This window comes from Oryza sativa, chromosome 10 (assembly GCF_034140825.1).
Source record: "Oryza sativa Japonica Group chromosome 10, ASM3414082v1".
Lineage (NCBI taxonomy): Eukaryota > Viridiplantae > Streptophyta > Magnoliopsida > Poales > Poaceae > Oryza > Oryza sativa.
Genome location: NC_089044.1, coordinates 653,160 through 725,248, shown reverse-complemented (window position 1 = coordinate 725,248; position 72,089 = coordinate 653,160). Strand labels below are relative to the sequence as shown.

General features: G+C 38.8%; 4 protein-coding genes across 6 annotated transcripts; all 4 read left to right on the top strand.

The window, feature by feature from the left end:
* The first annotated feature begins 23,833 nt into the window (after positions 1–23,833).
* Positions 23,834–30,648, top strand: LOC4347964 (protein NRT1/ PTR FAMILY 8.5). Of its 2 annotated transcripts, XM_015758277.3 has the most exons (6): positions 23,834–23,942; positions 24,019–24,151; positions 28,181–28,280; positions 28,382–28,599; positions 28,703–29,238; positions 29,551–30,648. In XM_015758277.3, exons 2-6 carry the CDS (start codon positions 24,083–24,085, stop codon positions 30,350–30,352), a joined length of 1,725 nt encoding a protein of 574 aa, XP_015613763.1. In that variant the 5' UTR covers positions 23,834–23,942; positions 24,019–24,082; the 3' UTR covers positions 30,353–30,648. The 2 variants fall into 2 exon arrangements, with proteins under 2 accessions (XP_015613763.1, XP_066161137.1); XM_066305040.1 differs by lacking the exons at positions 23,834–23,942; positions 24,019–24,151 and adding an exon at positions 27,879–28,032.
* Positions 30,649–38,081: 7,433 nt separating this feature from the next.
* LOC107277983 (protein NRT1/ PTR FAMILY 8.3) lies at positions 38,082–39,899 on the top strand. Its single transcript, XM_015758009.3, has one exon. It carries the CDS (start codon positions 38,435–38,437, stop codon positions 39,725–39,727), a length of 1,293 nt encoding a protein of 430 aa, XP_015613495.2. The 5' UTR covers positions 38,082–38,434; the 3' UTR covers positions 39,728–39,899.
* Positions 39,900–40,921: 1,022 nt separating this feature from the next.
* LOC4347963 (peroxidase N) lies at positions 40,922–42,610 on the top strand. The gene is made up of 4 exons (XM_015759526.3): positions 40,922–41,206; positions 41,319–41,501; positions 41,608–41,773; positions 42,068–42,610. Exons 1-4 carry the CDS (start codon positions 40,985–40,987, stop codon positions 42,475–42,477), a joined length of 981 nt encoding a protein of 326 aa, XP_015615012.1. The 5' UTR covers positions 40,922–40,984; the 3' UTR covers positions 42,478–42,610.
* An 18,260-nt stretch (positions 42,611–60,870) lies between these two features.
* LOC4347962 (peroxidase A2) lies at positions 60,871–64,204 on the top strand. 2 transcript variants are annotated; one of them, XM_015757350.3, is made up of 3 exons: positions 60,871–61,444; positions 63,152–63,314; positions 63,405–64,204. In XM_015757350.3, the coding sequence occupies exons 1-3, from the start codon at positions 61,019–61,021 to the stop codon at positions 63,824–63,826; spliced, it is 1,011 nt and encodes a 336-aa protein (XP_015612836.1). In that variant the 5' UTR covers positions 60,871–61,018; the 3' UTR covers positions 63,827–64,204. The 2 variants fall into 2 exon arrangements, with proteins under 2 accessions (XP_015612836.1, XP_015612835.1); XM_015757349.2 differs by having other exon boundaries at positions 60,924–61,444; positions 63,152–64,204.
* Positions 64,205–72,089: the final 7,885 nt, after the last annotated feature.

Sequence of the window (72,089 nt, the reverse complement as noted above, 5' to 3'; positions counted from 1 at the left end):
ACATATATAGATTTGTCTTAAAACTATGATAAAAGTAAACATATATTTATTTATCGTATATATTATAATAGAAAAATAAGATCAAAGATATATTTTGTAGACCGTATTATTGTTCAAAACTTCAATTAGAATGAAACCGGAGGGAGTAAGATAACTTCAATTAGAATAAACCGTCGTACTCATACTATTATTTTCAAATAATTCACTATTTTAAAATAAAGTATACACAATTATATTGTGTACCTATCAAATAAACAATTTAAAATCTATATTAACTAATTTATACATGCACTTAAACCGATGAACCCATTATTTAAATCATCGGATCTATTTTTTATTACAGTGGACTATCATTCTCAAATAATGCACTGTTTCAAAAAAAAGTCTACAACATTATATTGTGTACCCATTAAATTAACAATTTAAAATATATATCAACTAATTTACACTTAAACTAAAACCGGTGGACCCATTATTTAAATCATCGAATCTATTATTTGATAATAAATAAAGCGTCCAAAGTTCCCTCTTTGGCCCGCTGCACAATGCACGTCAGCACATTTTCCTTTTGCACGTGTGACAAAGCATCGTGTATGAGGCATAAGGTGATCACGACCGCCGCAGCGCTACCACTTTGCTACATGCCAAATCATATATGGAGATAATAAATTTTGTTAATAGCATGAAAAGAAATTTAAAGGTGTGATGCAGCGAGAGAAGAATTAAGCATCGTGGGTTATGTTTTTGGAACACTTAGCTCCGTTTAAGCTGAACCAAGAGTTGATTACAAAATAATTATAGTGTATTGTGTTATGTCGTATTTGGATTTTGTACTATTTGTTCGTACAGGTGAAAGAAATTATTATGTTATAAATGTGAGCACAATATTAACGAATAGCAATAGAACTCTTCTAAGACAAGGGAGTTTAAGACCCTCTTTATTTCCTGATTCCATAGTTTGGATTTTCGTTTGCACGCGTTCCAAGTTTCTAAATGGTGTTTTTTACCAACAACATTTTAACTTTTAGAAGTCAATTCATTCATTTATACCCTCAAATAGCTATCACATAAATTAGATAATTCATCATTTTCAGTTGTCCTAAACCCTAAGTAGTACATATTTTTTTTCATACGAGTCATGGTGAACAGTAAATTGGGGATCAACGGATACTCAAAGTCATAAGATGAATATGTAAGAGCTACTACGAACAACTGTAAATAGATGTCAAAATTAATTGCTACTAATTAGACATCTAATAGCTTGCTAGCCATATAATTAATTTCTCTCTATATGTATATAAACATCGATGAAGCTGGAACAAATATTACCATATGCCCCATAAATATATATTACGCGGTTAATATTCTACCTTTAAAATTTCTTAAAATGCTCTCGAGCTGTCACGTGGTACTCTAATAAATTAGAGCAAATATTAGAAATTCTATGAAAAACAAAGCAAAGTATATATTGCTTGATTTTCACTTAAATCGGTACGTCCAATATTATAAACCGTTAGATTAATTTGATCTTAGAACAAACTAAATACTATGAGATCCCACCTCTCCTCCCACGGCATATGTGCGCACCTACGTACGTGGGTACATACACTTCCCCTTCCTTTTTGATTTTCCCCCTTCTTCTTTTTTTTCCAAGCATACACTTCCCTCCCTTTCTTACTATATCATGCGCCTTTATAAGACGATTTAATTCACAAGAATTCTAAATATCTTGCTCTCGCATTTTTCATTTGTGGACATATATATGGATGGATTGCATGATAATTAACTAGCAATAGTTTCTTATTTACTCGAGAAAAAAACATGATTCAAAAGTGGTAAAGTACTTAATCCATCTCCTAATCAAAAGTTTATGAATGGTTTTTTGAGATACCTTAAGAAAAATAGAACCCTAAATTATTATAAAATACCATTATCACAACTTTAGTTTGCCCTTAATCTATTTGACAACATTTTTAAACAAACAATAATCTTAATCTTGCCTTTCAATAATATAAATCCAGGTTATACTAGGAGGCACGGCTTTGATCTTAAAATTGTGGTAGACTATGGATACAGCTACTACACGTCTAACATTGGTTGTTTGCTTTGGTATTGGTCAACGATCTATTACATACTTAAAAGCCCATTAAACTTCCTCAAAACGCTCTCACGTCGCCACTTGGCGTTCTAATAAATTAGAGAAAGTCCTAGAAATTCCGAGAAAAAAGCAAAAGATCTAGCCATTAATTTTCATTTAAACTGGTGGACCCATAATTTTACACCGTTAAATTAGATTAATTTACAGGTCCCTCTCCTGCCAAAGGCCCAAAGCTCTCTCCACGCACACGTACCTGCCACCTCCTGTAGGCCCCTATTTCTTTTTTTTCCTTTTTATTGGTGGTTAAGATATTTAATGGCCTATTTTATATAGAAACTTAATTAAATTCTCACTTCTCTTTTTCTAACGTGAAGGCTGAGAGCGGACTATACACCGGTTGCACCCATGCACTTCGCATGCATTTGTGGTTTATACTTTCGAGTTGGACCTTTTAAAAATAAATAAACAGTATTTTAAGTGATTATGGCTTTTAAATTGTATATAACCAATTTGTGATCGATTTGAACCATTCTAATGTATTTCTTTACTCAAACGATTTCAGGCGCATTGAACTATATTTCAGAGTAAAAGACAAATATTACACGTTGGCCCCAAGACCACTAAATTAAAGACGATCATTAAAAATTCTCAAACTTTTATGGAACTGATATTTATCTTTTGAAAGAAAATCATGGGGAAAAACATGCAAATTTTCCACCATTAGATATGCTTTAAGATGCATGCGTGGAAGAGAGAAAAAATCAAATGGCGCATGGATACCAAGGATCGAACCGGCGATCGACGTGCAAAACGCTAGAGCATGTGTTCACTACCAAGCTTTGTAAATTTTTCTATTTTACAATAATAATTACATCTTTCTTGTACTGGAGTTACATACGAATTACGAATGTAATTACACTGCTATTATACGATAATTACATTTGCCAGAATTTTAGGCTGATTTTCTATCAAATGTTAGATAGGCAGTCTCTATTTCTAAATCTAAATGACAATGATATGCCGTTAGAAATATATGCAATGCCTTTCTATCATTAGAAATATACACAATGCCTTTCTGCCAACTGTCCCACCACCCCTCTCCTCACCTCGTCTTATCTCCCCTTTACTCCTTATTTTTAAGTAGTTGAGATAATATTTTTAATTTATCATAATAAATCTCAAAAAAGCAACTTTTAGGTACCCAAACAATTATTATTCGCTCACACCGTTATATTTCTTACAATTAAATGCCGTAGCCTCTCCGGACCTTCCATTATATTTGAGAGATGAAGTGAATAATTCAAGTCATCAAACAAACATAATGAAATATCTGACGCCTCGAGAGAAGAATATTGGAGACATTGCTGGGCCTTTAGCCTGCCAGTCAACTTCGATTAAATTTATGGTGCGAGAAAAAAATCTATTTCATAGGTATTCTTGAAAAGGAAATATTTTGTGTTGGTTCATGTTCTAAAATTTTACCGGTCGCTCAAATAATCATAAATATGTAAAGTAAAAATAGGAAAGAAATTAGTCCTGCTACTATGAAATCATGCTATGTTAAAATAATTTTACTATATGATTTAACTAAGTATATTTATATTTATGAAGTAATATATTTTGTCTTTATTTCGTAAAAAGTCATACTATGAATCCACACACACATACCTACCATTATGACTATCTCCGAAAAACTGGGCCGGCATATTTTGAGATTAAAGAAATCACCACGGATGCCTCACTATTGATGGGTACGTCACCTACAACTGAAAGAACAATTAATCGTAAATGCAAGCACCCATATCAAGTATAGGACTTGAACCCAGGTGGCAAGTTCCAGAACAAGTAACCTAACCAGTTGAGCTACGCTTGCTTTATAATAATGTTGGATACTAAAACAACTATAATTTTTATGCTACATTTTTGGAATACACCTATGCCTTTTAAACCGGTAGAACCATTATTTCTAATTGTTAGATCTATCTTATTAAAAAAACAAGTGTGTATTCATGGTACATCACATTTCAAAAATATTACTGCGCAATTATATTTCATCTTTATCGTATTCATGTTAAGCTGCGTGGAGGTTCTGACCCACTCTACATGAAATGTTCATAAATGGATCACCTCTCAAACTACATCAATTATTAGTGTCTATATAAACCCATACATTTAGTGGAGCTTCGTGTCTAACACAATTCATCCTCTAATAATCCATGATAATATATGCAACTAAGAAAAGAAAAACACCTTACTTTTACTTTCGTTGACATGTTTTCTTAAGAAAATAAGTCTACCTTCTTTTCAATTGCTTATAGATATTACTTAATTATGATATAATATAAGTTAGAAAATTATAAAAGCAATTAATGCCGACGTAAACAATTTTTGGAGAAATCGTGGCAGATGTTATCCGTTTAATATTTCACTCTTATAAGTGTTTCGAACTAAGCGTACGACACATGCCCGCGCGAATGCGCGGCTACCTTCCTAGTTATTTAAAATAGCCACTTGAGAAATCATGTTGACCAGTAATTTGACACACCAAACATCTGGCCATAAAGATAGGAGAGGCATGTTCTAAAAGCCGGTGCTTGATTACTCCAGATCAGGTCGGTCTAACCGCAACCACACCGGTCTGACCAATGCTTCTTGAATGATCTAATCGTAGCTTCTCGACCGGTCTGACCGAATATAGAACTGGTCAGACCATAACTTTAATGCCGCCCTGACCGGGGATGGCAACCCACAGTATGTAGCTGGGGGCATGAGCTTAAATTTGATTATATAGCCGAATTGATCCTATAAAATTCGGTTGATGTGCTATGAAATTCAATTTTACCAATTGGAGGATTCCACTAGTTTAATACTTCCATGATCTAAGCAAGATGGTTGATCGGATAAGATCTATTGGAGAGTTCGGCAATAAGCATTTAAATATATTTTGTTTAATAAAGAATTGCATTGCCAAACCATGGAGTTAGTATTTTCAAGATACATGTTTAGATACCGGTCAACCTGAAATCTTATGGATGAAATGCTATAAGGCATCGTGGAACTTATCAATTGGCTTGGGGGATGTATTATTCAGCTGGTTGATTCTCCTATGTTCAGTGAGTTGATTTATCAGCCAATAGTTATAAGACACTAACAGTGACAAAGGGACCGATGAAGGCTTGAAGACTTTGGAATGGACTAAAAAGATGAAAGGAGAAGTATAGCCAAGTTTTATAATTGGAGTAAGATCGTTTCAAGATTAGGGACTTGGCATCAAAAAACGATTTTACCGTTAGGGTCCAAGTGCGAGGTGCTCAATGGGTAATCATTTAGTTGGGAATATCTATGCTGAGTTATGTGAATCACTCTAAGAAAATTGCTAATATGTTAGGACACTATAAAGAGAATAGGAATTTTATCGTACAGCACACCCCCGAGGAACCGCGCGGTACCAACGAGGTACAAAATCTGCGCCGTTGATTCGCACAGATCTAATGGTTAGGAATTCACGGTACCACGCGGTACCACCTGGAACGTTTGGTGCAAAGGCACTGATGTCTTTTCACAATATCTGGATCGATGAGTGCTGGAGTGAAGGGGTAACCCTAGCGATTTGTCCCAATTGAGCCGCCGCATCGCAAGGGCTTCTTCGCCGGTGATGTACACCGCTCAAGGGGAATGGCGGCTGCTCCAGCGACTCAGACGATGGCAACTGCTACGCCGTAGTTGCTTCTGGCAATGTGATTTGGGGCTGCAGTTGCTTCCGGCGGCGATGTGATTTGTGGCGGCAGATGCTTCCGGCGGCGATGTGATTTGGGGCGGCAAATGTTTCCGGCGGCGATGTGATTTCGGGCGGCGACGTCGGCGAGATTTGTGGCGTGATTCAGAAGGCGGACATTTGTTCGGCGGCTAGGGTTTACGATGTCTGGTAGGCGGGTCTCGTGTCTGATTTGGGGGAGAAGTCGCGCAAAATCAAAGGATGGAGCGGTGCCTCGCTTCTTTGCCTGTTCCAATCCTACCCTTGCAAAATCAACGGCTGGATGGGTTTTGGTTCCACATGGTACATGTACCATGCGGTACAAAATGCAGGACGGGAGCAGTGCTCTAAAGAGAAAGATCTACTAGGCACTTGGAAGCCCTTATGGCCAATATAGATTGTCACCCTAAGACCATGTGTTGTATGCTTTTCGGCTCGCAAGTTCGCCAAAAAGGTAGGGGGCATGTGTTAACACCCAAATTTGGCACCTAGAACAAAAATAGGAAAATATGGACGAATTTGGAAATGATCCGGTATCCTTCACGGGGCCGGTCTAACCGCCGTCATAAGGCCGGGGTGTTGGGCCGGTCAGACTGGCTCAGTCTGACGCCGAGTCCAATTTTGTCGGGTCTCAGGTTTCCTTGCTTCGGAAGGTATTTCTTGAGTTCTAATTGGTCTCTACCCCAAGTAAGACATGGAAAGGGTCCTGTAGATGGCAAGAGCGACCCCTTTATAAGGGCTATGGCTGGTTCGATTCTAACCATAGACCACAATCCCTATAATCTATTGAATCGTTCTTTTATCTTTGCTTTTTAGCCATGCTTTCTACTTTATCTTCTACCTAGTAATAGTTCATCCATATTTGTTGATTTGCGCCATAAATTGTCCGCCTTCGCTGTGAGAGTGTGATGCCCTTTGTAGGTTTGTTCTTTAAACTTTCCAATTCACCCACGAGATGGGTTTAGTTTTAATAGTTCGTCCATCTCAATCTAAATCGACCTAGAGGCTGATTTTGATCTCTAAACCGGCTCCGCTAGCCGGTTTAGTTTTAAAAAAACCCTTCTTGGTCTAGATCGAGGTGGTTGTGACTCCATATCACCACAACATGTTTAGGTGTCCCGATCATAATTGTCTTCTTGCCAAAAAAGGTGCCAACACTTTCAATGATAGATGAAGTATATCCATGGACAACGCGAGGCGACTATATATAACGTCTTTTGGGATGTGTAGTCTCGAAACCTAAAGTTATGGTTCCGATTAGATATATGGTGGAGCGGATCTAATGTGACAAGTTGGACTACTTGTGTGAGCTGGGCTACATGCTCTAACAAGAACCAGAGTGGCATTGATGAGCTGCTTTAATAATGCATGTTACTCCTCCATCCTAAAATATATCACTTTTAGGACCAATGTAATACATGTTAGGACTTCCAATCTAGATACTCACTTTGTTTCACAATGTAAGTGAGGATGACTTACATTGTGAAACGGAGGAAAGTAGATTCCATTGCATCTAGTATAAGATTACTATATTTTGAGATGGAGGTAGTAATATTATTTTTTAGATTTTGTTATATGTTAATATTTTCTTACCCTTTCTTGGAAGTATTCTGCGTTAATTTTTCAGTAGCAAGAAAGTTTTCATACTCAACATATGCAATGCCTGATGATCATTTGTTTTAGATAATGATGCGAATGGCTGTTGATCGTACCGGTTGCAAACAATTAAATTCAAGTTCAACACCAGATGTTGATGGCTAAGGGTTTAGCTTAAAATATGAAACATAGCACTGACTTATTTGACTTTTTTTTTTGTCTGTAGTTGAGTAGTTCTACCATCTTAACTGAGAATCTGCTTGTTGGCTCTTGAGCCGCAAACAAAATTTACAATTAGGTGTTTCAAAATTAATCCTTGTAACCGACAGTCTGAAAGCTTCAGAAAATGGTGACTGGTGAGAACGCCAATAGATCGATGTATGGGGTAATAATCCAAGAGTTGAAGCATCGACTAGGTTTGTTTCATGATTTTAGGGTCATTTGGATCCATCGGTCAGCCAATTTGGCAGCTCATTTTTTAGCGAAGGAATGTTGTGCTAACGAAGTTACTTCGACCTGGTTCTCTGTTTCGTCAGAGTGTTTAAGGTCCCAGTTAGTTGAATAAAGTGCTAGCAGGTTCCTCTAAATAAAGTTTTTACAATTTGAATTGATTTATGGGTTTGTCTCATTATAGTTAACTAGGAAGCTAGCCCGCGCATACGCGCGTGCATGTTTGTTTAATGTTGTTTGAATTTTTATTACGAATGTTTATTTTTGACTCTATTTTAAACATGGGTCCATTAATAACTGGATTGGGCATATTAGTTGAAACCGTATATCCTCAAATTTATTAGAAAAAAAAAATATGTCACAAATGATGGAGGTGGTTCATATCTATCTGTACGATATATGAGCGATTATTTTTAAAAAAATTTGTGGAGTTTCCAAACTTTATATAACATTTTTTATTTTGTATGCTATAGATGACTTTAAGTAACATTTTAATTTTATTATATATTAATGAAAGATATTTTCTATTAAAAATATAGCTAATGATACTACTTCATCTAATAAAGATAGACTTATATTACTTATACTCCCTCCGTCACATAAATCTAAGGAGTTAAATTTTATCCCAAAATAATAGAAACATTTATATGTAACCGAGACAAAGTGTATGTTAGTTCAATGTTTGGTTTGCTTTCAACACCTATCTAATCACATTCACCTTTAGTAATTTGGAGAATATATATGTACATTTAAATTAGTGTTGTATATTCGTCAAGTGTTTTTTTAATTAAAATATGATGCGAAATTATTATCATAACATTAATTATTACATATCAGCTCCATATATTGTGTTGTATTTAGGGTTATAGACATTAATAGTTTATTTATTTAAAGGAATACAATGGGATAAAAAAAATGGATATATATAGTTTTAAAATAATTAGATAGAATGCTTAAAAAGCATTCAAAGGATATTTTATATTTATATTTGCGTAAATTTGAATATTATTATATTTTATTAGAAAGTTCTATTTTAAGGACTATCGATTTTGTTGGCTTTATCATAAGTACGTTTTCTATTCTTCCGGCAAACGATACGTAAGCATTATTATTTTTTTCAATCATATGTACCTATGGAGTACTTTTCTGGTTGACAATTATATATTTCTCATGTGTCCGTATATAGGAGAAATGTTTTATTTTTAAATAATAAATCTAATATAATGGTGTAAAATAAAACAACTAAATTGCTTTGTTTCCATTTTTACATATTTAGATTTAAATTAGTGTTGTATATTCGTAAGTGATATTTGACACCCTAAAATATGATGCGAAATAAAAAATAATCATAGCATTAGTTATTATATATATTAGCCTCGTAAGTTAAAATAGAACATTTAAAGATAATTGATTGGATATCTCGTATTTATAATATAAATCTAGTTTAACAAAGTATATTTACGTAAAGTTGTAGAGTAATATGTTTATCTTTAAATAGTATAAAATACTATTTCAAAATACCGTCGATCATTTTCTAATGATATGTACTTTTTTGGTTGTATTGTTTTTATAGTAAGTCCGTGCTCATATTTTTTTTCTTCCGCTGGACAGTAGATAAGCTTCATTTCTTTCTATTGGTCGTACCTTCTTATGGACTAATTATGTATCTTTTTTGTATTTTTTAGCCAACAGTTATTTAATCACCTGTATACGTACATAGATTAATAAGGTATTAGTTTTTTTAAAATAAAATATATCTAATCTAATGGTGTAAAATAATGTGCCGTGTCTACCCGTCGACTGATTCTTTTCAATGGCGGATGCAGAAAATAGCATAAGTGGGGGATAAGGATCTACCGCTTAGGTAGACTAAGGAAGTGTTGATGCGAAAAACACGAGCCCTGGAAGATCTGCTTAGCTTCAGTGCAGGTCCAAAAATCTTACTTTTAGGTTCGTGAGCATGCCAGTTGATTTGATCCTGCTATCAACAAGAAATAAAGACAAGAAGATAGCAGTTAAATCCATAAACGATAGCCGATCGGTAGGTCGCCGATGACGTATCATTTATCTTTGAGCCGATGTCATATTTCAATCGATCGACAGTCATGAATAATCAAGAAAGAACTAAATCTATTCGATCGGTTGTAGATATTAACAATATATAATCCTTACATCGATATATACTTAAATCAAGTGATTGGGATAGATCGGTCGCCATGCCGAGATAGTATAAATCACTTAGATCGAAATATATATTAACAATGAGATTATAGACATTTATAGCATAGCCGATCAGATAGATCTAGCATGTATCGGCTAATTACTCCAATACCACTCTATATTAAGATATTAAAGCAAGTAGGATATATCAAACAAAAAGGTTAATATACCTAAACACAACAAGATCTTAACATAAAGGGCGGATTTAACATGCCAATCAAGCATATAAGATATAAATTAGTTAAATCAGATAAGATCGGCTAAAACCCCGATACTGCCCTAATCAGCAATCAAAAGCAGACTAGAGATTAAGATTCTAATCACGACTTATAAGGTCAAACTCAACTGATGCAGCTATAAGTGTGAAGAGGATAACAATATCTAGACAATCAAGCCGTTGGTTGTTTCATAGGATGGTAGATACCCTATATAATCTAAGTCAACATCGATATTTAACCTAATCGGCTACCTTCTAACAATAGATGTTAGTCGATTTAAGGTTAGACAACGATATTGTCAAAGATTATATATAATATATGATAACTTGACGAATTACATAAACAATATTAGAGTATCATAAAGATGGAAGCACTAATCCCGAGAACGCAAGCCGCCATAACAAGTTTTATCTCTAGTTGAAGATCAAAACCGATGCAGCTCAATCCGAAAGTAAGAACTCGTCGAAACAAAACGAAAGTAAAAGGGTGGCGACGCGCCGAGATTGTATTGAACGTGTGTTATTTGATTACATGGCTTCGGGTCATATTTATACCCGAGATACAAGATATGTCCTTGCCGGACACGATACTTATCTCTAACAAACTCTAAGATACCATAAGTCTTTGCGGCAGACTTTTGCCCAAACATATCTCTAAGGAAATTACATAAGAGAGCTTTATCTCCACCATGGCAATCCCTGTGAAGTACTTTGATCGATTCTAGAAACAGCCTTGAAACCGTCTTCATCATCATCGGCTGCATTACCTCTATCGGCTGTATCGGCTACCCTCTGTCTGATCCGTCCCAGCCGATGTACACTCCAGCCGATACCTTCGCAGCCGATGTATACTCTGTTCTTCGAATCGATCTCTTCATCGAATCCGCCTCGATCCTAGTATTGAACCTAGTTCACACCTTACCAGATTTGGCCGTTAACAGGAAGTAAAAAGTGTCAAGGGGGCATTTGCCCCCGCTCGCTGCAAAATTGAGTGGGGGCCAAGGGCCCCGCTTGTTACACTCTAGATCCGCCCCTGATTCTTTTGAATGTTTGTTAGTACTTACTACTGATGACGATTATCGGTGGTGAGCTGGAGCATGTTTGTAATGTTAGTACTCCCTCCGTTTTATATCATAAGACGTTTGAATCGTTAAGTTTGATCAAAATTATAAAAATTTTAACAACATCTAAAATATGAAATTATATCATTAAATCTAACATTGAATATATTTTCATGTTAGTTTGTGTTGAAAATACTAGTATGGCCCTGTTTAGTTCCCAGAACAAAAATTTTCACGTGGTCACACTGAACGTTTGGACACATGCATAGAGTATTAAATGTAGGAAAAAAAAATCCAATTACACATATTACGTGTAAATTGTGAGACGAATCTTTTAAGCCAAATTGCTTCATGATTTGACAATGTGGTGCTATAGTAAACATTTGCTAATGATGGATTAATTAGGATTAATAAATCGTCTCGCAGTTTCCTAGTAGAATCTGTAATTTGTTTTATTATTAGACTACGTTTAATACTTCAAATGGGTGTCCGTATATCCAATGTGATAACCAAACCTAAAAATTTCCCCAACTAAACAAGGCCTATGTTTTTCTACAAATTTAGTCGAACTTAAAAAAAATTTACTAGTACTTGTAATATGAAACGGATGGAGTATCTATTTTTTTAGATTGGTTGGATTTTATCTCTTCTTTATATTTATCCTTAGTATTTAGAATAAAAACCCGTAATAATGGCGATGAGTCTTAAACGATCAAAGTTCCAAGAAGATCATCTGTACTAAATCATTAGCCACGAGAAAATTTGTTTTCCTCAGCTAGGAGGTCATAGGTTCAAGTCCTAGTTCTTCATATATTTTTTTTCTTTTGGAATTACTAAATAATGAATTTTTCAGGTTTCATTGTGGTCATCGTCGTACTTCTCGCTGCAGTTACTCTTGTTTGCTGCGCTGGCTGGAAGGCCGCCGCCCAGTGGTGGGAGGCAGGGAAGAGGGCTCGCACGGTACACCCCGTCGACGTCGCCACCGCCGCTGCCGCCGTCGTGCCGACTGCCTAAAGAAGTACTACATGTTACTGCATGTACAGTATATATAGTGTGTTGCTGTCATAGTGTGCCTCATCCTATGTGTTAATAGTGTGGTATTGCAATAAGAAAATGTACTACATGTTACTGCAGTGCGTATGATTATGTATGCTTTTTTCTTGAACAAATTATGTATGTGTTGGTGCCCGTAAAACTGCATGTTACTGCAGAAGTAAACGGATGTCTAGGCAGTCCCACTTGCCGTGCCTTTCAATCAACTTGCTAAGATTCTGGTATGTCTTTTTCGGGTGTGTTTAGTTCATGCTAAAATTGGAAAAGTGAAAAACCAACGGTAATATTTGCTTAAATTTATATAGTGTTATATTTTATATTTAAATAATAGAAAATTATATCTAAAGATCATCGTTTTTTTAATGGTATTACGTATGTATATTTTTTTTTGGCTTTGTTGTTTTTTATATTTCTTCAATGGTACTAAGTACTTGCGTTGTTTTTGGCTCTATTTTTTTTAAGCAAGTCTGTGCGTAGGTCTTTTTTCTTCTATCAACATTATGTAAGCTTGATTGTTTTTTAGTCGTACGTACTTATTTACGGAGTACTTATGTTTTCCGTTCTTTTTCCGCCCAACAGTATGGTATTCGTTTCCTTTAAATAAAATACATCTAATCTAATCTAATAGTCTAAATTATTTGGATCCACCGATTTAAGTGAAAATCGACGGTGAGATTAGACATTGGTATGTGGCGGTCTAGGAGCATTTGTAGAAGTGCCAGGCTTGAGAGCGTTTGTAGGAAGTTTAATGGACTTTTAGTATATACTCCCTCCATTCCAAATTGATATACATATTTCATAGGTACACCAAGACTAAGAAAAACTAATAACTCTCATACTATATTTACTCTAGCAACAAAGTCGATGCATGCACCATACCCACTATTTCCTAGCCAATAGCAAATCAAGATATCGCATGTGGGTTATAAATATTTGTGTGCATGGATGCATACATTAATGTCCATTTACTCCAATGCACAAATAACGAATAGACTTAATGAATAAACACAAATATGTAGATCATTTAGGAATAATCTAAAAAAACTATATGTAGATTGAGGGAGTAATAGATAGATAGATTTCTAGCCTTAATTGTAAAATCAAATGTGTTTTTGATGATTATTCTGTGATGAACAATTGGGCATCGGAGATTATTGGTTTTGTTATTTGGAATTTATTCACGAAGTGGTTTTGGAGATGATTGGATTTCACAGGTGATCGCAGGATTTGTTATTTCATGTGACCGGTCAGACCGAGATCTGGTAGCCGGTCGGACCAGCGGAATGCGCGCGGTCAGACCGGCTAGCCCACGGTCTGACCGTCCGATACTGTGTTGGTTTCGGTTTCGGGTTGTTTGTTTGCATATCCGTGATTATTTCATGATTATGACTTCTAGATGGATACTATACGTATGTAATATTGTTGTTTGCTACTAATGAGTCAAGTTGGAGATAGCTTAGTCTCGGAATATGGTTTCTTTGTTTGTTCCATGTGTAGGTGACTCGATGTCTCGGGAGAGTATTTGCGGAGATGGACCGGGAGTCGGCTTGGGGATAAGGCGACGTCCGTGGTGGTCGGAGATCATGCGGGATACTTAGGCTAGAGTTGATGCACGTGGTTGATGGAGATTCCATATGGCATACGATGGAGTTATTGTGTGCGTGTGGGATGCAGAGTCGAATTTGGAAGGAGTCCAAATTTGGTACGATTGGTTATGTAAAGTTTCTTTCTTGTACTAGAGGGTTTCCTAAGGTGTTTAGAACTCCTAGTATGAGTTTGGTTTGTGGCTTTAGGCTGCCTACCTCGGGTATAAATAGAGGGGGAGCGTGAGGCTTCCCGGTATCGCTTTAGAGAGCAATTGAGTTGAGTTTTGAGTTAGGGTTTCGAGTTTAGTCAAAATTTTTGTAAGGAGTGCTGTTGGTGCACTTTGTAAACACAAAGAAAATCAATAAAGTCGTCATCTACTTTAAGAGTTATTCAATTTGTGTTTACCCGGTTTTGGCGGTCTAACCGGCGATCTACTGGCGGTCAGACCGGCGGCAAGCGGCGATCAGACCGACGGAAGCACGGCGGTCAGACTGGCGGCGGCGACAGGCGCGACAAGTAGCTTCGGCGGTCAGACCGATTGATCTATACCGGTCAGACCGGCATGACAACTTCGGTCAGACCGATCTCCGTAGAATTCGAGGGTAACATTTATTTCCGCTAAAAGTTTTCGGTTTTTGGGTATACCAACCATTCACCCCCCTCTGGTTGGCTTAGTTCTTGTGATTCGATCCTACAAGTGGTATCAGAGTCTTGTTTTATTCTTTGGATTTTTATCGATCTAGAGTTTTTGCCATGGCTACTCCCGCTAGGTTTTCAACTAAGCCTCATGTTTTCGATGGAACGGATTTTTCTCATTGGTGTAGTAGGATGCAATCTTATATTATGGCTGAAGATTATGATATTTGGAGAAAAGATTCTCATCCTTATGTGATTCCTTAAGCTATTAATACTGCTGCTAAAAAAAACGGTTTTGAACAAAACTGCAAAGCTCGCAATATTCTTTTGAGTGGTATTTCTCGTTCGGATTATGATCGTGTTGCTCATCTTCAAACTGCTCATGAGATTTGGACTGCTTTGAGTAATTTTCTTCAAGGAACAAATAATATTAAAGAACTTCGTCGTGATCTTTTCAAAAAGGAGTATATTAAATTTGAGATGAAACCTGGAGAAGCTTTGGATGACTATCTTTCTCGGTTTAATAAAATTTTGAGTGATCTTAGATCTGTTGATTCTTCTTATGATGCTAATTATCTACAATCTGAGATTTCTCGCCACTTTTTCAATGGTGTTGGCATGTCTATTTGGGAGATGAAAGTTACATCTATTCAGGAATCTATTAACATGTCTACTTTGACTTTGGATTCACTTTATACAAAATTGAAAACACATGAGATGAATGTTCTTTCTCGAAAAGTTGATTCTAAGTCGAGTGCTTTGGTTTCCTCTTTGGATGTTGATGCTTCTTCATCTAAGTCTTCTTTTCTTGCTGTTTTTAATGCCACATCCGATGATCAACTCGAACAAATCGAGGAGGAGGATTTGGCATTAGTTGCTAACAGAATTGCTCGAGCTATGAATAATGCCAGGAACAGGAAAAGAGGTGGTCCAAATCGTTGCTTTGAATGTGGTTCAATTGATCATCTTCGTTCGCATTGTCCTAAGCTTGGGAGAGGCAAAAGAGAAGACAAAGATGGTGAGAAGACCAACAACTACAAGCCCAACAACAAGTCGAAGTGTTCATCCCAAGGGAGGAAGCTGGACAATCTCAGGAAGGCTTTTCAACAAGTTTGCGCCGCCTTCGAGCCACTAAGTGATGTAGATGGTGAAAGTGGAGATGATGACAAGGGAAAGAACATCTCCTATGTTTGCTTCATGGCGCGTGGTGAATCTGACACAGAGTATGAAGATAGTGAGGTGAGTGCTTTTGAGGAAGCTATTAATATTTTGAGTGCAAAAAATAAGAAGTGTGAGAAGATGTATAGAAAACAGGAATTTATCATTGAATCTCTTAAATCTGAAATTGATAGATTAAAATCTCTTATTCCTAATGATGATCATTGTTCAAATTGCGAGGTTTTAATGAATGATATTTCAAAAATTAGAGATGTTAATGCTGCACATGATTTGAAAAATAGATCTTCTCTTGCTTTTAGTTTTGCTTTGCACACACGCACTTTGGATGAGTTGTTTTTAACTAAAAAGTTGTTGCAAAAATATCAAATTGCTTTTCATGCTAGTTTGATGTTTAACATGATTTCTGCTAAAAAGTTAAAACAACCTCATGATGTTTTGGATTGCTCAACATGTAATTTGAACAAGATGAAACTAAAAGATGCTTTAGGTCGTGTTGAGTTTATGGAAGACGTCGTGAAAAACAATGAAGTGCTTTCTTGCCCTAAATGTCGTAAAAGCAAAAGTGTTATGATAGATTGTGAAAATTGTGCTAATTTGGAAAAGGAGGTTTCTTATTTGAAAAATTCTTTGCTAGGATTTTCTGATGGTAAAAAGAATCTCAACATGATTTTGGATCAATCAAAGGTTAGCACACATAACCGAGGTTTAGGTTTTAATCCTTATGTTCATAATTCTAGACATCCTCCTGTTGTGTTAGGTGTTGGTGCTAGAAGTGGTGAGATTTTGGTTAAACCTTATACTAACAAAACTGTGTTTAAATCTGCTGGTATCATGTCTACTATGAATGCATCTTCTTCAAAATCCAATGTTGTGCATGCAAAATCTCCTATTGTTGCTCATGTTGCTAAATCTACTAGTGCTACCAATGTGTCTAATCATCGTGAAAAATATACTTGTTCTTTTTGTGGCAAAGATGGACATATTGTTGGTTTTTGTTTCAGATTAGCTCATAAACAGAAAATGGAGAGAGAGATTGCTTTTGCAAAATCAAAGTGGCAAAAATCTGGTTTTTCCTCGAGGAAACTGGTCAGACCGCAGTGGGTCCCGCGGTCGGACCAGCGACCGGTCTGACCGGCTGAACAGCCTCGGTCAGACCGACCACCGGTCAGACCGGCGGTGATGCCTCGGTCAAACCGGCCCCCGGTCAGACCGGCTGCACACCCTCGGTCAGACCGGCCTCGGAGGAATTTTTTTGTAAATTCTAAAATTGATTTTGCACGTGTATATATGCCTATTGGATCTTCTGGTCGTGTGTCTCAGTACTGGATTCCTAAATTTTTATTATCATCTAACCCCAGTACTGAGGCTTCGACTTCTGCTTGTGTGTAGGCTTTGGTGGCAAGGAAGGAGAACGTGTGGATCGTGGATTCCGGTTGTTCGCGACACATGACCAGTGATAAAAATTGGTTCTCCTCCCTAAAGAAGGCATCTAAGACTGAATCGATTATCTTTGGTGATGCTGCTACAAGTGCCGTTCTCGCTATAGGTTTGGTTAAGGTAAATGAAAAATTTGAATTGAAGAATATAGCTTTGGTTGAGGACTTAAAGTACAATTTGCTTTCAGTTTCACAAATTGTCGATGAAAATTTTGTGGTTCACTTTGAGAAAACTGGAAGTAAAGTTTTTGATTCTTGTGGTGATTCTGTGTTGAATATTTCTCGCTATGGAAGAGTGTTTAAAGCTGATTTTGAAAATCCTGTTTCACCTGTGAAAACATGTTTGGTTGCTAAGTTTGATAAAGATGTGATGTTTTGGCATCGTAGACTTGGACATGTTGGTTTTCATCATCTCACTAGGTTAAGTGGTTTGGATCTTGTTCATGGTTTGCCTAAACGTAAGAAAGATCTTGATTTGGTTTGTACACCGTGTCGTCATGCTAAGATGGTTTCTACTTCACATGCTCCTATTGTTTCTGTGATAACGGATGCACCGGGACAGCTATTACATATGGACACTGTTGGTCCAGCTAGAGTGCAATCTGTTGGAGAAAAGTGGTATGTGTTGGTTATTGTTGACGATTTTTCTCGATATTCTTGGGTTTTCATTATGGAAACTAAAGACGAAGCTTTTCAACACTTTCGTGGTTTGTTTCTTCGATTGGAGCTTGAATTTCCTGGTTCTTTGAAAATAATTCGAAGTGATAATGGTCGTGAGTTTAAAAATGCTTCTTTTGAACAATTTTGCAATGAAAGAGGTCTTGAACATGAATTTTCTTCTCCTCGTGTTCCTCAACAAAACGGTGTTGTTGAAAGGAAAAACTGTGTTTTGGTTGAGATGGCTAGAACGATGTTGGATGAATATAAAACTCCTAGAAAATTTTGAGCTGAGGCGATTAACATTGCTTGTTATATTTCAAATCGGGTTTTCTTGATATCAAAACTTGGAAAAATTTCTTATGAACTTCGATTTGGACATCAACCCAAAGTTTCACATTTGCGTGTTTTTGGTTGCAAGTGCTTTGTCTTGAAATCTGGAAATTTGGATAAGTTTGAGGCACGTTCTACCGATGGATTGTTTCTTGGTTACCCCGCACATACTCGTGGCTATCGTGTACTTATTTTGGAGACTAACAAAATTGTTGAGACTTGCGAAGTTTCTTTTGATGAGGCTAGCCCAGGTACTAGAGCCAATATTACAGGTACACTGTCACAGGTTCAGGGGGAGGATAGTCGTATTTTTGAAGACGAGAGCGACGACAACGACGACGACGAGGTCGGCTCAGCCGGTCAGACCGGGCGCCAGGCCGGTCAGATCGCCGGCGCACCTCCGATCAGACCGACCCATGAGGAGCGGTCAGACCGGCCAGGGTTGTCGGGTTCGGGTGATGCTGTTCGAGATGGTCCTTCGGAGATTACAACTTCGACCAGTACTGATACAGAATGTGGACCAACTTCAGAAGTCGCTGCTCCTTTGCACATTCAACGACGACATCCGCCGGAACAAATCATTGGTAATATAGGTGAGCGGACTACAAGGTCTAAGGTAACGGCTCATGATATTTGTGCAAATTCTGCTTTTGTTGCTTCTTTTGAACCCAAAGATGTGTCACATGCATTAACTGATAAATCGTGGATTAATGCCATGCATGAAGAACTTGAAAATTTTGAGAGAAACAAAGTTTGGACTATAGTTGAACCACCTTCTGGACATAATATTATTGGAACCAAGTGGGTTTTCAAAAATAAACAAAATGAGGATGGTTTGATTGTGAGAAATAAAGCTGGACTTGTTGCTCAAGGTTTTACTCAAGTTGAGGGTTTGGATTTTGATGAGACTTTTGCTAATGTTGCTATAATTGAGGCAATTAGACTTTTATTGGCTTTTGCTACTTCAAAAGGTTTTAAATTGTATCAAATGGATGTGAAAAGTGCTTTTCTAAATGGTTTTATACAGGAAGAAGTTTATGTCAAACAACCACCAGGTTTTGAAAATCCAGATTTTCCCAAACATGTTTTTAAATTGTCTAAAGCTTTGTATGGCTTGAAACAAGCTCCTAGAGCATGGTATGATAGGCTTAAGAACTTTTTGCTTACGAAAGGTTTTACAATAGGAAAGGTTGACAAAACGCTTTTTGTTCTTAAGCATGGTGATAATCAACTTTTTGTTCAGATTTATGTAGATGATATCATCTTTGGTTGTTCGACTCATGCTTTGGTTGTAGATTTTGCTGAGATTATGCACAGGGAATTTAAGATGAGCATGATGGGTGAGTTATCGTACTTTTTGGGATTGCAAATTAAGCAAACACCTCAAGGTACTTTTGTGCATCAAACGAAGTATACGAAGGATCTTTTGAGACGGTTCAAGATGGAGAATTGCAAGCCAATTTCAACACCAATTGGTTCTACAGTTGTGTTGGATTCTGATGAAGATGGTGAAGCTGTTGATCAAAAGGAATATAGAAGTATGATTGGATCTTTGTTGTATTTAACTGCTTCTAGGCCAGGCATACAATTTGCTGTGTGTTTGTGTGTACGCTTTCAAGCTTCTCCTCGTGCTTCACATCGTCAAGCGGTCAAGCGAATAATGAGGTATTTGAATCATACACTTGAGTTTGGAATTTGGTATTCTACTTCATCTTCTATATGCTTAAGTGGATATTCTGATGCTGATTTTCGAGGTTGTAGAATTGATAGGAAAAGTACTAGTGGAACATGTCATTTTCTTGGTAAATCATTGATTGCATGGTCTTCTAGGAAACAATCTAGTGTTGCTCAATCAACTGCTGAATCTGAATATGTTGCTGCTGCTAGTTGTTGTTCACAAATTCTTTGGCTTTTATCTACTTTGAAATATTATGGTCTTACTTTTGAGAAAGTACCTCTCTTTTGTGATAATACTAGTGCTATCAATATTGCTAAGAATCTTGTTCAACACTCACGCACAAAGCACAATGATATTCGTTTTCACTTTTTGAGGGATCATGTTGAGAAGGGAGATGTTGAATTGCAGTTTTTGGACACAAAGTTGCAAATTGCTAATATTTTCACTAAACCTTTGGATTCTAATCGCTTTGCTTTTCTTCGTGGTGAATTGGGCATAATTCATCCTTTTGGCACGGTTTGAGGGGGAGTTTGTACCTCATGGTTTTATCAAGCAATAATATGACAATGAAAATTGAGAAAAGGGAGCTTTGTTTATGCATATGGTATTTTCTTGTGCATGCTAGCAATACTTTGAAGATTTATTTGTCTCTAGTATAGTTTGTATGTATTCTAGTTTTTTCATGAGATTTAGATTTTGTTTTTAAGGGAGATGATGCATGACACTTAAATTCTATACTTGAATTAAGCAAATATGCAATGTTGATGCTAGCATATGGTTTGATTTATAAAGGCTCTATATATATGCTTTATTGAATTGTTATTCCTCAAATAGCTTTAATTGCTTATTGTGAAAAAGAGAGTACAAAATATGAAAAAAAATGAATACCGAATCCTTGGAAAGAGTCTTGACGACAAGGACGTATTCGATGTGAGCAAAATAATGGGTGCTGAATCCCTGGAAACAGTCTTGACGACAGGGACGTACCCGGAATAAAAGAGAAAAATATGAGCAAAAACGCTCAAGAAAAGAAAAGGTTCAAAAATTCTCTTGGTTATTTTGTGCTAAAGTTTATTTGAGAAAGAGTGATAAATGCAATAGGTATATGTATTTAGTGTTTATTCTTCAACCTATGTGCTTGTTAAGATGTTGCATTATAAATTGTATGAAATCATGAATTTTGGTTGTTGATTCAAGCTTAATTGTAAAATCTTTGGTTCATGGTTATACTTTAATGCATGCTTCTTATATTATAGATGGGTTCATCTTCTTTTTATTGCAACACATGACATGATATGCTATATGTATGCTAAGCTCTTGAACATTAATGAATATAATTCCTATGCTTGATGAAATCATTGTCAAAAGGGGGAGAAGTAATGTGAAATTTTTTGGATTTTTGGAGAAGCAAGGTGAATTTTTAGAGAGTTATTTTTGGAGAAGCAAGGTGAATTTTTGAAGAGTTGTTGAGAAGAGCATGTTTAAAAAGGGGGAGAAGTTTTCTTTTGGATTTTCGAGCACGATGTGTACGTTTGTACGAAGTGTGCTTTTACCACCTTTGTTTTTATTTTTTTTCCAAAAACCAAAACATTTTTTATGGGTTTGACAATGTGTTCATCAAGGGGGAGATTGTAAAATCAAAGGTGTTTTTGATTATTATTCTGTGATGAACAATTGGGCATCGGAGATTATTGGTTTTGTTATTTGGAATTTATTCACGAAGTGGTTTTGGAGATGATTGGATTTCACAGGTGATCATAGGATTTGTTATTTCATGTGACCGGTCAGACCAGGCTCTGGTAGCCAGTCGGACCGGCGGTATGCGCGCGGTCAGACCGGCCAGCCCGCGGTCTGACCGGCCGATACTGTGTCAGTTTCGGTTTCAGGTTGTTTGTTTCGATATCCGTGATTATTTCATGATTATGACTTCTAGATGGATACTATACGTATGTAATACTGTTGTTTGCTACTAATGAGTCAAGTTGGAGATAGCTTGGTCTCGGAATATGGTTTCTTTGTTTGTTCCATGTGTAGGTGACTCGATGTCTCGGGAGAGTATTTGCGGTGATGGACCGGGAGTCGGCTTGGGGATAAGGCAACGTCCGTGGTGGTCAGAGATCATGCGGGATACTTAGGCTAGAGTTGATGCACGTGGTTGATGAAGATTCCATATGGCATACGATGGAGTTATTGTGTGCTTATGGGATGCGGAGTCGAATTTGGAAGGAGTCCAAATTTGGTACGATTGGTTATGTAAAGTTTCTTTCTTGTACTAGAGGGTTTCCTAAGGTGTTTAGGACTCCTAGTATGAGTTTGGTTCGTGGCTTTAGGCTGCCTACCTCGGGTATAAATAGAGGGGGAGCGTGAGGCTTCCCGGTATCGCTTTTGAGAGCAATTGAGTTGAGTTTTGAGTTAGGGTTTCGAGTTTAGTCGAAATTTTTTGTAAGGAGTGCTGTTGGTGCACTTTGTAAACAGAGAGAGAATCAATAAAGTCGTCATCTACTTTAAGAGTTCTTCGATTTGTGTTTACCGGGTTTCGGCGGTCTAACCGGCGATCTACCGGCGGTCAGACCGGCGGCAAGCGGCGGTCAGACCGACGGAAGCACGGCGGTCAGACCGGCGGCGGAGACAGGCGCGGCGAGCAGCTTCGGCGGTCAGACCGGTTGATCTATACCTCAACCGGTCAGACCGACGGCATCTGAGCGGTCAGACCGGCAGGACAACTCCGGTCAGACCGATCTCCGTCGAATTCGATGGTAACTTTTATTTCCGTTAAAAGTTTTCGGTTTTTGGGTATACTAACTTTTCACCCCCTCTGATTGGCTTAGTTCTTGTGATTCGATCCTACGTTAACTTCTAAAATACTAATAACACACGTATAAAAGATTTTTATCACTTTATCAAACATAGCTTAACCAATCAGAACACAAGTAGAGCAGTGTTGTTTAATTAAGCATCCTGAAAGTGTCTGGGCATGGGGCCAACAAGATGGTCATTAGGCCATTAATTGTGACTTATGAGTATTGGTTCCGTACATTATTGATCGCATTAATTATTTCTGAACGGATGGGTGCGGGGACTCTAATGGAGTACTACTATATTATTATAATGACTCGAAGACTCAATATTCAATAGCTTACGGATCGTATGGCTAATCTTGGAACAACTTGAGATTGCCGTGTTCAGATTCAAATTTTTTCTTCAAACTGCTAACTTTTCCATCACATTAAAAATTTGAACACATATATGGAGCATTAAATGTGAATATAAAAAAAACCAATTGCACAGTTTGCATGTAAATCGTGAGACGAATCTTTTGAGCCTAATTACACCATAATTTGACACTGTAATGCTACAGTAAACATTTACTAATGACAGGTTAATTAGGCTTAATAAATTCGTCTCGCGGTTTACAGGCGAAATCTGTAATTTATTTTCTTATTAATCTACGTTTAATACTTCAAATGTGTATTCATATACTTAAAAAAAATTTGGTACACGAACTAAACACGGCCATATTGGTCCAATCCAGGACATACATTGATAGTACTAATTCATAAATATTTTGGCAACTACCTTGTTTAATTGGAAGCACACAACACCTTATAAATATATAAATATTTCGTTACAATATGTACTGTATGAGTATCCATCCATATAGGGGACCACAAGTTTTTATAGTTCATCTAAAAATTTTCGAAAGACTAGTTCATCTAAAAATTAAAAATAACAAATAGCACATCATCTATGATTTCCATAGAATAAATATTTACCAACCACATCTTTATTGATCTGTTTCCTCTCTGGTCACAGATTTCTGATCACCAAACAGTACCAAGCCTCCACATTTTTAAGGAGACACTGACATGGAAGGCTCTAGTCAGTCATTGCCCTACTCGCTTTAATTATACAGCAAAAGAATGACAAAAGGCATGGCCCTCGTTCTTTCATGTCCTTCTTTTGAGGCTTCTTCTTCTTCTTCTTCAGGTGCTTCCATTATTTGCTCCTCTAATTAATCTTACCTTTACAATGAGAATTGCTTATATATATCCACGATTCTCAGGACTGTAAGCTTGTGAGGCAGAGTTGTTGGACAAGAGGAAAATAGCCACAGCAGGGTCGGCACAATGGAAGGCTCCATTACTGACGCCAAACTACCTCTTCTTCCTCTCCTCAATGGCACACCTTCTCTGCAGGTAACCATTGCTAACCTTTCATGCATGTCTCTGCTTTCATCTTAGTTTTCTACTTTTCTTCTGGGCGAGGGTAAAAAAAATCGTTTGTTTGTTTGAGAATTGAGACGGATGGTTAAACATACCTCCTCAGTTGCATGCATTGATTTATATTTCATATGAGAAAGTTGAACTTTGTTGGTGAGATTTTTCTTTGATTTCCTTTTTCTTGGCAGATCTAGTTGTTTTTAACAAAAAAACAAGAGAATGAAAGGATGGTTTTGTACTTTTGGGAAGGGCAAGGGCAGCCGTTCGTTTTTATAACTCATTCCTACTTTCCTAGGATCGATGTGATGGTCCGGAACATTATTTTAAAACCTTGTTTTTGGCTTATATTCTGATTTTTTATGTTTGTATTTCAGAATATTATAACTCACACGTTTATACAGAAAGTTTCAAATTATTTATGGTATGTACTGATTCATGCTAAGAAAAATTTGGAGCAGACGCAGAATTAAAGCTGCGAGCTTATATGTGCTATCGATATATGCTGGCATTCCGGAATAAACAAAACTCCTTTATGTATAAAAAAACATATTTGTTGGCATTTTCAAAGTTTATAATAATTTTTTGAAGAACACATTTATATAGACTACTGCACTGTATTGGCATGTCTTTTATTACATGCCAATAATTGATAGTATTCCTATATTTTTGTTGGGCCAGAACAACCTATTGCTCCAAATCGTTCAATGTAACTCAGGCCTTATTTGGACGGGCCAAATGAAATCATGACCCATCCCTAGCGGAACGACAGTTTTCGCAAAATCCGGTGGAAAGTCGGTAGATTCCGAACAAATTTTATAAACCAAAATTTGAATACAAATTTCTTGAATTTACCGATAAGCTCATGAAAACCAGTCGGCTTTGGTGAAATTCCGAGCGAAATCATCGAAATTTCAATCGTTAACTAGAAAAGAGGTAAACTGAATTTTTTTTCCTTTTTTTAATTCGTTATTCTTTTCTTTCCCAGTGTAAATTTCAGTAAATACACGGAATAAATCAATTTTTTTAAAAATTTATATCCCAATAGGTTCTATGAATATCATACTATTTATAAGATTTTATTTGTTTTTTTCCTTTTTTATCAATTCAAATTTGAATTTCGATGAAACTCATCGAAATCTCATACGGCTTTTACTTTCGAGCCTTGTCGAAGCTTCGAAATTTTATGGAATTCGACCGGTTTTCGTCAGAATTGTGAACCTTGGGCGGGATACATGAATAGAAAATCAGTTGAGGTCTGAACTAAGGACGAAGAGAGCCATGGAAGATACCAAGTTCACGTTTGTTGTTCCATGGCCCTTGCAACCATCGGTTTGCCACTTAAGTATTACTAGCTTCCACTAACTGCCAACATGTGAGTTGCATCGCTTGTGCACTTTACTCTTTCATTAGTATTATAGATATTAACTACATTACGTTGAAAGTTAAATATAGAATTTATCGTTTTAAGGCTAACGAAAAAAAACAATCTACTTAGGAGTTTTGGTATTTCTTTGCACGCAATTATTTGAAATTTTAACATGTATTTTTAATGAATAACTTTTGATCAAATTCATAAATATTTGAAAAAATCTGAAATTTTTGGGGGATATTTAAGTTTGCCGGTGGGGTCTGAAATTACTAAAATTTTGAACTGGAATAACAAACCCTACCTCAGAGTTAAAAGTCTTCGTTACTTTCTGTCAATTTAATAATTTTGAAAATTAGGAATCAATAAATATCGATTTGTACTAACGATTTGACTTCAGAAGAGCCCAGGAAACACAACACTGAAGAAAGCTAATGTGATCTGCCTAGATCCAAAGCCAGTATTTATGCCATCTATATATCTCTCTATCTATTATATTATTAAAACATATTTGAAAAGAGACACCACGTTCGCAGTGGGGGCTAAAAATTCCCACATTAATCGGAGAAAAAGAAAAAGAGATTCCAAGTAGAAATACAATTTAAAAATAGCTGAAATTCGGAATTAAAAATAAGGAATAGTGAAAGAAGAGTCCATATAAGAACCCAATACGAGATTAATTAAAATTCGGAATAAAAATAAAACAAAATTCGAAATTAGAAAACAAAAAGAAGAGTCCAATAGGAATACAATTTAAAAATAAACTGAAATTCGAAATTAAAAATAAGGAATATTGAAAGAAGAATCCATATAAGAACCCAATACGAGATAAATTATAATTCGGAATAAAAATAAAATTAAATCTGAAGTTAGAAAAAAAGAGAAGAGTTCATGTAGGAATACAATTTGAAAATAACTAAAATTCGAAATTAAAAATAAGTAAATATTGAAAGAATAGTCCATATAAAAAACCAATACCATATTAAATAAAATTCAAAATAAAAAATCAAATAAAATTCAAAATTAGAAAAATAAAAATTAAAAAGATAGTTCAAGTAGGAATAAAATTTTGAAACAATTGAAATTGAAAATAAAAATTAAAAAATATTAAAAATAGTATATATAGAACACAATACGAGATTAATTAAAATATAAAATAAAAATAAATTCAAAAGATAGAAAAAGAAAAATAAGAGCTCAATTAGAATATAATTTATAAATAACTAGAAGTTTTAATAAAAACGTAATGACTATTGAAATAAGCGGCAATCTGGAACACATGGCGAGATGAATTAAAGTTCAAAATAACAAATAAAATATATTTCAAAAATAGAAAAATAATTATAAGAGTTTAAGTAGGAATATAATTTATAAATAAAAATTATCGGAATGAAAAATATGCAATTTTGTTTAAAAAAAACAGTCCATCTAGAACAGAACGATAACAAATGACAATAAAGAGGGGAGAAGCAATAGGCTTGTAAAGGAGTAGAGTGCTGGCGGTTGATGGGATATCTAAAACCTATAAACAAAACCCCAAATAGAACCCCAATAATGATTAAGAGAAATGACGATGGGTGTGCCGTTAAGCAACATGGTCACGACGGTTGGCGGTACTTATGAAGAGTAAAAATAAAACCAATTGATAATCATGCTCGATTTTTAAAATCTCAATGACAATAAGGAGGGAAAGTAGCGGGTAGGATATAGAGAAGTATAGTGGCGAAGCTACTAACGATTTGGTGAAACTTATAGAAAGTAAAAAAGAACACAAACAATATTTGTGTTCGATTTTTAAAATCCCAATGACAATAAAGAGAGGTGTCAGCAGACGGGCCATAGAATAGTAAATTGGCGATGTTTGACGATACTTCTAAAAATTATGAAAACGAAACCCAACAAGACACTGAACTCTAAAAACTATATGGCCTAATTTTTAAAGTTCTAAAAAGGATTAATAGAAGTAGTGGTAAATCGGGTAAGCAAATAAAAATGTGCCAAAGAAGTAAGGGGTAGCGACTGCCATAGCTTTTAAAAACTATAAAATTATTAGAGTCACGGGGATAATAATTTTAAATAAAATCATGTGTAAAAATATATAATTTTACATTGATGCTAGCCGCGCAATTGCGCGGGCCGTCCAACTACTTCGACACAAAAGTTGCTAGGATCCCTGAAAGTCGGCGTGCTGAAAGTTGAGTACGATGACTCATTACACTTCAATAACCTTCACGCGACCTATTAAGTGTACTTAATCAACCTTAATCTCTGCTGCAAAGGCTGCAACTGTCGATCGTGTCGCACAAGCAGTTTGCTTTTTATATTCTAACGATACGAATTTCCGTGCCAAATGACATGGCAAGTGCTTCTTGTTAATGCTATCGTGGGAGCTCCTTAAAACTTACTGTCCGCTTCGTCGCCGGCGATCGAGCAGAGCATGGCAAATGAGGAGCAGCGGCAGTGGATGGACGGGGAGTTTGGCTGCCAGCCGGTTGCTAACATTTTCTTTGATTTCCTTGATTTGCCTGGAGAAATTCACCATTGCAACTTCTTTTCATTCTATGATCTCTTTTGCTCATCTGATGAGGTGTCCTAACAATCAAATGTAGGAGTAATCAAATGCTTGTGCTTGGTTGCAGGAGGAAGGTCCATACACAGGCAATGGATCAGTTGATGTCAAAGGCAATCCAGCATCTAAAACACACACTGGGAAATGGAAGGCATGCTACTCTATTCTAGGTTGAATAACACACACTGCCCAACATCTCAGTGTTCATCAATCACATTTCAGTGTTCATTTTGAACTAGTGAAGAACATGTTCTTGGCACGGTGTATGTAGGTGGCGAATTTTGCGGCGCATTGGCGTACTACGCAGTAGGGACCAACCTGGTGAGCTACCTGACCAAGGTACAGGGACAGAGCAATGTCACTGCTGCTAGCAACATCGCTGCTTGGCAGGGTAACTGCTACCTCACCACAATACTCGGCGCGTTCCTCGCAGACTCCTATTGGGGAAGGCACCGCACAATCGTCGTCTCCCTGACCACCTTTACCTTTGTAAGAGATCACAACATTTTCATATTTTTCTGAATACGAGCAAAGTTGTCTGAATATCAGTTAAGTTGTCTGAACATTTGTGTTATGTACTGTACATTTTCAGGGAATGGTTCTACTCACACTTTCAGCAGTGGTTCCACCAAACATGCACAGATCAATGGCAACCTTTCCTCAGGAGGCATTGTCCTCTCTTGGCCTCTACATGACAGCTCTGGGCTTGGGTGGCATATGGCCATGTGTGCCGACATTCGGAGCCGATCAGTTCGACGACACCGACGTTTCAGAGAAGGCGCAGAAGGAGCTCTTCTACAACTGGTACTACTTCGCTGTCAATGGCGGGTTCTTCGTCGCGAGCACGGTTATAGTGTGGGTTCAGGATAACTGTGGTTGGGGACTGGGTTTTGGGATCCCTACACTGTTCTCGGTCATCGGCGTTGTCGGATTCCTTGCGAGTATGAGGTTTTACAGGTACCAGAAACCCGGCGGTAGCGCGCTTACTAGGATCTGCCAGGTTGTCGTGGCGGCGTTTCGCAAGGTCCACGTGGACGTGCCAAGTGACAGCTCTCTGCTCTATGAGATGCCAGGGAAGGAGTCTGCCATTGTTGGCAGCAGGAAGCTGATGCACACTGATGGACTCAGGTAAACTAAATTCTGCCAATTCTGATCAATTTCTGATCTCAATTCATTATGCATCATCTGCCGTAACGGGCTAACGGCAGGTGTCGTTTAACAAAATTTCGACAAAATTTTCTAAATCTTAGAATGCAATAGCATGGAAACTGGAAATTTAAATCCGAAATGTAGAATCCTGCTAAAAGTCATACTTTCAGCTTACAAAATTACAGATGGTGATCACTTATTAATCTTCACCGTACCTATATTGAGTTGTTCAGTGAACTGAAAACACAAGATCAAATTTGATGAATTTTTATCACTAATTGTTGCAATTAGGTTCTTTGACCGAGCTGCCACTATCACTGCATCCGATGAAGCATCAGCTAGTCGTCCATGGAAGCTGTGCACGGTGACGCAGGTGGAGGAGCTCAAGATCTTTGCGAGGATGCTCCCCATCTTCCTCACCGGAGTAATCTTCAACACCGCCGAGGCCTGCTTCCCGCTGTTCGTCGAGCAGGGAGGCGCCATGGACAACCACGTCGCCGCCGCCTTCGCCTTGCCACCGGCGTCGCTGACGACCTTCACCTGCGTCTGCATCCTCGTCCTCGCGCCGACATACGACAGGGTCCTCATGCCGGCGGTGAGCAGGCTCACCGGCGTCAAGCGCGGCCTCTCCGAGCTGCACCGCATCGGCGTCGGAATGGTCTTCGCCGTTCTCGCGCTCGCCGCCGCCGCGGCCGTTGAGACGGCGCGCCTCCGCAGCGTGGAGGCGGATGCTCCGGCGGTGAGCATCCTGTGGCAGGCGCCGCAGTACGTGCTCGTCGGGGTGGCGAAGGTGTTCGGCGTCGTTGGGTACATCGAGTTCGCGTACGAGCAGAGCCCCGACGCCATGAGGAGCTTGTGCCAGGCGTGCTCGCTCATCATGGTCACCCCCGGGAGCTACCTCCTCTCCGCCATGCTCACCATCATCAGCTCCGTCACCGGCGGCGGCGGCGGCCATGGCGGATGGATCCCGGAGAATCTGAACGAGGGACATCTCGATCGATTCTTCTGGTTGATGGCGGCGTTGCAGCTCATCAACCTCATCGCCTTCGTCTGCTGCGCTGCCACCTACAAACGCAAGCTGCCTACCACTTGACTTTTTATTTCTTTTTGTGTATGTGTGTTTTCAGCTAATTAATTAATTAGTCCTAGTAATAAAATTGCCTTGGAAGTGCCTATGTAGTGTAGGGTTGAATCAATTATAAATGTGCTATTTGTGATATGTGTAAACCTCATCGGAGGTTTTTTTAGATGTTTAAACGTCGGTTTTTTAATTAACAGCAGGACAACAATAAATACTTTGCCATTTTCTAATTTCTGTAATATTCTAAAAAACCAATTTCATGTACCTTTGCTTATTATCACTAGTAAAAGTGATCCTAATTGTTGATTTATGAATTCTACATTTTAGATAATGGAAGAACCATTCCAGTCTTTGCTCTGAATAAGTTACAACCAAATTATTACGAAGTTTGCATTAAAACGATTGTGAATTGCACAACGCAATTTGATGGAAAACAAGAGAACTAACTGAAACACCAGCCTACACCAGCCTACAGGCACAAATGATGACCTATTCCTAAACCTTCATCTATGGTTAGCAAAAATCTGCATAAACCCCATTTAGTTCTTGTAATTGTAATGTGCGTTATAAATAGCTGTCTATATGGGATTCACATGATTTTTTAGGCTTCCATCATGCAGTGTTTCATCAAGTAGAGCGAAAATGTTTCACCAAGTAGATTGAAAATGTTTCAATCTTTTTAAAAAGCTGGAACACAATCAAATCACCCCATGAAACTTTTTGCTACAACATAACATATGAAACTATGGTTCTAAATATATTAAAACATGAAACAAATCCGAGTACATCGAGAAAAAGTTTATATGGGATTCGCATGATTTTTTAGGCTTCCATCATGCAAATTTCGAAGCCAATCGAGCGTTGTTTTACCAAGTAGATCGAAAATGTTTCAATCTTTTAAAAGACTGAAACACAATCAAATCACCTCATGTAATATTTTACTACAACATATGAAACAACGGTTCTGAATATATTAAAACATGAATGATTTAGCTATCAAAAATCATTCGACAGCCATTTAGCCTTCCCGTTATAAATATATACAATCCATTAGATTAGAGAAGATGAATGTCTAGGTTGGCTTCTACTACCAACAAAGACTACCGTAAAGGCAAAACAAACGTATCAGTGTTTATATCTTATTATTTTCAAACTAGATGGTTCTTTTGGGTTTTGCACTAAATTCATGACCCTTTGGAATATGCAAAGATATTTTGGAAAAGAGAAAAATGTAAAGAACTGCTCAGATGGGTGATTTCTGATTTGCAATATGTATCTTAGAGTACGATAAATTCAGTATATATAGTTTGTGTGAATCAGATATATGATCTATTATTAATTTGGTATAGCTTGTAGGTACTAAATACTACTATACATATAATTATTGGCAAACTGTATAAAGTTTGATTATCTGAAATTAGAATAAGTCTAGCTAGGTTAGTAAAAGTGGACGGAATTGAAAGAGTAAATCATGCGAAAAGATATTTCAACATCTATTATGAGGGTATCTCCATATTCTGCATTCTGAATTATTCCAAATTTTGGATTCACATGTGCAAGATAGATAAACACGATGAAACCTTCTGGCTTTATATGATCTTTGTAGATTGTAGGCATGGTCGTTTGCAAATGCGTCCTTGCTTGATCAATGGATTGTATATTTCATCCTTTTCCTCATTTTGTGGAAAAAGGAAAGAAAAAATAGAATAATGATAGCCCAGCTGCTTAATGTGACAAAATTAGAAGACAACACGCATAAAAAACACGACCCGATATTTAACGTGATTAATTAAATCGTGCTCTATATATATGATACTCAAATGACCAGTTCATGCATATATTTATACACGGAACAACTAGGCTTAGAGTTTTTAATTCAACTGTTTTTTTTTCCGGTCAGATCCTCTTAATTAGCTCATTATCTAAAAGAGATATCATCTTAGCTAATTGATGCGGGAGAATATATTTACCCATGAAAACAGTGCTATAACATAATCCACTTGTTCTACTTAATTACCCCAATTAGTCCAACATAATCTGGCCGAACAAACAATTAATACTTATCAATTCCTGCTAACTGTGCATAATATATATTTTATATGTTCAAGATGTGTCTAAACTATGTTCATTTGGAGGTGCAAACATTGATTTGTCCTGGGCTTCTCAAAGGAAATCAATAAAAGAGGTCCCAATGGATATAAAATTCCTATGAATTTTCTATGGAATCGATGGCAAAGATAGATTTCCTCCACTTTTTCTATGCCCCATTCCTTCATTAATTCCAAATGAATCAATAGTGGCAAATTCTATAGGAAATGGAATCATCCAATTATCCTCCAAAAACCGTTCAATCCAAACAAAGAACCCCTTCAATTCAAAGGAGTACTAAATAACATTTTTCCAATGCCCTTCAATATTTCTCATTGTTTCTGAATAACATGATTAAGAAACATTGTGCTAGTTTCTTTGATTTGATCTTACTAGATGAAACAACTATAAGACAAATTTCATGATCCGCTTAATGATCGCGCTTTGAGACACCGCGCCTCCCTCTACGCTGATGACTTGGTCCTCTTCCTCTCCCCGGTTCGGCAGGATCTCGAGTTCATCCAGGGCATTCTCTCGGTCTTTGGTGCGGCATCCGGGCTGCGCACCAATTTTGCCAAATGCTCGATTACTCCGATCCGCTGCTCGGATGAGGACCTGGAGCTGGTTCACTCTTGCTTCCCCTGCTCGATTTCTGATTTTCCTTGCACCTACCTCGGCATTCCGCTGTCCGTTCGCAAGTTGCCAAAGGCGGCTCTTCAGCCACTGGTGGACAGGGTCGCTCATCGCCTACCACCTTCGAAGGGGCGTCTCACCACTCTTGCTGGTGGCTCTGTGCTGGTCCAGTCTGTTCTCTCCTCCATACCAGTCCATGTGTCTATGGCAATCGGCCTTCCTGCCTGGGTTGTTAAGGCTATTGACAAGAAGCGACGCGTCTTCTTGTGGACGGGTACAGATGCGGTTCATGGGGGACAGTGCCAGGTGTCCTGGACGAATGTCTGTCGTCCTAAGGCCTTCGGTGGGTTAGGAATTCCTAACCTCAGGTTGGCAGGGTTCGCCCTGCGCGTTCGCTGGCTTTGGCTTTAGCGTTCCGGGCATCTCTATTGGGATGGCTTGAAGGCCCCGGTCGAGCAGTCTGTCTCCGACATGTTCGAGGCGTCCACCTTCTTCATGCCGGGGAATGGTGAATCTATGCTCTTCTAGACTGACCATTGGATTGATGGAGGCCGCTCAGTGGCCTCCTTGGCTCCTGACCTCCTCTTCGCTGTGCCACAGCGCCTCCGTTCGCGCACGGTTGCTTCTGGCCTGGCGAACAACTCCTGGGTTTCGGACATCCGCGGGGCCCTCACTGTCCCTGTCATCTCCCAGTTCTTCTTATTTGGGATGCTGCGCTTCGAATTCAGCTCTCGCCGGGTGTCAGAGACCGTCTTGTTTGGTGTTGGACGAGCGACCAGCGCTACTCTGCGCGTTCAGCGTACCAGGCCTTCTTTTTTGGCCAGCACTCCTTTGCCTGTGCCGATCTTCTCTGGCACGCGAAGGGCCCTGCTAAATGCAAGTTCTTCCTCTGGTTTGCATTTCAGCGGCGCTGCTGGACGGCCGACCTCCTCCTAAAGCGTGGCTTGGATAGTCATTCGGCCAGCCCCTTCTGTGGTCAAGAGCTTGAGACAGCGAACCACATCCTCCTCGATTGCATCTTCGCTCGGCAAGTTTGGCTCCGTGTGCTGTCGCCTCTTGGTTGGACTACCCTCTCTCCTCCCCGAGGTAGCTGTCTCCAAGATTGGTGGCCTTCTTCTAGGGTTGGCTTGCCGGGGCATCTCCGGGCCAGTTTCGATTCTATGGTCCTCCTAGTCTCTTGGCAACTGTGGAAAGAGCGGAACTCTAGAGTTTTTGACTCTGCATTGTCATCGGTCTCGGAGGTCCTTGAGTCTATCCTCTCTGAGGGCCACCTTTGATCTTTAGCTGGTATCACTAATTTTGGGGTTCTATTGGGAAGGTAGTGGCTCTGCCCCCTCCCAGCTATTTGGAGTTGTGTGTAGCTGTCACAGTAGTCTTTCGTCTCTTCTTTATTTTAGTCTTTTTTTTCTCCCCTTTCTTGGCATAAGTCGGTCTGACTCATTGCGTCGTGTAACAAACATTCTTTTCTTCTAATATATTGACGTGCAATCCTTTTGCGCGTTCGAGAAAAAAAAGTAATGAAAGGCACTGAATTTCGTGTAAAATTTTGGTATCTCATAATACCTAAAGTACAATAAAATTACTCAATAACTAAACATTACTTGCTGTATGCATGTGTTCAAGATATTATGCCAAGTGCAACACGATGAAACAACCTGTGTTTAACTTTATCACAGGGTCGTCGTCTCCAAAATATCGAGTGCTGCAACACAACACATTTTGAGACAGACATATCCTCAAGTTGGTTAAATCTTCTAGATGAAAGCCTTTGCAATTGCATATATGTTTATGTCATCAGCAACAAGAAGTTTTCTGCAATATTTTTTGCTACTTTTCTCCATGGGGAAGGAAAATCTTGATTGGGATAAGGATATTGCATAATTCAGTTCGAACACTACTTAAAACTGCAAGGTTGTAACAAGCTCGATCAAGAATATCTCAATACGTGTAGCTTAATTAACTATGTGATCAATGATGAGGTGAACAATTCCATCAGAAAAAAAATTATGAGGTGAACAAGTCTAATAGTATCATAAATAACCCAATAATTCGATCTCGTGTGTTTCAGGTCCTCAGGTGATCAATCATGAGGATCATTAGCATGATCCTTCGAAGCTGTAACCTCCTGTACAACATCATTCTTGTTTATTTTTGGAAAGAGTCATTACTCTTGGTTATAGACTTAATAGCATTGTTTTTTTTATGGTCTCTTGCTTATATATTATTGAGTATATATATGGATGCATCATGTGTGCTTGTGTTGCATTGTGCATTTACAGACAACATTCATACAGCACTTGATAAGACACATGGACACAAACAAACCGGGTGCTTTGGCAGATGAAGCAGGGCTTAACAATGAGGTGACTGCCTGCTTCTGCTTTCTAATGAACAACTTCTCTTTCTACACTGTTCTTTTTATTTCACTTTTCCTATTTTATTTCCAAAAAATATTCAGATGACTTTTCACTTAACATAAATTTCTTTGTGCCAAAGAAATGTGGTTAATTCCTTTCTTTTCCCACGTTTACGAAAAAATAAATCTACCTGCACAATTCAAATTGTAATTCAGAGTATTTGAGTTCAGCTTTTACAGTTCTTGAGGAAGAAAATGTAAAGAAATAGTAGAATGACGGCAAAGTCACGTGTCAATCAAGGTGTCCATAAATATTATACACATATATCTGTGCTCCCAACAGTAATTCAGTGAGGTTTGGGATTTATCCCTGTCCTCGTTCGTTTCTGATTTTTTTGATATTCTAGATACCGTTCTCATTTCTAATTTTTACTGTTTTTGACTATGTTGTACAGAAAGAAAAAAAGTTATTGAAATGGTTGAGGCTATTTTCTGACCGTTTTCTTCCCTATATGTCACCGTGTAATAAAAAATAAATACTCTAAAAAGAATATTATTGGTATGCTACAAATTTACCTATGCTCGTGAAAAGGAATAATACACATCAAAAAATGAGGAATATGTTGAAGTAATTATGACGGGCCATTTTGGTTTTAAAGCCCTACCAGAAATTTTTGGTAGTGACAAATTTTGGGTAGGTAAAGTTAGATCAATAATGAAGTCAAATATTAATACTACGGTGAAGAAACTGGTACCACATTATTTGGCTTCAATTGAAGCTACCACATTTCCTCTTTTTTTAAAAAAAATGGTAGGGCATAGTAATTTTTGTATGAATTAAAAACGGCCCTACTTATCCTTTTTTTTTCCAAGGAGAATGGATCCCAAGTCCAAACTGTCACAAAGTTGTGTTCATGGTTACGTTGAGTTCAGTGCTTTTCTCTCCTGTCAAAAAAAAAACAAAGAAAGAAGATATGTTTGTGCCCCAACAGTTTATTTTATTTTGTTGTAGAAAAATTCTTGAAATATATATATATATAAATTTACTGATATGGATGCTACTATATAGTGACAGCTAGGGATGAACAGACATGAAGAATTTACAGAGTGGCACGTAGGTAACAATTGTTCAGTTGCTGCAGGGTAAACTAAGCCAGCACACAGGAGATGGATCTGTTGATGTCAAAGGGAATCCTGCATCCAAACACTCTACTGGTTGCTGGAGGGCATGTGCTTTCGTTCTTGGTAAACATACAACACCTTACATGAAAAAAAAATGATACTTGTGCTATTAAAATAAAAAAAATGGCATTTTGAAATATACCATTTAGCTCACTTAGTTTCTTGAAATTGGTAGTACGGATCCGGCCATGCTGCCTGTTCAGTTTCTCCATGTTCTGAATTCTTACAGATGCTACATGGTTTTCACCAATTTTCCTTATCTTCTATTCCCATTTCAACCTGTCTTATACCAGTTGCATCGATCTGCAGGTTCATGTAATAAGTTGCATATTGAAATTCGGTTTGTTGTGAAATATGAATTCATCAGGGACGGAATGCTTGGGGCAGTTGGCGTTCTTCGGGGTGCAGTACAGCCTGGTGACATTCCTGACGACGCAATTGCGGCAGGGAAATGCAGAAGCAGCCAGGAACTTCAGCATGTGGCAGGGCACCTGCTACATCGCTCCCCTCGCCGGTGCCATCGTCGCCGACTCCTGCCTCGGCCGATACCGCACCATCCTCGCCTTCTTCTCCATCTACATCATCGTAAGCTTGATTTAATCATTCTTGTTGATTTCACACAACTTTCTTTAACAATGACAATAGTTCACATCTTAATTTGCTCTCCCAAAAAATGTACCATGCCATCCATCCACATTACGTACTCTCTCCGTTTTATATTATAAGTTGATAGAAATTTTTCCTGACCAAATTTATTGAAAAATATAGTAGTATTTTCAATACAAAACAAACATATTATCAAAATATATTCAAGGTTAAATTTAATGAAACTAATTTGATATTTTATATGTTATTAAATTTTTATATAAACTTGGTAAAACATAACAAAATTTGACTAGAAAAAAGTCAAACAACTTATAATATTAGAGAGAGTATGTATATTTAGCTACAGTACTCCATTTACTGTAGCTGCCATGCAACTGGATGCCCTTCTTTCTTCCAACATTCTCCGCAACCACATGCACTTACACCGCACGACATGCAAAAGCCATTTACAAAGACTTCTCGCACGGTGTCCATTCACCATGTGACACCTTATCCAATCTCATCACGACCTCCATTGCTTCCTAAGTTTACTTCCAATAATCCTACCTATGACTGATGTTGACCTCAAGAATCCTGACTCTAGTACGATCTTGTTACATGACATGTAGACCATGCTAAGCCTCGGGTCCTCCTGCAGCGTAGTCCCGGTTCTTGCCATCAATTAAGGTTTGATCTCAAATCACCTCCACACAATCAGACAAAACAATCGTTTCAGGGCACAAATACCGCAACATGGCCTACACTAGTGACATGCACTTATACCAACGTCCACACTAATTTTCATCAAATAAATGATTTGCAATGCTAATTGTTCATTCTAAAATATTAATTATGAAAATGTTTCACAAAGATGAGTTCTAAAAGTTAAGCTCAAATTGAAGTTATGGGATTCATCTCCCTCATAATATAATGGTGGATATCTGAAGTATCGAATAGAAATCACATAGATACTACAATAAAAATAAGTCGAAGTATTGAATAGAAATGACATATAGATTCTATAACCAAAGTAAGTCTATAATAACTATGCTATCCAGAGTAGAATAAAAAAACCCACTACCGATTTCGATAATACTGTAGCAACTTACTAGGCATTTTGATAACCGGCAATGGATTAAACAATTTTTTGTTACGGCAACAAAAAGAGATTGACCAATGATTTCTGACAAATTTCAAACGAATTTGAAATCTTCTCTTGTGATCGATCATCGATGCACTGATTGCAGGGGATGGGAACGATGGCGCTGTCGGGGGCGTCGCCGGCGGTCATCAGCCGGAGCACCCAGCCGGCCGTCTTCTCCCTGGGGCTGTACCTCATGGCCATCGGCGCCGGCTGCATCAAGTCCTGCGTGGGGCCATTCGGCGCCGACCAGTTCGACGGCGGCGACGCCATGGAGAGGCCCAAGAAGAGCTCCTACTTCAACTGGTTCTACTTCGCCATGTACGTCGGCGCCCTCGTCTCCGGCTCCGCCGTGGTGTGGCTGCAGGACAACTTCGGCTGGCTCCTCGGCTTCGGCGTCCCGGCCCTCTGCACCGTCCTCGCCATGGCCAGCTTCCTCCTCGGCTCCGCCATGTACAGGTACCACCAGCCTCGTGGCAGCCAGGTGGTCCGAGCTTGCCAGGTCGTCGTCGCCGCCGTCAGGAAGAGGAACGTCGTGCTGCCTCACGACGGCTTCGTCCTCTACGATGGTCCGGCAGAGGAGGGGCGGAGGATGGCGCACACCGACCAGTTCAGTTTCTTGGACAAGGCGGCGGTGGCGGTGGCGGTGCCGTCGTCGGCGGCGGCGCAGCCGTGGAGGCTGTGCACGGTGACGCAGGTGGAGGAGCTGAAGGCGATCGTGCGGATGCTGCCGGTGTGGGCCACCGGGATCGTCTACTGCATGGTGCTCGTCCAGCAGCCGCTCTTCCCGGTGCAGGGCCGCGCCATGCGCCGCCGCCTCGGGGTCGCGTTCGCCGTCCCGGCGGCGTCGCTCAACTCCGTCTACGCCGCTGCCATGCTCGTCCTCGTGCCGCTCTACGACGCCGCGGTGGTGCCCGCGGCGCGGCGGCTCACCGGCAGCGAGAGGGGGCTGACCGAGCTGCAGCGCATCGGCGCCGGCATGGCGCTATCCGTCGCCGCCATGGCCGCCGCGGCGACCGTCGAGGGCAGGCGACTGGCGGCCGCCGGCGAGGTGAGCATCGCGTGGCAGGTGCCGCAATACGTGCTGCTCGGCGCCAGCGCGGTGTTGGCCCACATCGGGCAGCTGGAGTTCTTCTACAACCAGGCGCCGGACTCCATGAGGAGCCTCTGCTCGGCGCTCGGCCACATGACGTGCTCGCTCGGCAGCTACCTCAGCTCCGTCGTCGTCACCGTCGTGTCCCATGCCACCGCGAGGGGCGGCTCGCCGGGGTGGATCGCCGACGACATCGACGACGGCCACCTCGACCGCTTCTTCTGGCTCGTCGCCGGCCTCAGCTCGATCAACCTCGTCGTGTTCATCTGCTGCGCAAAGCGATACAAGTACAAGGATTCAATCAATTAATTGAGAATTGCTGATCGAATTGTGAATCTGTAAATTGTAATCAGCTCATGTGTTCTTTAGTTTCTGTACACGGGAAAATTTATGTTTTCTCATTGTTATTTTTGGAATAGAAATCAAGAGCTCTGTGAATTCACTGGGAGTAAAGAATTACGGCTCAAATGGCGACCACGTTGACTGTAGCAAAACCGGCAAAATTGCAAGACAGATAACATGTAAATAAAGAAAAGAAACTAAACCAACGTGCATCCGAATTTCTTATCTCACATGACTCTCGATCAATCATTTCTCTGTAATGCTTTTCGATTAGGATGCCATTAATTTGAAGAGTAATAGATTCTTCCATTATGTAAAGATTTGAAGACAAAATTGTTAGTTCAGTTTGGTTCTATTGTAAACAAGTGAAAGAGTTGATCTATTGTTTGCTACTTTTATTTTTCAGTACGAGCGTGTACAAGAAAACCTGTACCTTTCAGCAAAGGAGATAAATTTGAGTTTCTGCTCGGTCATGGATTTGAATCAATCAGTCATTCGCTGTAGTGCTTATTGATTAGGATGGCATTTGGGCTGTGTACATCCTTTTCTGGGTGTAGAGGCCAGTTTAATCCATTATCTAAAAAAAATCAGTTTGACTCTGAAGAAGCTTTATCTGCATGAATTAATGCATGATTACATCATTGCACTGGACTCAATTGGTAATGCAGAGACAACTCGTATGCAGCACCAATGCACTTTAAGCCTCATCTGAATCTTTTGATAGGCCAGATGAATTTCCCCACATTGCAAACATGCCACCGTTGCCACTACTTAACTGAACAAGTGAACAATCCACTTATCTTATCATGCTTCAGACATCTGCAATACCCAAATCAAACACGAAACTGCGATCGATACGTTAAAATTCCTTCTCAGCTGGTTGGAACACCCACTACCACTTTGGATTTGATACAAAAAGCTGGTTAGCACTAGGAAGCAAGGATGCTAAGTGCAGCTCCATTACACTAGTTAGTGACTTCACCATTGCAGAGCAGAAAGGAGAACCAGGCTCCAGTAGCCATTTTCAGAAAGTGGAATATCTGGATAGAAAACTAGTTAGCAGCATCAGACCAGTGCATGCGCAGCCGCCCACTATCATGCCGACTTCGCCTATCGGAAATAGTATAATTCATCGATCTATCGCTTTAACCGCCTATAAGAACATGGCAAGAAAACATGGACTGTGCAACCAGCACAAGAGCAGGGCAGTAACTTCTGTGAGAGATGGAGTACTCTTACAGCTACAGGTTCATGCTTGTATGCTCTGTTCTTGTACTGTGCCTTAATACTCGGGGTGCGAGATGCCAGTTATCCGACGATTTCTACGACTACATATGTCCTGATGTGTACACCGTTGTCCAGCAGCATGTTTATGCTGCCATGAGGACTGAGATGAGGATGGGTGCCTCCCTCCTAAGGCTCCATTTCCATGACTGCTTTGTCAATGTATACATTAACTACCCTTTTCACACATCTCTGAACTTTATCTGAATGTTCTACATACATATTAAATTGACTAGTTGTGTCACAATTACTGAAAATTTGTTGTGCATTTCAGGGGTGTGACGGTTCCATCCTTCTGGACGGTGACGACGGCGAGAAATTTGCACTTCCCAACAAGAACTCTGTCAGAGGGTTCGAAGTCATTGACGCGATAAAGGAAGATCTCGAGAACATCTGCCCTGAAGTTGTTTCCTGCGCCGACATTGTAGCCCTTGCAGCTGGCTATGGAGTACTATTTGTATGTTCAGTCTACGTCTACCCATTGTCCTTGTTGTTTCACTTTCTGATACTGTACATCTTTGTTTGAAAATCTCAAGTATGCTAAAATTTCATCATTTGTTCAGAGTGGAGGCCCTTACTATGACGTTCTTCTCGGTAGAAGGGATGGTCTTGTCGCAAATCAATCAGGAGCTGACAACGGCCTCCCTTCACCGTTCGAACCCATCAAATCGATCATACAGAAGTTCAATGATGTCGGCCTCGACACAACCGATGTTGTCGTCCTATCAGGTAGCACACTAGTGATCAATCCATCTCATGGTGCACGAATGGTTCAGAATCTGGTTTATATGCTAAGATAACCTCTTCCTACACTGTAGTACTTCCTGAAACTGTACAGTGGCAGCCCATGTTTCAGGGAACATATGCTCTCTGTCAGTTCCGAATTTTCATACTGTCTACAGTAAAAACTTGGAAACCGTCAGAGATAATATTTGATCAATTATAAAATGATCTGTTGCACATTTCAAGATTTCATAAACTTTTAAATGATCTGGAAATCTGAAACTCATTGATCATCAATAGGAGGGCACACGATCGGACGAGCCCGGTGCACGCTGTTCAGCAACCGGTTGTCGACCACCTCAAGCTCAGCCGACCCGACGCTGGACGCCACCATGGCCGCCAACCTCCAGAGCCTCTGTGCCGGTGGAGACGGCAACGAGACCACCGTGCTGGACATCACCTCCGCCTACGTTTTCGACAACCGCTACTACCAGAACCTCCTCAATCAGAAAGGCCTCCTGTCCTCCGACCAGGGCCTCTTCTCCAGCGACGACGGCATCGCCAACACCAAGGAGCTGGTGGAGACTTACAGCGCAGATGCCCACAAGTTCTTCTGGGATTTTGGCAGATCCATGGTGAAGATGGGCAACATCAGCCCACTCACCGGTGACGACGGCCAGATTCGCAAGAACTGCAGGGTTGTTAATTAACTGAGCTTCAGTGTGTTGAAAAGATAGTAAATTTCTTGTACTTTTCACAAGGCGATTGAGACGATGTGTGTTATGTTTTGATGTTACATGAATGCTTGAAGAAGCAGAAGTAATAACGATGTGATTGTGACTAGTTTGTGAACTGATCGTCAACAAAGATGTGATCCATTGGAAAAAAAGAACTGAATGTATGTGCCTTAAATTGGGTGGGTCATATACTGTATATCATATCATGCTGCAGGATGATCTGAAGATTGCAACTATCTCTACAGTTTCATCTGTTGTGTTTGCAGAATATTGACAACCAAATCATTTGAGTACTGCTAGTAGTACTGTGCTAGCAAAACGTTCAACATTGGTAGGAGTACCTAACTGTAACATCCTGAAAAATTCGCAAATAAAATCCGAGAACTCAAAAACTCATCCCCAAAAACTTTGCGAAAAATTTGCATCATGCTGGATTTGCCAATTCGAAATTTTCTTCCTATTCCAGTGCCATGTCCTTGTTAAAAACCTAAAATTCATTTATTCTCGAAAAGCTTATTTTAAAAAGATTGTTCCTTTGTGAAATATGTTTTACTCTATAAAACTATGTTTACCTCCCCTAAACTCAGCCTCCTCGACCAAATTCACCCTCTCTGGAAAAAGTCCACTTTGCCTCCCTAACAGCCCAATTTTTTTTTCTTTCCTCCTCTCCCAGGCTAGCGGAAGGAGAAGTCTAACACTCCTCCTCCCGAGCCCGGCTCCATCTCCCTTTTCCCCGGGGGGCAAAGCGGCAACGCCGCTACCAGGCGCCGCGCCACCATGGCCGGGCCACCGTGCCCATCACCGGCCGTCGCACGCCTTCCCCCTCCTCTCCTAGCCGGTGAAACCGCCGCTTTTCCCCGCGTCACCACTTTGTTGCCACGGCGCCACCACAAGGGCTCAGACAACGGTAAGGAATCCCGCCATCCTCGCCGGCCCGACAGACGCTATTCTCCAAGATGGACTAACGGTTAGACCGGGGCAATCAAGCCGGTCAGACCGATCTCTATCGATTGGGGTAAATTTTAATTCTACTAAAAATTTTTTTTAGTGTAGCTACCATTCACCCTCTTTGATAGGCTTAGTTATTGTTGTTCGATCCTAAAATATCACTTCTACTCACCTTAATCAGAGTCGTGTTAATTGCAAATGCAATCTACAACGTGTGTTGATTGAAGCGGAAGTACTATGCACTAAAAGTATTTACTTACTTCATCCCAAAATATAAGGCTCAGCCACTCGTGACACAAAAACTAAGAAAGAATTTAATCACCTCATCAATTGAACCACATCCATACATGCAAACAATGTGATTGGGTGACTTAATGGTAGAGAAATTAAAATAACCCAAATTTAAAAAACCAAGAAGTAATAGTTAATGTATGCATGCATGCACGTCTTGTATAGAAAAAAAATGGTTGTGCCTTGTATTTTGAGATGGAGGAAGTATATGCTTAAATGATTACTTCTCTCAACTTAATTTTAATGGGCTAATTAATGTGTTCATTTTGTGAGCATACATATTTATAACGGAGGGAAACAGTTACTAGTCTTTTCAAGATTGTCTCCATCGAAACACAAGTATGCTAGCTATTAGCCTTAATATGGTTGGATGTGCATCACAATCCTAAGCTACCTTTTGGCACTTGTGTGTGTCCGTCTTCCTGTGGGAAACTAAATTTAAAGGGCAACTAAGTACGTGCTTAATTAGAGATATAAATTTAATGGAGAACTAAGTACGCGATTTATTATCTAATTTTATCATTATACTTGGTTTGTGGCTGTGTGTGCTGTCGTGCACCACGCACGCACATGGATAGATTTAGTATATACATACACATGTCATTAATGCAGGGTGCACTAATTAACACTAGTTCCATGAAAGAGATTGTTGGCCAAATATTTAATCGTACGTGTCAACATACATGTTCCTACGTTTACATGTGCAGACTCGTTCAACTATAGGTCGCCGAGTGAAAGAGAGGTGTCTACAATGTTGCCTTCCAAAGAAGATTCTATATATATGCTCTATTTTGAATATTTAATGATTGCAATGTTGACGATGTGCTCTAATAATTCAAACGCATGGTATTTGTATTCTGTTTAATTTGTTTTAATTTGACGAAATTTTTGCATGGCGTTTGCTTCGATCAATCATTTTGTAAAGTCTATCTTGGAAGCATGAAGTTTGGCAGATATAATTTTTATAGCCGACAAAATCCAACAAAAAGTTCTTGTGTGGGAAAATATGGCCAGCTATAATGGGATAATACATGCATGCATGTTAAAAATGGGTGTCTAGCTACAAGCACTACTAAAAATCCGGGCTTCAGTGACGGGTTATCTGTAACAGGCCAACGCAACTCGTCAAAGATGAGTCATCTCTGATGGGCCAAAAAAATATCCTCTTCAATATATGGCTACTATGGAGGACCTGTCACAGATGTGAAGTCATCTGTGATGGCTTACACTTGTAACCCGTCATAGAAAACCATGGCTTGTCACGGATGATATGCCATCTGTGACAGGTGTAGTATTATGAACCATCACAAAAGAGACCACTCATCTCTGACGGGTCTTTAACTAACACACGTCACATATAACGTTATCTCTGACGGGTGGTAGTTATGACCCGTCAGTGATGAGTGAAAATTCAAATTTTTAAATTTTACAAAACACCTCGGATTGAGACATGTCCTATATAAAAGTTGTAGCTCTCAATGATATCCACAACTTTATAACTAACAATATTTCTATTAGAGATCGTTTACATCGCCGAACATGCATTACAAGTGATGAGATCTTACGTTTAAAAATTTTTTTTTGAGTATTTTTCAAATGACATGGATGGATACATGCCCCATATCAAAGTTATAGAACTCAACCAGATCTACAACATTATAATTGAAAATATTTTCATTTGACAAAGTTTACATGTTCAAAATACATGTTATAAAGTGAAATCTATTTTGAAAAATGAAATTTTGAATTCTTCAAACAACATCGGATGAAGATATTTTCTATGTAAAAGTTATAAAACACAATGAGATCTATAACTATTTAGTTGATAATACTTTCATTTGAAGTCATTTAGGGTGTTAAATATATGTTAAATGATTCAGACAAGCATAGACAAAATAATAACATTGGGTGAGTAGTCAATATGTGTTGAGTAGGTGAGTTGGTAAGGGAGCTCTCTATGGAGGTTGAGGTCTTGAGTTTGAATCTCACGTTTAGCATGCAAGTTATATTTGCGTGAAAAATTGTGAATTTGTAGGTAGTGATGTGTAACCATGTATAGTTTAGCATGCAAGTTATATTGCGTGAAAAATTGTGAATTTGTGGGTAGTGATGTGTAACCATGTATAGGATGGCTAGTAAAATTCAAAATATTTTTTTGAGGTTTTTTTGTTGCGTTTAAAATTCAAAAATTGTATTTCTTGCTTTGTCATCAGTGACGGGTCGTAAGTTACAACCCGTCAGAGATTAGTCATCAGTGACGGTCAGGTAGTTACGACACGTCACTGATGACACATCTGTGACGGGTGACAAGTTTTAACCCGTCAGAGATGACTTATATACCGGTCAGAGATGAGTTATCTATGACGGGTGTTTCACCCATCACAGGTGATTTTGTCATAAGTGACCACTAATCACTGACCAAGACCAAACCCGTTAAAGGTTAGGGTTTGGGCCCGTCAGAGATGACTTGGTCTGGCGTAGTGAAGCATGCCTTCAATTCCTCTAACCTACCATGGTCTTGACTAATAGTAGAATACTACCGGTATTGTCACCATTAATTCACAGTAAAAATGATTTTAACCATTAATTTAGGAATTCTATTATAAAACTGATAATCTAACAGTAATTGGGTGGCAATGTTATAGATACTCCCTCCGTAATAAAAAAATATACATATAACAACTTCTAGCTAGCATATATAGTTTATCTCTAAATATAGCAACTTCTGCAACTATATATTTCATCATCATATCTCAACCAATCAAAACCCTTTTCTGTTTAATTTAATTTATCCCTTCACCTTAATCTCAATGAAAAACTTTAGAAATGTTTATATTTGGAACAAATGGATCTAAATGAGAAAGGATGGATGGTCAAGATCGATTCTCTTACCGGTCTAGAGTTCACTGTACATTCCTCTATCAACATATGTAGTTGCACTACTTAAAAAAGCTCATAGAGATTGACACTATAGGTGTTGGAACAGTTAAAACTGTCATATATAGTTCTTTCCCCTCATCCGCAGACTAAAAACACATAAAACCGGCACCATTAAGCAATAGACGCCGGTTTTAAAGAAAAAACTGGCACCTATAATCTATTATAGGTGTCGGTTTTTTTTAAAAAAAATGCTACCTATACTGAGCCGAGCCAGCGAGCCGCCATATCCATCTCTCGATCTTATCCATCCTCCTGTCCATATCTAATATCTCCGTCTCTCTCACCAATCTCGGCAGCGACCGCGCTCTCCCCTCTGCCAGATCCGCCCGGGGGGGGGGGGGGGTGGTGATACCCCGAGTATCGAATTAGTGTATTTCGGGAAATATTAGAACAAACGCGCAAAAGTTAAAATTTTAAACCGTTGTTCAAATAGGCGATTAGGAACCGTGGATGCGTAGAGCTCGCCGAGTAGTGCAAAATAGAGTATAAGTTTAGAGTAATCGAAGTCCGAACAAGGTCCTAGAGGTTGAATTAATGTACGTCGTTTGATCTTCATTAGGCTCTCTATTTAACCAACTTGTAAAAAAAAAAGAAGAAAAAAAAAGAAACCAGGGATCGTGGCAGCTAGCCCTAGCGCCAGTCCCCAACCCTGCCTCTGCGCCACTAATTGTTTCCTCTTGCTCGACTCCTCCTTGGTGAGTGCTGCCGCCAATCCTTGCTGCTGCTGCTGCTGCCACCGATCTAATATGTTTCCATGTTGTGGCTGTTTCTGCTAACGTTCCTCGCTGTTGCTGCTGTTGCTGCTGCTGGTCTACTGCTGTGCTTCTACAACGAACAGAGAGGAGGAGTTTCAGAAAGCAGGGAAAGCAGGAGGAGAAAAGAAGGAAAAAGGGAAGAGAGGCAAAAGTTGGGGATTTTCTGGGTTTTCACAGATTGACCTCAAATTTGATTTTCTCCTCTGCAAGGTTAACTCCTATTAGTCCAAAAAAAATACAATTTTCACGTGGGAATCGATTAAATCGTTGGTTGAGTATTTTCTTACTTGCTGATTATAGGCTGACAATAGTATTTTCAAATCTGGTGTTAAACTATCGGGATTCAGGTTAGTTGTCCTAAATAAAGTTTGTAGTCATCGTCTATATCTTTTTAACGTCGCTGGTTTCGCTCGATTCCGATAAACGGTTTAGGAGAAACAATAGAAACAGTACTGCTGACCGGGTCCAAAAACCGGGACAACAATTCATTTTTCTTAATCTGGGATTTACAAAGACTTAATCTGATTTTTCTCCCAACATGAAAGTTGCAGAAAATTTTTTTTAGATGATCGAAGTTGTATTATTTGCCAGATTCCGTTAGACGGTATGAGAGTTACGCATAAAACAGTAATGGAACTGCTATAGGTTGTTTAATATAAATCGGTAAATAGTTTATATGTGGTTTCGATTTTAGTAAATATCTCTTATAACTATTATTAGTTCAATATATTGGTTTATGCGTAGTTTTACTCCACGGGTGTGGAGAGATCTGGTGTGGAAGGGGTTTCGTCGGGTTGCCGTCGAGGTTAAAAGGCGAGTGCATGACGAACTACTTGTGTGATTCTCTGAGTGTTTGCTCTATCTATTTATTTTCAATATATTTTTGTGTGATATGGGATTGCATATGTTCAGATTATTGTTAATGCTATTTAGATTTCAAGCTTTATCTTATGTTTACGACGTTATTCTTGTTTCAATATTCCAGATTCAGGTTTTGGTTAAATAGTTCAAGTTCCATGCTTACCATGGATGTGCAATATGGTTTTAATTTGGTTCTTTGTTCTAGTTTCAATTATTTATGTTCCATGTGAGTCATGGATGTGCTATATGGTTTTTACTCATATTCCTGTGGGTAAGCGCTAATCACGCTTACTCGGCTTTGCCGGCAAAATGCTCGGATGTATTCACACTTGTCCGAGATGGAAACTACTATTTTAATTCATGTTTGCCTGGAATGGGAACTACGACTGCCTTTAACTTGGTGTTTGAAATGTGACTCTTTTCCAAAAAAGAAAGTTTTATGTTCAGGCTTTATTACGCATGATGTGTATGCGTGTCTTCTAGTTCCATAATATACTTGTTGAGTATTTCCGTACTCACTCGTGTTTATTTGCTTTTAGGTACACATTGAGATCAGCATGCATGGGCAAGAAGTAGCTCCCTTGGATTACACATTTTATTGTACTATTGAAATTTTGTTTTAGATTATGATTCTGCTTAGTATAAGTTTTGCGTAGAACTTGTAAAGGTCAATTAAAGTTCTGGTTCGTATTTTTATGTGGAATTTATGGAACTAGGATGGTTTGGAAAGTATGAATTATTTCGTTATTGATTTATCTTATAACTGCCTATCGTGGATGTCCGTATTTATAGGGGAGACTCTGCTGAAATTTCTAATAATTTTGAAAGTTAATGGTTTTGAATATATTTTGGTGTGGCACTCTAGGTACGTGGTTACCTGGGGTGTTACAGGGGAGAGGTAGCGGACCTCGGCGGCGGTCCGGCCGAGGAGGCAACGGTGGCCCGGTGGAGACGGCAGTGGAGGCCGGCGGCATCCGCGCCCTCCCCTCCTCCAAATCCAGCCACAGGGGAGGCGGCGGGATGGAAGGCTGCGGCTGCGGCGCTCACACCGTCTCCTCCGTCAGATCAGGCGGTTCCTAAACCTGCATCTATAGACATTTTTTAAAGTAGTGTTGTAGTTTTGGTATCCTTCGAATTCGTTGAGTAAGTACTATTGCTTTTCTTAATTTATAGCTGTAAAAAAAGAGCAATTCTATGGTCCTTGAGTAGATACCATGAGGTATTAAAAAATTAGTGTAAAATTTGGTACCTGTTAGTATCTAGATACTATGAGGTACCAAATTTATAATTGAAAAACACAAAATCTAATTCGAGAGCACTCTCGATTTAGTCATAACTAGCGACGCCTATCCAGAATCTAGATATGTGTTGATGGAAGAATCTTACTTTATTATAGTACTAGTCCATTAAGTAAGTATGGGAAATATTCCTATCATCTATGTTTCAAATAAAATTTTCTCTTAAATTACTCATCCGATTTACAATCCGATTATACCGTTGCGTTTGTAATAATTAAATCTTTACAACAAGATCTCACATGATTATATTTTGATGAAAAATCACAAATTACTTTTATGATATGTCTAAATTACTTTTAGATTTCACTAAGTTACTTCTTAGACATATAAAAGTAAATTTAGTAAAGCTTAAAAGTAATTTACATATATTATATAGAAGTAACTTATAACAAAAAAGAAAGTAACTTTAATTAATGTCTTTTTTCATTGAACAAATTATCATATATATAATTTATTTTTAGATTTGATTAAAATACTTCCTATATATTCATAATGCTCTGAGGTGATTGCTTTTATTATTGTTTTTAGTTAATTCCATAATTTGTGCTGATTAATTTAATTTCTAGATAGAGTAATGTTTTTATCTCTATACCGGATTTACTTCAAATGACATGCCAAAGTTACATTCGTTTTGTTCTAAGTTACTTCTATAATATATGTAAATTATTTTTAGGCTTTACTGAATTTACTTTTATATATCTAAGAAGTAACTTAGTGAAATCTAAAAGTAATTTAGACATATCATAAAAGTAATTTGTGATTTTTTTCAAAATATAATGATGTGAGATCTTGTTGTAAGATTTAATTGTTACAAACACAACGGTGTAATCGGATCGTAGATCGGATGAGTAGTTTAAGAGAAAATTGTATTTGAAGTATAGGTGAATGGTGTCTCTTATAGATAGAGTGGTAGACAAACCAGCTACCACTAGCTATGTAGTTACGTCCATAGAAAAAATGGTTCCTCGTGGTACCTCCTGAAGTACAGTAAAATTGCTAAATAAAATATGCACTTGACTTCTTGAATGGTGACATGATATGGCACGGTGGGTACCTAGCTAGACCTTAGAAGGGCCTGAAACGTTTATGAAAGCTGGGTTGGAGTTCATCATTATTTGGTAAAAAAAAGTAATTAACACTGCTAGCTTATAGCATCATCAATACCCTTATTTCATCCCCGATCTTGACTTTTTTGGATTTTGGTAAAAGAAAACCTCTAACAGATGTCCTATGCTGATACTACTCCTTCCTTCCGTTCAAAAATATTACAACTTTTAACTCTTAAGATTTGTCCCAACATTATCTTTCCAACCAATCACAACCCTCCACCATTTACTTTTTCCACCTACCTCCATTACTTATCCAATCACAATCCTCCACCATTCACTTCGACCTACTTTCTTAATAACAGTGTCAACTCTAAAACTCTTTATATTCTGAGATGGAGGGAGTAATGTTTTGGCAACCCTATCACCGCATTCATCGCTCTCTTCATTTGAGGTGGATCGACACCACTCCTGTTCCCAATTTCTTTTTCCTGCAAGCTTTTTTTTCTTTCCCACGTGTGGGCTGGCTGGAGGAGTGATCTTTTTCCGCGCGGGGACGGTGGAAAAACAAAGATTTTAGTTGGTAATTTAATAGAAGGGCTCACTTTTTTCCTGCAAAAACCGCAAAAAATAACAAGGGCTCACTTTTAGTTTTTATTAAATTTAGGTTTTCTCAGATGAGTTTTTTCACTTCCAATTTTCAATTTAAAAACCCAATAACAAATTTTTGAGAGCGGATTATATATTCGATCTGTTGGTAATGCTTTAGACTCAACTATTACACACATGTGTACCAATTTATGTCTGGCCGAGTGAATAAATGGGGCAAATTTGGAGAAATATAATTAAAACATATGTGATCTAAAACATTAATAAAAATTAATGCTGATTTTTTTCTTTCCTTAGGAATTTGTCGAGAACTAGATCCCGCCGGCCAGTGCTCCAAACATATGGTGCGTACGTAGTACTCCCTCTATTTCATATTGCAAGACTTTATAGCCTTGCTATATAGATTCATTAACATCTATATAAATATGGGCAATGCTAAAAATTCTTGTAATATGAAATGAAGGAAGTAACTAAAATTAATGTAGCTAAGTCACAAAAGGCAGTAGCATAAAAGATAATCCATCCGTCCCTAAATATAAGGGATTTTGGTTAGGTGTGACACATCATATTTCAACGAATCTAGACAAGCTATCCTAGTTTCGTTGTACTATGATTTGTCACATCCAACTAAAATTCCTTATATTTAGGGACGGAAGGAGTAGAAAACATGACACTTTTGGACTTGTGATGGATTAATTAAAGATCTGAATTTGTATTTGAAAGTTTAAGAACAAGATAACACGTGCTAGTGTTTAAGGACCGTCCATGAACCTCAAGGTATACAATGGCATCTAGGAAAAATAATGAGTCCAATAATAAGGCTAGATCAACACATACTGGACCACTCACTTTGAAGGGTACGTACGTTAATCAATCATAAATCAAATGGAAGCACACGACCGTACGACCAATCGACCATTATATTGCTGCGAAGTGAATGTAACTCAGCTAATTAGATTTTTTTTTAAGGAAACCACTCCACCTAGGTTCAAATTAATAAATCCTAGATTTAACTAACATGAGTGCTCATATATATTTACAGCTAATTATTCTTTTCGGTGGTAGTCGATAACGAAAATTTCAAGGAATCGTAGAGGTAATGTTACTTAAGTATGGTTTACCGACAGGGACAACAAAGTACCTTTTGGTACCCATTTCACCATTATTAGGATTTTTTTTCTGTACCGATCGATAGGGCAACAAATTAATTAAGTTCCTTTAGGGTATCAATTTCACTATCATTACTTATAGTTATATATTATCCAAAAAAATCATAATTAGTTATAGTTCGATTTTCCGTAAAGATGATATGGGTATGTATTAAGAACTAGTGGAGGCAGGCATATTGATCGGGGGTGTAATTAATTATTTCTCGATAGATAGCGAAATCGAGGCACATTTATGTATACTAGCGCTGTACCAGGCTACCAGTGCTCAACGCGTACCGTCTAGAAATGTGACAAGCGATCGAATGTGTCATACGAACAACCGATTAAAATCTGACGCTGCTGACCAACAACCTACAATCATCGAATTAATTCTGAGAATTCTAAGAATCAGCCAGTTTGAGGAGCTGTTTGAGGAGTTTAAAATTCTCAGAATTAGCTGGTTGGTAACCGGCTTATGAGAATCGGAAAAAGCTAGATTTTTCAGCTTCTTGCTTTTAGTTTATTTTTTTCATTCTACAATTTTCTAGAATCTGGACCTGAAGCAAGATTGTTTGGAGAAAACTTTTGATTCTGGAAAAAAATGAAGCAGCTAAAAGCCCTCTAAACACCTTTGCGAAGCACCTTGTGTATCGCGTACACACACGTGTGTGTATACGTATGCATATGCTGGCTAGCTACCATACAAACATATATACTTTTAAAAAATAAAAATTTCCATATTAGTTATTTATCAGTTATCTATTTTATTTCTTTTTTTTCAGTCATCTAAATTTGCACAACACGATGTTTTTTTTTCTCGTTTATCACTCAACTAAACCTGCAAAATGTAAATCTAGCTTAAAATTGCTTTATATAAAAACGATGCAAGTTTTCAGTACAAACTCAAAATTATATTCACTTTTTTTTATTTTTCTGGTTGTTGAAACTTAATAGATATGCAAGTTGTCGAATCCTAATATTCTATTAATTGTTGAAAAAAAGTGATTGATAAGAATAAAAACAGTCACATGAAAAATAGAAAACAAGTATCATATATATACACTTGATAAATAAACCATATAAAAAAATCTGTGACTATATACGAAAAGTATAGTACTCACTCCGTTTCAGGTTATAAGACGTTTTGACTTTAGTCAAAGTTAAACTACTCTAAGTTTGACTAATTTTGTAGAAAAAAGTAGTAATATTTTTAACCCAAGACTAATATATTATAAAAAATTATTCAATTATAGATTTAATGAAACTATGCTGGTGTTATAAATATTACTACTTTTTTCTATAGAGTTAGTTAAACTTATGTTGTGTTCGTTTCAGGCGGTTGGGAACTTATTTCCTCCGCACGGAAAACAGAGCAGTCCATTAACACGTGATCAATTAAGTATTTGCTTTTTTTTCGAAAATGGATTAATTTAATTTTTTTAAGCAACTTTGTATAGAAACTTTTTGCAAAAAACGCACTATGCAGCAGTTTAAAAAGCGTGCGCGTGGAAAATGATGGAGATGGGTTAAGAAGAGGCTAAAACGAACACAGCCTTTGAGTAATTTAACTTTAACCAAAATCAAAACGTTTTATAACATGAAAATAGAGGGAGTATATTCTTATTTTTCTGCTTTATTGACATGTGTGAACATATATATACACACGTACATTTGTGCACATATATATCTAGCATAATATATAGAAACCTCGAATAATGCAGCCAATTAGTTGTTTAACGAAAACGGTCGATATATATCATGAACGGGAAAGAGCTATCTGCCAACCATCTATATGCCAGTTGGCCTTGTTAGCTATGTCTGCCTGCATTATATGTACAAATCCAAGCTTGGTACGTAGAAGCCACTTTCAAGACAACAGTAGCGATCTTTGTCTTAATTTGTGGGCTAATGTGCATCCATGATCACTTAATTTGTGATGAACAATTAATTGGCTGATGATGTGGCCAGAGTATGCTCACTGCAATGTGTATATATAGCAGCCACATAATATACTCCTATATTGTACTACGTTCATAGCAAAAATACATTGCACGCGTACAGTACGTACACACATACTCCTATATACCACCTCCGTTTCAGGTTTAAGTTAAACAGCTTTACGTTTAACTAGGTTTATAGAAAAAAATAATAATATTTTCGACCAAAGATAAATTTATTATAAAAATATATTTAATTATTAATTTAGTAAAACTAATTTGGTAACATAAATATTATTATATGTGTCTATAAACTTAGTCAAACTTAATGACCAAAGTCAAAACATCTTATAACCTAAAACGAATGGAGTAATATATTGACCAGAGAGGTAACATAACAATATTGACTAGAGAGGTAACATAACAGCTCACAACTTAGCTTTAATTAAGAGGTACGTGAAGACAAGGATCATATATTCGTTACACTGCATGAAGCTAGGATGGATGAAGAATAACAATTTGATAAAAAAGAATTATGATTTAAAATTAAATTAAGCTATCCAGATCGTTTATTCTTCCTCACCAGCTTGTGGCCGGTTGCCCGGTTTTATTAATTATAGCACTATCTAGTTAAAGCACTGGTCCCATGTCGTTGAACGTTCAAAATGTATGTATTTGCATCCATTGGGCAAGCGTGCCTAGTTTTTCATGTATATATAGTATACTCCTATATATTTAACCAAAGTAAGTGAAACTTGTCTTAGAATGTGATACGCTATAAGAAAAGTATTTTGGTAGCACCTCAAATTTATTTTCAAAGGCAGACTAAGAAAAAACCCCACTTTGTAGAAATAGACAGTCGTATTAGCATAACCATGTATAAAAACAACTCTATTTATACATACGGCCCTCTAAAAATATTGCTTATAAAAATAATTTTATATGCGGGCTCCTAGAATATTAGACTTTCCCTCTTTCTCCTTCTCCCTTAGAGTTATCCTCTCTACTTCTCTCCGTCAAAGAGATCCAGAGAAGGGTGGTGGCGATAGCGCTCCAGGATACTAGTGACGGCATCGGCTGCAAAGCGAAGATGGGGAGGTGGCATGTAACACCCTGAAAATTGGACCGACAAAATCAAAACTCTAAAAATACGGATTTTCAAAAACTTTTTTAAATTAATTGCATCATGCTGATCTTATTCGCCTATTTTATCTGGATTTTTTTTTGAAGATTATTAATCGTGAGTAAAGAATAGTTAATCAGGAATAAACCTTAAAAAAACAAATTGGTAAAATAAATATAAATTAAAAATAAAGATTAGGTGTGGATAGTAATAAATAAAATATTATCGCGACCATATTTGGATCAATTAAATTTAAATACGATGGAATAAGAATTAACCCTAATTAAAACTCAAATAAATTATATAAAAATAAAATATGAGTAATATTAATCTAGGGTGAATTCATTAGTTAAGATAACACAAATATTGAGTAAAATGCATATATGTAAAATTAGGAATTGTGGAATCAAATTTATATGGAAAATACACTAAAATCGGGATAAATAGGAAAAGTCACTGTTCATTGCCTCATAGGTGTTCGATTTTGGTCCCTAGCCCTAGACCCTTCTCTGCCACGCGCCCGGCCATTCCCTGAGCCCCGCACCGCCGCTACCGCGCCGTCGCCGTCACCGTCCCGTCGCGCCGTCGCCTGCCGCCGCGCCGACGTCGCCATCGCCGCCTGTCGCCGTCGCCATCGCTGCTGCGCCGCCCTAGCCGGCCTTGCGCCCTGCGCCGCGCGCCGCCCCGTCGCCCCGCGACGCGCCCCGTACCGCGCTGCCTCGCGCCCCGAGCCGTCCGCCCGTCCCATCGCCGCTCGCCAGTCATCTCGCCCCGTCGCCGTCGCGCCGCGCTACCGTCGCTTCGCCGCCGGTCGCGTCCCGCCCCGAGCCGCGCGCCGCCGCTGTCGCCGCCGCCGTCAACGTCCGGTCGCCGCGCGTCCCGTCGCCGCCTCGTGCCCCGCGCCGCCGTTGTCGTGCCGCCGCGCCGCCACCTTCGAAGCCGCCGCGCCGTCGCCCCGGAGCCGCCGCGCCGTGCGTCGCCGTCTTGCGCCGCCGTCGCCGTCGCGCCGCCCTCGCGCCGCCGCACCGCCGCCTTCGTGCCGCCGCACCGTGCGCCGTGCGACGTCGTCGCGCCGCCGTCGCCGCCACCGCCGTTGGTAAGCCGCCGCCTCCTCCCCTTGCTCGGTCGCCGTCGCCGCCCCAGGTAGCAGGGAGCCGAGAGAGAGAGAGAAAGGGAGAAGCCGAGGAAGAGAGAAAGAAGCCGGGAGGGAGGAGAGAAAGAAAAGAAAAGGAAAAGAGAGAAAAAGAGAAAAAGAAAAGAAAAAGAAAGGAAAGAAAAAAAAAGGAAAGGGAGAAAAAGGAAAAGGAAATAAATAGGAGATTAGAGGGAGATTAGGGAAGTTTAGAAAATTTAAAATAATTAGAATTTAATTATAGATTAATTATAGTCGTAGAATTGCAAAATTTAATATAAATTATGGATTATTCTTGGTAATTTCAATAAGAAATCAATTCGCGGTAGTAATTTAGATGTAATTAATAACTAAACAAATAGATGAATTCTTATAGATTATTATAGATTATTTTTGGGTAATCCCTATAAGTAATCGATTCACGGTAGAAATTCGGATTTAATTACTAGGGATTTTAGCCGTGTATTATATTTAATCATTTAGTCATAGACTAAATTAAATCATATAATATTTCTAGGATTTCGTCCGATATTTAGCTCGCGATAGAAATCTCTAACCTATTATATGGATATAATGCTCGGGTAGATTAAATTAAAAACTTATGACAACAAAACATTTATACCCGCAAAATAGTTTGAATCGAAATTGGGTTTGCCTTAGTTCGCGAATAATAAAGTTAAAATAAAGGAATCGACTTTCGCATTCGACTTTCATTTGGATTTATTTGGATTTTGTTTGAATTCTAATCGAATTCAAATTGTTCTTTCGCACATAATTATAGAAACCGAGGGAGCCGCGGATCCGGGTGAAGGCCAAGACCCGCAAGACCTTTAGCAAGGCAAGTCATCACCATTCCTTGAACATGTTGATCCCAATTGCGAAATTGTTTTGTTTACAAATAAAATTGCATGCAATGATGAACATCATACTTGTGATTATGCCATGCCTCGATTATTGTTTACCCTTAAAATCCTTGTAACCATGATTACGTATGAGTCCCTAGTCAATTATGACAATTGCTTAGAAATGCCATTCTAGAATCATGCATACTCATATTTATCAAATGCTATATGATTGGGCAATTACCTTTGGGAAGGTAATTGAGATGCGGCATGTGGAGACATGAGCGCCACATTGCCATGATGTTGATGACATGATTTGTGAAAGGAGAAATAAAATTAAACAATTGTTTTCGACTGGGGCGGACGGAGGATTTGGGTGGTATCTGGGAAAGGCTAGTACCGTCCCTGGTCAATTAAGGACCGAGCCATGAAGTTAAGCATGAAACGACCCCCGTACAACCGTACTTCTCGAATGGGTATAGACCTAGCGGATTAGATAGTCGAGCGGAGGCAGTATCCCTGCATAGATGGTTCACCCCTGAGTGAGGCAGGTGCGCTACGATGGGACAGCCGTTGAGGTAGGGCCGAGAGGCGTGCCCTACATCGGTGTCGCCATTGGTAGGACTGCCATGAGTGTATGAGAGAGAACTTAACTTAAACCATAATTTAATATGTGTGAGACTTCTCTTTCCTGGGAGCGCCAGAACTCCTCACACTGCTAGAAACATGGACGCCTAGAGTGCATGAGGATTTAAGTTCATGGAGCGGGTACTGCCAATGCGAGGTTATCGAAAAGCTTTGCCGTGACGCGTCTCATGTGTTGGGACGAGGCTCATGTGTTGGGCAGTCGCGGAGTGCGGGTAAAGTGTACATCCACTGCAGTGTGAGTAAACCAAATCTATTCGAATAGCCGTGCTCGCGGTTATTGAGCACCGGGACATGTATTACACTTGGCTAGACTCTAAATTCTTTAACTTGTGTGGGATGGGATATTGCATGATGATTTTTATGCTGATGGAGCCACTTCTTGAGAGGCGGGAATATGGACGTCCTCAGAAAACCATAACGACCCAATGGCGGGAAGCTATCCTTGGGATCACAATGGATGGTGGACAGAACCGTCATTGTTTAATATGAACACTGGTATTAAAACTTGATCAGTCTATGCTAGGTCTTAGGCTTGTGAAAAGAATTACAAAACTTGCTTTGCGCAAAAGAACCATAGCCATCCTTTGAATTCCTCTGTCGTGTGCATCATTGCTGTGGTGGCTTGCTGAGTACGGTTGGTACTCACCCTTGCAAATATAAAATTAATCAGAAGTGGGAGATGAAGCTTCGGAGGATCCCTATGCCTACTACCAGGAGGGAGATGAAGACGATGGCGCTCAGTAGGTCTTAGTTACGGTCGTTGCCTGTGGCAATGGCGTGCCGCTGCCTTAACTCCGCTGCCTTACCTACTTCTGTTTTTGAAATGTATTCCGGACCGCTCGGTCCGATGATTTAAGACTGTGCCTGCGGGCTTATGATGTAATAATTCGTACTAGACTCTCGTGTATGTGCACTTGATATTTCAGCTATGAGTTCGTGTGTACCAGACTACTTGATCCAGGGAAATGGTACTGTTTACACGATTGATTCCTGTTATAAAAACGGGGTTCCACATGGCAGCGGCAGCAAAGGGGAGATGTGGATGGTGGTGGAGGAGATGGATATGGTGCCGGTAGTGATTGGGAGCTTATGATCCACCAGCAGTGGTGAAGGAAGTGGATCCGATGGGGGTGATGCATGGCTTGTGACCATGAGATTCCTGCATCTGTTACATCAGCTCCACATAGGCTGCTTCCCTTTTTTGCTTGTGAATTTAGGTTGGATTTGTGAATACAAAATTTTATGGAGCAACTTGATTTTCAATTATGATGAATTGGTCTTCCTGTTTTGCTTTATTTGTTGTTTGATCTATGAAAATTGGTGCGGCATGCGGAGAGCAATGGGATGTGGGGGATAATCTTTTCCCCTTTTTTTTTCATTGAAAATCATTTTCCCAGTCGGTTGACTTAACCTGGCCGTCTATGAAAATCGATTTTAACGAGCGATAATGGCATGTCTATGAAGATCGTGGATTAATTTTTTACATGGCTTTGGTAGCAGGCGGGGCGGGGTGCGCGCTGACCTGCAAAAGAAGTATTTTGGCCGTTAGGAAAAAACGTGTTTCGTAGTAGTGATATGATCAATTCTACTGATTCAGATAGAAACTTGTTTTGTACGTGATTGTAATGATTTACTAGTAGCATTTCTTGATAACTTTCCCGGACCAGGGGAAAAAATATAGAGATTTTTAGCAGACATTTATTTGTACTAGTATCATACGGTACGAGAAATATATGTACAAATTAAAACACAACGGTACGTACCTATAATATGAACAAACGATGGCCCTTTGATTAATTAACTCCATTATTTCACGTGTGATCGATCATAGCTAGCTAACATGTACGCATGCATGCAAAGCTATAAATTAATGTATAGCCGCCGTGGAATGATTAGAAAAGAAACGAAGCTTTACTTGGCCTTTGCAAGACATGACAGTGACGTTTTCTGCCTCTTGCATATTGTCCTGTCCAAGCAAAGCTAAACCTATAGCTGTGAGATTGGGCCAAAAGGTATTATCCATAAATACTATGCATGATGTAATAAGTTTTATCTTAAACATATATATTATCATGTTCACTCCCAAAAACATATTAGTAAATGCATGTGGTTGTGATATGTTCGTTGCAAAGAATTGGACTGCTCCTTGTCTAGAGGAGATAAGATAAACAACACGTACCACTAGCTATAGATTAACATATATCCATATATTATTAGTTTCTTAAAATTAAAGAAAAGCAAATTAAGGAAAAAACCAGTAGGTACACTACCCAACACACGAATAATACATGTCGTATTATTTGCAAGTATCTGCACAAGTAGTCATCTGGTCATAGTCAGGTCTCAGTCTAGAGGAGACCAAGTTTGACAACTCTGTAGACTAGCATTATTGCCAAGCCATTTGGATTACATATACTTATCCTTCACATATTCTACCATGTCAACCGATAACGATGCACAAAAATACGAACAGCAACTTGATGCGTAACAATAAATAAGTAAAAACGATGAGAGTAAATGTAATACTCCCTCCGTTTCGAAATGTTTGACGCCATTAACTTTTTAGTACATGTTTGACCGTTCGTCTTATTCAAAAAATTTAAGTAATTATTAATTCTTTTTCTATCATTTGATTCATTGTTAAATATATTTTTATGTAGGCATATAATTTTACATATTTCACAAAAGTTTTTGAATAAGACGAATGGTCAAACATATGCTAAAAAGTTAACGGTGTCAAACATTTCGAATAGGAGGGAGTAATTAGTTTGGCTAGCTAGCTGCCCCAGCTGCCTAGCTAAATGATCAAATAATGGATCGGCAACACACAGTACACTTGGGCAGCTATAAATCAGGAGAGGCGCTGTGTGTTAGCTCGTGGAACACACACGACACGACCGTATAGGAGTAGTCGTGTAGCAGCTAGCTAGCTAGCAATGGCGGCTTCTTCTTCTTCTTCTTCCTCTCTGGCGGTGGTGGTGGTGGCGGCGGCGGTGGCGCTGGTCGCCGGCGGCGGCGCGGCGGTGGCGCAGCTGTGCGAGGAGTACTACGACTGCACGTGCCCCGACGCGTACGACATCGTGCGGCGGGTGCTGATCGATGCGCACCGGAGCGACGCCCGGATCTTCGCGAGCCTGATCCGGCTCCATTTCCACGACTGCTTCGTGCAGGGGTGCGACGCGTCGCTGCTGCTGGACAGCGTCCCCGGGATGCCGTCGGAGAAGACGTCGCCGCCCAACAACAACTCCGCGAGGGGATTCCCCGTCGTAGACGACGTCAAGGCCGCGCTCGAGGACGCCTGCCCCGGCGTTGTCTCCTGCGCCGACATCCTCGCCCTCGCCGCCGAGATCTCCGTCGAGCTGGTAATTTTCATTAACTTCATTTATTATTACCATGGTAATTTTATCATCATTATAAAAGTATTGAGAGTTACCTTATAATTTTCTAGTATGAAACTTAGTATCTCGGGTAGATAACATCTTGAGGTAGTAGAAGTTTTAACGTAAAATTTAGATATCTTCACATATTTCTTGAGCCCAATAAAAACTACTAACTACAGCACAGGACGTAATAGTAGCTCGTTACAGACAGAAGTACGTGATTAACATGCATGCTTAATTGTATGGATTCGATGGTATCCAATCATATTAGCTACGTGGGAATATCATCATAATATGCGGCATGGTTGCACAATACAGTGTGTGATATGGTTGGGCCGATCGATGATTATTGGTAGTTTGTACGTGTCTCTCGAATTAATTAAGTGCTTGCAAGATGCATCTATCCTTCCTCCAACTCAAAATATAAAGGATTTTGGATGAATATGATATATCCTAATACTAAGAATCTAGACATTCTCTATCCAGATTTATAGTACTAAACTAGGATGTGTTATATTTACACAAAATCCCTTATATTTTGAGACGGAGGAAGTAACTCTATAGACAGGTCTAGTAACCATAATGAAGAAACAAATTGGAGTGCTGTCTAGCAGTCGTACCACCTTTTCATTCAACAGTGATTTGACAGGCCCGTCGTCGGTGCTTGCATGCATGCATATGTATGCCGCCGTATATATATTTCATCATATCATTGGATAATCTTAATTACATTTTACGGCTCACGCCAACCTTATCTGTAAACTATTACACATGCTAACAACAAAGCCACACTTAATTATCCAAGGAAAGGAAGACATGTAGAGCTAGCTACTATATATACATGTACAGTTTGTGTATAATATATATGGACAACATTACGACAGGACAAAGTATCAGCATCAACATATACATACATATATATATATATATAAATATATATATATATATATATATATCTATCTACTATTATAAAAATTGAAGATGTTTTTGCCGCTACTTTGATACGTCATCTGTGTATGAGTCGGTTTTAAGTTCGTTCGCTTGTGGAAATATATACCCATATTTGAGTCGGTTTTTAAGTCCATTTGCTATTAGAAATACAGAAGGATCGCTTGTGGAAATACATATTTGTAGTTGAGTTGGTTTTAAGTTCGTTCACTTTTGGCGATACATAATGAGCTGTATAAGAAATCTCTTAAAAAAAACTCGTATACTAACTTAAGACGAACGGACTCTTAACTACAGCTCATGATTTTCTAAATATATATATATCCAAGCGAATTTCCACGGTAAATTTCATCTTAACTAAACCATATAAAAATAATAAATTTAAAATAACCTTCACCCGTTGCAACGCACGGGTATTTTTTCTAGTATATATATATATATAAATATATATACATATATACATATATATATATATATATATACATATATACATATATACATATATATATATATATATATGTGTGTGTGTGTCACACACACAAGACGACGATCGATCGACACTGTTGTACTGAAACCAATCTTGTCGTGTGCACCATGCATGCTGCATGCACTACAAAACATCATATCTAAGATATATAGCATATAGGGTTCACAAGTGCAACTCATCGATGAATAATTGAATTGAGCGTACAAGTAATAATTTTTGGACGACATGGATCGATCTCTCTTTGTCGGTCACAGTCAGGTGGGCCCGGGTGGGGAGTGCTGCTGGGGCGGCTCGACGGCAAGACCTCCGACTTCAATGGCTCCCTCAACCTGCCGGCCCCCACCGACAACCTCACCGTCCTCCGCCAAAAGTTCGCCGCCCTCAACCTCAACGACGTCGACCTCGTCGCCCTCTCAGGTACTCGTATCACTTCTCCGGCGAACTCAATTTCAGTTCTGCCGTCATGCCCGCCGGAGCTGACGACGACGACAATAATGCGAAATGCAGGTGGGCACACGTTCGGGAGGGTGCAGTGCCAGTTCGTGACGGACAGGCTGTACAACTTCAGCAACACGGGGAGGCCGGACCCCACCATGGACGCCGCCTACCGGAGCTTCCTGTCGCAGCGGTGCCCGCCCAACGGGCCGCCGGCGGCGCTCAACGACCTGGACCCGACGACGCCGGACACCTTCGACAACCACTACTACACCAACATCGAGGTCAACCGCGGCTTCCTCCAGTCGGACCAGGAGCTCAAGTCGGCGCCGGAGGCGACCGGGACGACGGCGCCCATCGTCGACCGCTTCGCCACCAGCCAGGCCGCCTTCTTCCGCAGCTTCGCGCAGTCCATGATCAACATGGGCAACCTCTCCCCTGTCACTGACCCTTCCCTGGGTGAGGTCCGGACCAACTGCAGAAGGGTCAATTAATTATCACTTCATGTATGACGTTGGTTAGTTTAAAATTGAAGTAACCAACGTCATCATGTCAAACATAATTAATTACGTATGTGTCGATTATTATTGTTGTTATTATTAGCAAAATGAGAGAGATTTATTTGTGCATAGTTAATTAAGCGCGCTTGCATTTGTGAGAAATATTAGTAGTCCAGCTTAATTAATCAAGGAGAAGAGGATGGAAAAAAGAATGTACATGTGTTCAATTTGGATGTGTGATCAAGGATCTATTATGATCACGCGCATCCAGCTTAATAATTGGCCAATTGGTTGACCAATGTAATTGTACGTACCATGATTGTGTTTGTTCCAAATTAAAGGTGCAATAAACGGTTTACATGTTTGATTCCATGTCCCACTTCACGTTTTATTTATTGTTCCACTATATCATCAATAACTTTATATTGTCAGTCAAAACCAATATTAAGCTTATTATTTTCTGAAAAATAAAACAAAACCAAGGTTGCAAAATTACGATGTGTATTTATGTTTAAAAATTAAAAGCATTCGTTAAGAGATACGCATGGAGGAGGCTTGCACCCTTACTTGTGTTTTAACATTCTCTTTTTAATAACAAGTGCAGTATTTTTCTTTTAGAGAAAACGCATCACGCCCAGCTTTACTTAAAAGCATACTACTCCATCCCAAAGAAAACACAATCCTAGTGTGTCAGATTCATTGCTAGGAATGGTCTTTCTTTGAGACAGATAGGGTAAGAGATAACAAATGCAGTATTACTTCCGGTTTTCCTACCAACTAAGGATAATGCACACTGTCAAGCTGCTCACAGGTGGATGCCTCATTCATATGGTTGGGGCAACTCCAACACGAGCCCGTCGCCAGACACTGGAACTGGTCTTAATGGCTTGCCCGACGCCGGACACGAAATCAGGTGTATGCGAGACCTCCTGTTATCCATGCGAACCGATCCATCGGCATCCAGAACGCGATTTCTCGCTAAACATCAATGCGAAGCTTCGGGGCAAACACCGTCGATCGGGATCCCAGTATCACTGATGGAGAAACCATCTTTAGTCGGTCGACTCAAATCCACAATAGTCCCGGTTTATAAGCATAACAGGACTAGATGATATTTATTCCCGGTTGGGGTTGTCTATATGTCAGACCGTGTCAGGCGGCTAGGATCTTTAGTCCCGGTTGGTATCTTACTTTATTCCCGGTTGGTGTTACTAACCGGGAATAAAAATCAACACGTACTATATAATCCCTATTACTTATCCTCTTTTCCCATCCACACAACGAACTCTTTCTCTATCTCTTTTTTCCTCTCTAACTCCATATCTTTATCCTTTCTTCTTCCTTCTTCCTTAGTTCTTCTTCCTTAGCTCGCTTGGATCGGAGCGAGAGAGGCCAGCCGCTTGGATCGGAGCGAGAGAAGGCCGGGTGGCAGCCAGCGTGGCGGTGCGGCGGCCAGCGGCCGGCGCGGAGGGGAAGCCGGCGCGATGGTGGGCAGCAACGCGGAGGGCCGCCGTGGCGGCGCGGGGACCGGCCGGTGCTGAGGGGAGGCGGCGCGGCGTCGGGGGCCGGCCGGCGTGGAGGGGAGGCGGCGCGGCGGCGCGGCAGCGGGCGGGTGGCGCGGTGGTGGCCGGCCGGCCGGCGTGGAGGCTAGGCGGCAGCGGCCGGCTGGCTCCTTTTTTTTAAGAATTTATGATTTATTGCAGGATCATGTGATGAATTTGATTTGTGTGTGATGTGAACTTGTGATGTATTTGTGATGAATTTTGTAGAAACTTGTGATGTAATTTGATTTGTGTGTAATTATTTTTAGGATTTCTGATATAATTTTTTAGAACTTTAAAATTTGTGATGTGGACTTGGGATCTTACTTCGATTTGGGATATGCATACCACGCATATTCGGGAGAAAATAAAAAAGGATATACATACCACCTAGATTTGGGAGAAAATAAAAAAGGAAAAAAAACCTGGCTATCCTCTTTAGTTCCGGTTGGTAACAACCGGGACTAAAGATACTCTATCTTTAGTCGCGGTTGGTATTACCAACCGGGACTAAAGATTCATCTTTAGTCCCCGTTATTTCAACCGGGACTAAAGATGCACATCTTTAGTCCCGGATTGCTACTCCCGGTTAGAAACCCGGGACTAAAGGGGGTTCCCAACTGGAAGTAAAAAGGGTTTTTATTATGAAACCGATCTCCCGAAGGAGTCGGATTTGTAGCGACCATGAGGTAGTCGCCGTGATCGTGAGGATCACGGTACCGCCTCCTCCTTCTATTCTTCAGTTTTTTTAAGGATGAAGTAACCTTATACCAAATATGCATGTATGTATCCTTATATGACTATCTTATTATGGATATAAACACAGTAGAGGGGTTGAGAGAAAAAGAAAGACTTTTAAGAGAGAGAAGGCAGCAGTGTACGGTTTATAGCCCCTCCACTTTCACGTTCCCTTGTGTAATGTGTTCGTGCGTGTTTATGTTCGTTTGTTGACAACGTGAAATCTAACACGCAGGAGGGGCTCCGCGACCACTTTTTCAATCGAACGCTACACGTAGTCCATTGATCAATTGTCACATCACATCGACCGGTTGGCGTAACAGTTTAGATCTTGGAAATCAGCTGGGGAGGTGTCGGTTGTGTCCTTGCAAGATTTAATTATCTCTGTTCAGAAAAGATTGCTATGGTCCAATCTAAAAAAATTCCATATATATTAACTGCCATCTTTAATTGGAGTAATACTTGATAAGATTATTTGGATGCGCTGCCATATATTATTATATTCGATATTATTTGCTGATGACTTGTTCGGTGTACTAATGCTTATGAGTGCACACAACTCTTCCTGTCCTTCATGCATGTGTGACAACTAGTAAGCTGATTCGACGGTTACACAATGCTTCCTTCCTTTTCCTAATTGGTTTCTATAGTCTCCGTACGTGCTTCATTGCTTTTCCTAATTGGTTTATTATACGCACATTGTGAATTTGCATGGTGAGAATAATATAGATCTCTTATCCGTAGACGTTGTCTAGCAGCCTGCCTAAGGTTTTGGCATTAATTAATAGTACATGGAAGACGGCATGTTATACTCGTAAAGAAAGTTGTTTAGGACAATGTTTAAGTTAAACCTTGGAAATATAAATCATGAATAACTCTCGAGTTGTTGAGTTTGAAAATGTAAAAGTTATATGAATAGATTTGTCTTGAAAAATATTTTCATAAAAGTATACATATATCACTTTTCAATGAATACTTTTATAGAAATACGAAGTCAAGTTGTGTTTTGGAGACCGTATCGATGTCCTAAACAACTTTATTTATGAGTATGGAGGGAGTATCTATCTATCCATCTATCTATGTATCTATTATATTATTAAAACAGCCTTGAAAGGAGGCACCACATTCACTGTGGGGGCTAGAAATTCCCACATTAATCGGAGGAAAAGAAAGAAAGAAAAAGAAAAAGGAGAGACCAAATAGAAGTACAATTTAAAAATAGCTGAAATTCGGAATTAAGAATAAGCAATATTGAAAGAAGTTTCCATATAAGAATCCAATACAAGATTAATCAAAATTCGAAATAAAAATAAAATAAAATCCAAAATTAAAAAGGAAAGGAGAGTCCAATTAGAGGTACAATTTAAAATTAGCTGAAATTCGGAATTAAAAATAAGGAATATTAAAAGAACCCAATACGAAATTAATTAAAATTTGGAATAAGAATAAAAATAAATCCGAAATTAACAAAAGAAAATAAAAGAATAGTTCAAGTAGAAATACAATTTAAAATTAGCTTAAATTCGAAACTAAAAATAAGAAATATTAAAAGAAGAGTCCATGTAAGAAACCAATACGAGATTAATTAAAATTCAGAATAAAAATAAAAATAAATCCGAAATTAGCAAAAGAAAAATAAAAGAAGAGTTTAAGTAGGAATACAATTTAAAATTAGCTGAAATTCGGAATTAAAAATAAGCAATATTGAAAGAATAATCCATATGAAAACCCAATACGAGTTTAATTAAAATTTAGAATAAAAAATAAAATAATATCCAAAATTAGAAAAAAATAAAAAAGAGTTCAAGTAGGAATACAATTTTGAAATAACTAAAATTGAAAATAAAAAATAAAAACAATAAGAACACAATACGATATTAACTAATTTTTTTCAAAAACAATTCTGAAATTAGAAAAATAAAAATAAGATTTCAATTCGGAATACAATTTATAAATAACTAAAATTTATGATAAAAATAAAGACTATTGAAAGAAAAGACCATTTAAAACACATGACGAGATAAATTAAGTAACAGGACTATAAAGGAGTAGAGTGGTAGCGGTTGATACGACATATAAAAACTGTTAATAAAACACCAAATCGAATCCTAATGATGATTAAAAGGAGGGACGTCAGGCAGGCCGTGAAGCAAACGAGTAAGGCGGTTGCCAGGACTTCTAGAAAGTAAAAAAAAAAAACCCATTGATAATCATATTCGATTTTTAAAATCTCAATGACAATAAAAAGGAGAAGCAGCGGGCGGGGTGTATAAGAGTATAGTTACAGAGCCGCCGACGGTTAACTGGACTTCTAGAAAATAAAAAATAAATTCCAACGATGGTTATGTTCGATTTTTAAAATCATAATGACAATAAAGAGTAGGCAGCGAACGGGCTATAGAGGGGCATAGTGGCATCATTTGATGGGACTTCTAAAAATTATAAAAAATGAAACTACTAGTCCAATTTTTAATGGTTCGGAACTTCTAAAAAGTAAAAAAAAAACCAATGATAATCATGTTCGATTTTAAAATCTCAATGACAATAAAGAAGGGAGGCAGCGGGCGAGCCGTAGAGGAGTATAATGGCAAAACCGTTGACGGTTTGGCGGGGCTTCTAGAAAATAAAAAATGAACCCAAACGATAATTATGTTCGATTTTTAAAATCTCAATGACAATAAAGAAAAGAGACAGTGGATGGGCCGTAAAGGAATATAATGGTAACGTTTGACGGGACATCTAGAAATTATAAAAACGAAACCCAACGTGACAATAAACTCTAAAAACTATAAAGGTTACAAGAAGAATGGATAGAAAATAGTAGTAGATCGAGCAAGCAAATAAAGAAGAAGATGGCATAAGGGGTAGCAACTGGTGTGACTTTTAAAAACTATATAATTAGAAACACGAGGATGATAAAATTTGGTCTTTCAAAGTCTAAGACAATGAGATAGCTATTTAATAAATTTTAAGAAAAATCATAGTAAAAAAATATATGATTTTGTTTAGGTACTAGCCGCAGAATTGCGCGGGCCACCCAGCTAGTTTGTTATGTGAGGCCATGCATACATGGTCAGTAAATTACACAATGAAAAATTGACAGTATTTATGACGCCTCATTTGTGCGAGTGTTGTTTTATATATAGCTGATCAGTTTGTGAAAAAAAAACTACTACCTCCATATTTTAATGTATGACGCCATTGACTTTTTGTCCAACGTTTGACCATTCGTCTTATTCAAAAAATTTATGTGATTATTATTTATTTTAATGTGACTTGATTCATCATCAAATGTTTTTTAAGCATGACATAAATATTTTTATATTTACATAAAATTTTTTAATAAAACGAATGGTCAAACATTGTTCGAAAAGTTAACGGCGTCGTACATTAAAATACGGAGGGAGTATTATCTTGGGTTTGGGTGATGCTTTTTGCTAGTGTGTTGGGTGCTCTGGTTAAATAGGACTGACTGGGTTTTTTCAGATATTTTGGTCAAGTCCCCTTTGAAGGTCACTTATAAGTCTGTCTTTTATTCAGCGGTGGTGTATTCTGCTAAGGGAAGAAGATCAAGCAATCATGAAAGGGTAGTGTGAGCTGTTGATGGGCAAACTGAACCAATTGAAGTCGTGTTGCCTCCCTGCAGTAGTTTAGCTGTGAAAATTTGCTCTTGGCTTCTTTGTTACGCGTTTTGAGATCTATCTCTAGGGTGTGATATCTTCGCTAGGATGGATGGTGCTTTTGATGAGTTCCAGCGCTGTTGGCTACCGTTATGTTTCTGTTTTCTTTGTTGTTTCTTTGTTTGTATAAGACTCTGTCTGTCTTTTGGGCTTTCTATTAAAGCCGGGTCAATGAAAATTTGATTTGTTTAAAAAAAATATTATCGATACAGATGTTTTATCCATTAACATTGAAGTTCAATTCTGATCAACAACAAGAATCGGGATTGTGTTCACTGAGGAGGCTTGGTCTAGTCAAGGAAGGCGAATGATAAAGTTGGGTTGAAAACAAGGCATATGGTAAAGAACTACCATGTGCAAAGACTTTATGTAATTATCTTTATAAGTCAAATGTGTAACCACTATATCAGCAAAGAAAAGGAGTAGAAAGAAAATAGCACATGACTGCAAGGAAAAAAAAATCCACTCTACAGGTTACATAGGATCTCTTAAATATAAAAATTTGTCTAAATAGAGTTCTTGGGCGGTCTGAATGATGATTTAGTCCTACGTGACACACACATGATAAGTTGACTTAGTTTTTATTTTACATGGTATTTACGTGGCGCTTACCATATAGAAAAAAATAAAGAGCACTTGGGATCTTATAGTTGCCTTTAGTTGCTCAACAAATTCTCTAACACAATCCCTTCTAGCTGCACCATTTAATCCTCTCTTTCCAGTTAAATATGTTGCAAATTGCTTGATCCATAGAATCAGGATACAACTTGAACATCATTTCTCTAACACAATCCCTTCTAGCTGCAGCATTTAAACCTCTCACCTTCCAGTTTATTATGTTGCAATTTGCTTGATCCATAGAATCAGGATACGACTTGACACTGGTGGAGAAACCATCTTTCGTCGGTCGGGCTATTTCCACAATAGTCCCGGTTGCAACAAAAACCGGGACTAAAGGTTAAAAAGGGTAACGGGCATATTTGATCTTTAGTCCCGGTTCAAATGCTGTCAGGGCTTGTCAGGCCCCCCCGGGATCTTTAGTCCAGGTTGGTGTAACTTTAGTCCCGGTTGGTGTTACCAACCGGGACTAAAGTTCCCCCCTCTTTATATATGCCTTCTTCCTCCTCCAGCCCGAGAGCAAACTTCAAAATTTCTTCAAAAAAGAGGGGAGGTCATGCCAAAATTTATAGTGAATTTACTTTGATGATTATATACAAATCGGAGGTGCCTAAAAGGTTAGCAACTTCATCCTCCAATGTTTTTTTTGGTCATATTACATTTGGAGCTATGTTTTGCACACTTTTTTATCTCCAAAATTTTGTTGTAAGTTGATGAGAGAGAAAATTTGTGTGGGAAAAGAAAGAATATATTGAAATTTTGTTTATTTGCTAAATAAGGTTTTATAAAATAGTTGAGTAGGAAAATATAGCGAAAGTTAATCTTAAATAAAAGAAAACAAACTAAATTAAAAATTAAAAGAATTTAAAACTTAAAAATAATAAATAAGAATTATTTGGTGGAATATTTTATAATTTTTGTATGAATAATGATATGTCATTATTGTATGACTGTTGAAAGAGTTTGTGATTATTTTATCATTATTGTATGACTGTCATTATTGTACGAATGATTATTTGTGTACGATTTTTTTTTCATTTCATGTAGATGGATCGGCAATGGATGTACGCTGACCAGCGGTCCAAAGAGTTTATTGACGGCGTGCATTATTTTTTGAGAGTGGCCGAAGCTAACAAGCAGAAGGGTTTTATTTGTTGTCCAACAAATAAGTGTAAGAATCAGAAGGAGTATTCTGCATCCAGGACTATTCATTTCCACTTGTTTGAGTCGGGGTTCATGCCGAGCTATAATTGTTGGACATCCCACGGAGAGCAAGGGGTTGAAATGGAAGAAGATGAAGTGGAAGACAACAATATTCCAGACTTTGCTCAGTACGTTGGATTTGATGGAAATCAAACGGGCGAGGAGGACATAGATGCTGATTATAACGACGTTGCGAATGATCTTGGTCAAATGTTGCAGGATGCCAAGGAGGACTGCGAAAGTGAAAAGGGGGCCCATAAATTGGACAAGATGTTAGAGGACCACAGAACGTCGTTGTACCCAGGTTGCGAGAAGGGGCACAAAAAGTTGGATACCACTCTGGAGTTCTTGCAATGGAAGGCAAAAAATGGTGTTAGTGATAAGGCATTTGGCGATTTATTGAAACTCGTCAAGAACATTCTTCCGGAGGGAAACAAATTGCCCGAGACAATGTACGAGGCTAAGAAGATAGTCTGC

Bases quoted from the DNA above. Each gene is read 5' to 3' on its own strand.
- LOC107277983 (XM_015758009.3), top strand. From the start codon at position 38,435: ATGGGAACGATGGCGCTGTCGGGGGCGTCGCCGGCGGTCATCAGCCGG.
- LOC4347964 (XM_015758277.3), top strand. From the start codon at position 24,083: ATGGAAGGCTCCATTACTGACGCCAAACTACCTCTTCTTCCTCTCCTC. The intron at 28,281-28,381 runs GTTGAATAACAC...CGGTGTATGTAG, and splicing joins GGCATGCTACTCTATTCTAG to GTGGCGAATTTTGCGGCGCA. The intron at 29,239-29,550 runs GTAAACTAAATT...TGTTGCAATTAG, and splicing joins ATGCACACTGATGGACTCAG to GTTCTTTGACCGAGCTGCCA.
- LOC4347962 (XM_015757349.2), top strand. From the start codon at position 61,019: ATGGCGGCTTCTTCTTCTTCTTCTTCCTCTCTGGCGGTGGTGGTGGTG. The intron at 61,445-63,151 runs GTAATTTTCATT...TGTCGGTCACAG, and splicing joins CCGAGATCTCCGTCGAGCTG to TCAGGTGGGCCCGGGTGGGG.
- LOC4347963 (XM_015759526.3), top strand. From the start codon at position 40,985: ATGGAGTACTCTTACAGCTACAGGTTCATGCTTGTATGCTCTGTTCTT. The intron at 41,207-41,318 runs GTATACATTAAC...TGTGCATTTCAG, and splicing joins TCCATGACTGCTTTGTCAAT to GGGTGTGACGGTTCCATCCT. The intron at 41,502-41,607 runs GTATGTTCAGTC...TCATTTGTTCAG, and splicing joins CTGGCTATGGAGTACTATTT to AGTGGAGGCCCTTACTATGA.